Raw genomic sequence first — 72,089 nt, 5'->3', positions numbered from 1 at the left:
GGTGCCAGATATAATAACTCTCTCCTTTCTTTTCTGAGCCTACTTTTATAATTTTGCTATTTTTCAATGTCAGGCCCATCTTTTGAAGAATTTTTATTGGATTTCCTGCTAGACTTCAGTGAGGATTTTTCTTGCTTTGGCAGAAATATCAAGAAGAACAGGGGAAAAACTCAATCATAATCTTGGAATGGAAATTATTATTAGCCAGGAGTTCTTTGTCTGTTTGCACAAACACGTTAGTAAAAAACAGGCCTGTGGGTCATCAGGCCATTGGCTAATGGTGAAACAATCTTTTGGTGCATAGGTGTGTGGCTGGATGTAATTGCTATGTGACTGTAGTAGGTATGGCTGCATGATAGGTGTGCATAGCCTTATGGTACAGGGGTGGTTGGTGTGGGTGTCTCTTTGGGTATGTTTAAACTAGACAGGTGGGTTTTTTTAATCATGAGTTAATTGATTGTAAATTAACTCAAGTTAGTTAACAGGGTTAATAAAGACCTGGGGAAAAAAGAGTTTTTTTACCAGGTATTTGCTCACTTAGATTGCAAGCTCTTTAGGGCAAAGACTGTCCTTTGGCTCTGGGTTTGCGCAGTGCCTAGCACAACAGGGGCCTGGTCTGTGACTAGGGCTCCCTCCTAGGTGCTACTGCAGTACAAATATTGTTATTCACACATAGTACGATCTTCCTGTGGACAAGGCAGTTTGTATTTTGCACTTGTTAGCGGGTCGCAATAAACACGGGAGAGGAGCCGAGCGTCCACCTGCCCCTGCTAACATGTCTGAAAAGTACAACTGCCTCGCCCACCTGAGGACTTTTCCGCATATTAATTACCACGTGTGAGCTCACATGGGATGCAAAAAGAACAGGAGGACTTGTGGCACCTTAGAGACGAAAGCTCATGCTCAAATAAATGGGTTAGTCTCTAAGGTGCCACAAGTCCTCCTGTTCTTTTTGCAGATACAGACTAACACGGCTGCTACTCTGAAAGACGGGAGGCAAAACCACCTTTTTCCCTAGTGACGGCATGACCTCGGGGCTCTCCCCACCCAGCTGTGCTTTACCCCTCTGGGAGAGCACAAATGTTGGTGCTCTGGGGCAAAGGTTTGGGGAGCATCTACACTCGCCTTTAATGAGATGTTAACTAGCTCAGACAGACAAAACCTTGGAGTTGACAAGTTCGCAGCTCCATGGGTGTATTGGGGAGATGGTAATGTGTGCATATGGATGTGTGCGGGGACAAATCCAGGCAGCTGAAGAACAAGACACCAACGGCCAGATCCTCAGATAGCATAAATCAGCATCGCTCCACTGAAGTCAGTAGAGCTGCACTGATTCACACCAAGGTGCTGGTCCCACTCTAGGGCTGCCATTTTGGCTGGATGTGTTCCTGGAGGTTTCATCACATGACATAATCTTTAATTAAAGATTAATATTCAATTCTTGGAGACTCCAAGACAATCCTGGGGAGTTGGCAACCCTTGTCCCATAAGTTTACAGAGTATTCTTGTACAGGATTTTCGGTATTATCAGAGCCAACCCTAGCCCTGGTGAAAGTGCAGCTCTTATTCCACTGAAATCAATGGGCTTCCACCAGAGTTAAAACCGATAGGTACCCCGGCTGGCCGACCAGCCCTCCCATGTATCCTGCTTGTGTGTGGGGGGGGGAGTTCCTTTGTTCATTGTATAAGAACATAAAACATAGGAATGGCCCCACTGGGTCAGACCAAAGGTCCATCTAGCCCAGTGTCCTGTCTTCCGACAGTGGCCAGAGCCAGGTGCCCCAGAGGGAATGAACAGAACAGGGAATCTTCAAGTGATCCATTCCCTGTCGCCCATTCCCAGCTTCTGGCAAACAGAGGCTAGGGACACCATCCCTGCCCATCCTGGCTAATAGCCATTGATGGAACTATCCTCCATGAATTTATCTAGTTCTTTTTTGAACCCTGTTATGGTCTTGGCCTTCACAACATCCTCTGGCAAGGAGTTCCACAGGTTGACTCTGCGTTGTGTGAAGAAATACTTCCATTTGTTTGTTATAAACCTGTTGCCTATTAATTTCCTTTTGTGACCCCTGGTTCTTGTGTTATGAAAAGTAGTAAACAACACTTCCTTATCTACTGTCTCTACACCAGTCATGATTTTATAGACCTCAATCATATCTCCACTTAGCCGTCTCTTTTCCAAGCTGAAAAGTGCCAGTCTTATTAATCTCTCCTCATACGGAAGCCGTTCCATACTCCTAATCATTTTTGTTGCCCTTTTCTGAACCTTTTCCAATTCCAATATATCTTTTTTGAGATGGTGCGACCACATCTGCACCCAGTATTCAAGATGTGGGCGTGCCATGGATTTATACAGAGGCAACCTGATATTTTCTGTTCTATTATCTATTCCTTTCTTAGTGATTCCCAGCATTCTGTTTGCTTTTTTGACGGCCGCTGCACATTGAGTGGATGTTTTCGGAGAACTATCCACAATGACTCCAAGATCTCTTTCTTGAGTGGTAACTGCTCATTTAGACTCCATCATTTTATATGTATAGTTGGGATTGTGCTTTCCAATGTGCATTACTTTGCATTTGTCAACATTAAATTTCATCTGCCATTTTGTTGCCCAGTCACCCAGTTTTGAGAGATCCTTGTGTAGCTCTTCACAGTCTGCCTGGGTCTTAACTATCTTGAGTAGTTTTGTATCATCTGCAAATTTTGCCTCCTCACTGTGTGATGGGAGCCCTGTTCCCGTTTTCACTCTTTCAGCTTGTTGATGTCGGAGTTTATTGGGCCAGGCTGCCTAGGATTTTTCTTTTAATTGCTATGATTTCAGTTATATTTTCTGAGGTATCCGATGGCCCCATGGCACAGGAGACATAAAATAGTATTTATAGTCTCTCCCTGCGAGAGGTGGCAGGAGCTTGTGCCTTTCACAGGTTCTCCATTGCACTGGGGGAGCCAGTCATCGATGGCCCCATGGTTAAAGGATGGGGAGATCCCAGCGGCAACCCTTCCCTCGGTGTGCATTACACTGAAGATTGCAGTGCAATACCATGCCCAGGGGTTAAGCTCAGCCATGCACAGAAAGACTCTCAATCCAGTCCTGTCGGGGTGATTATCTAATAGAGTGTTTCTTCTCAGCAACTGGCAGCAGGAGAGAACAGTTAGGTCCCTGCCTGAGAGAAGTCACCATTGGCTCTCTATTCCTACTGCCCAGATGCACACGGGTCTTAAGCAAACCCTGTTCCCTTGTGGTGATCGGGGCTGGCACACAGACAGAGTGAATGGCTAGCCGCTCAGGACCCCAGAGACCCCTATTCAACTCAAAAGCTGGCCCATATCCTTCCCCTTTCTGGCACAGGCACAAGGTGTTTCCATTTCCTCTGGTGAACACCAGCCTCCCCTGGGGAGGGACACACAACATTTCCATCATGAGCTTCATCTCAGAGCTAAATCAAATGTATGTGGTCCACAGAGACATTTTCCCTTCTGTTCAGGGAACCCTAGCATTACAGATGGCTTTTCGGTCTATCGCTCAGTCTGTCTGTGCATTTATACCATGCCTGTGTCCCAAACCAAACACAAAGATTTGCACTCGCCCTAACTATTGGGAGCCAGAGATGTTTTGAAATCAGATCTTTATCTGAATTTGCAAAAGAACCCTGTTTTCCTAGCAGGTTAATCCCCCAAGTGCACACAGCCCGAGAACCCTGGGACATTCAAAACCCAGATCTGAATTTTGCAACCTACATGCAATAGTGACTCCCACTTCTTCTATGGAAGCCCAGAGAACACAGGATTCTGCCTTAGAAATGGAGCCTTTGCTTTGTTCACAAAGCAGGTTTTGCTGTCTCAAGGTTTTTCAGGGGCTCTCAAGACTTTCCGTTTTTCTCTTAGTGTTTGAGGTTAAGAAGTATGCTAGAATATTCAATAAATCGCTTGGCATGGTGTATGACAAAACAAGAAAATGTAATTCAGATTAAAGTCACCCTCTGGCTAAAATGATGGTTTATTAAATAAACTGCAGCACTGCCAATCAAGTCTGCTGGCAAGCAATCCTTTGACATTAATCTTTTTCGATGTGATTTAGGGTACACCTGGGCCTTTGTAGAGTATCGCCCATAATTTCTTTCCCATCTCTCTGGATCAAGCTGCTGTGCTTGGCTCCGTTGACAAATTCCCCAAGTAATCCCTCCAAAGACTGGAGAAATGCTCCAAACGCTCCATTAAATTTATTTTCCGTGCTTTAAGAGCCCCAAAACTATGTCCAATAAATAAGTGTTCACTCTGATTTATTGAAATGCTTCTCTGATTTAAAGTTATGGGGGGGGGAGAAGAATATGTTGCCCCTGGGAACTTGAAGACCAGACTTGCAAGTGAGACCAGATGTGCTATTTCTGCATCAGGAGGGGGAGACAGAAAAACTAGCCAAACTGGTAGAGCTTTCAGAGTGACAATGTCTAAACCCTAGTTCAAAACTTTAACATAAAAGGTCCCCAGTTGAGTTTTCTTTCTCACAATATTTATTGTGCTTGTAGTTATTGGGGAAACCATCAAACGAGTAATTCTGGTCCTTGTTTTTGCACAGCCCTTTTGATAAATATGATACTTAGAAATATGCCTCCCACAAGACAGAAAAGCCATAGAGTTAAAATGAAGTAATCTGTCAGTAAACTCACTGGAATCAAAGCCAGAATGAAACCTGTAAAAGTAAAGGGAAGGGGAAGAAAAACAGAGGCCTCCACTCAAAAGCATTTTAGTCAACCTGGGGAGAAGGCAGAGATTAAGGACTGTCCTTCCCACAGATATTTTTATCTGCAGAGTTAGAAGTGAAGATTTATTTTGAAAGATGGGTCTATTTCTGTTCAAATTTCTAGCAGATGGATGAGATTCCTTCCAGCCTCTCTGAAGTCTCTGTGTCGGAGCAAAAGCACTTTCCTTTTGTCTCTTACATGCTGCTTTACCTGAAACTTACCCACACCCTCACAAGCTTAAAAGCTTATGGAATAAGATAATATTGTACATCCTATTACACCTTTAAAGCACTGTTGAAATGCAGCCACCTGCAGGGTGGGAGATCACACCTAGCAGGCACAAGTGAGAGGAAAGGACAATTTGGCCAAGGACTTTGGGATAAACGACTCTTATGAAAAGACCAGTGGGAGCTTTGGGGTTTGTCTACACTGCACACCAAGTCCACACACTGACTCGGGTTTGAGACCAAGCCCTCCTTCCATTAGGGTGACCACATGTCCCAATTTTCTAGGGACAGTCCCAATATTTGGGGGTTTGTCTTTTATAGGTGCCTATTACCTAGGTCCTGATTTTTCACACTTGCTATCAGGTCACCCTACCTTCCATCCACACACAAATGAGCCTGACTCAGGTCAGCAAGCTCCCAGAACCCTGGTTCTAGGACCCTGCTACGATGGCAAGTCGGAGCCTGAGTCTTGCTGTGACTCGGGTCCGAGCCCTGTCATTTTTCAGTGTGGACACAGTTCAAGCTGCAGGTCTGAGTCAGAAGGTCTGTGCAAGGCAATATGAACACGTTAGCATGGCTGTGAGACCCAGGTCCAGCAACTGTAAGCCCAGGCTCACAATACAGTGTGGACATCCAAGTGCAGACTTAGAAGTATTGAATCCACAAGCCCCAGTCCCACAGACCTGGGTTTACCATGCAGTGTACACATACCCTTAATGTCCATGCAGAACAGGCAGGGGAAAGGTTTTTATGGTCTCACACACAATCAAAACAGCCTCATTTCTCAATATATGTATCAGGGATGCAGGTCTAAAGGCTTGATCCAGTGGGAGTCTCCATTAACTTGGATGGAGTCATCAGCGTGTCAGCATTGTTGAGAGTTGAACCTCAGACTCCAGGAAGACCTTGTGCTTCAAGCCAAAAGGCTGCAGTGAGCGAGCTCCCTGCCCCAGCAAAGGGTGCAGGTTGCAGTTAGGTTCTGCTTATGAGAAGCCCAAATGCTGCATTGCAGTGTCTGTTTTCCTAGCATTGCTACAGACAAGCTCACCAGCTCACACCAGTATCACACCCAAAGGTCTGTCACACTGCACAAGGAATGGGAAGCAACATACGAGATACAAGACCGTGAGGGGAAAAGGACTATCCCAACCGCCGCATCATGTGTTTCAGAAAAAAATCCTCTCGCCGCGCACTCTCCTGTTGAATAAAACATGCTGCAGAGCTCGGATCCTGCTGGCCCTGCTTGCATGTGCACTTTCTATCATTACCCTAAAATCCCAAGTGAGGCAGAAATCCTCTATGTCTAAATTTAAATTGACTTCAGCGGGGCCAGGATTTCACCCATTGTTTTAAGGGGCTCTCAAAGAAAGAGAAATGAAGGCCACAGGAGATGCCCAAAGCCCTCTATTTCACACACACAACCAATTTGAGGGTCCTTTGGACCTAGCGGGCAAAAACAATTTGTCAGTTCAGAGATATCCCATTGCTGAGCTTTTGCAATGTCGCCTGAGTTTGATCAGGCCCTGTGCGTATAAGGGACTAAAGCGCAATAGGGGGATGTCCCGTATGCATCTCCCCTGGGAAATACAGAGGTCACTCCGCATTAACCTCCCAGGCCCATAGGTCACTTCCTGGTGCCTCAGAACCCCAGCCAGACCCGATCCCAGCACAGGTTGACCAGAGGGCCAGCGGGTCCACACCTGAGATGGGGGCCCTGTGCAAGTGTATCTAGTGCACACTGGTTAATCCCTGCCTGATTTCGGTAGGTGCAATTGCACGTGGATCACCGCTAAAGCCGCCGCTGCAGCTGGCTGAAAAATTTCTGTGGAAATTTCCCTTTCACTGAAATCAAAGCTGTCCACAGGAACATGTTGATTTTGATTAAATTCTATTTTGAAAACATTTGAAACGAGAATTTCAGTCAAGTCACGGCATGGACTTTATCCGACTGAAACATTTCGATTTTTCATTTCAAAATGACTTTTCATATCAAAATTCATTGTATATTATATTAAAAATTATAACATTGATTTTTTTAAAAAGTCAAGATTGGAATGAAACAAATTGACCCAATTTTTTTTGAAAATTCATTTCACAGGAAATTTTGAAATTATTTGGTTTCACTCCAGTTTGGAACAAAAAGAAATCTGGAAATCTCAGAATTTTCCACAGGGCAGAATTTTCTTTTTTTGGCTGGCTCTAGGGTACTGAATACTTTTGAAAGTCTGCCCCCAAGTGAGAGCCTGCCCCTGCCCCAAAGAGCTTGTAATCGAAATATGTGCCAATCAGAACTTTGAAACAACCAAAGAAGAGATTCCCACTAGATAATCTATTCCAGGCTTTATTCTGAACCCAGTGCATTCTGGGATGGGACTTTGGAGAGTTAGTGAATTCTATGTGGATCATGTGCAGTGTTACAAAGCCTCTGGCTCTGCATCTCACTATCAAATCTCACTGCATTGCTTTAAGGAGTTCCCAGTAACCAGAGAAACAACATTGTGGCCCATGCGGATTAATGGTCATGTTCCTTTAATAGAGTAATTGAAATAAGAGGCAGTTCCCATCCTTGCTCGGAGTGCCTGCGTTCTGTATTGTCTCTGCTGGTCTGGACATAGTTAAAAAGAGATCTGTGTTGTAACACCTGTGTTTACACTGTACAATCTGCAGTTTACTGAAATAAAACCATTTAATACAGTGATAATTTTTTTGGCAAGGCGCATGCTTACAGTAAGCGGAATAGAATGAGACTGATTGACAGCAGCCTGATTAAACTGAAAAATCAAAAGCGAGTCTGCTTTTAACAGGAATCAACATGAAAATCCAGTTTAAAGCTCATGCTTCAGTGTCTGTAGTGTGGTCGCATTAGAGTCTGCTGATGGGTATGGCTCTCCTCAGAACTCCAGCCAAGCTATGCTGAGCCTACTGTCTAGAAACCAGGCTTGAAAAGCTCAAGAAAACAAGCTCTCTCTTGAAATCTCAAGTGCTAACTGGCTCTGGCCAAGTAATAAATACCGTGAGAACATCCTGAGGTGGTGCTATCTAGAGATTAGATCAAGGAAATGGGAATCAGGATTCCTGGGGGTTCTGGTCTAGACTCCACCACTAACTCTTTGTTTGACCTTGGGCAAGTCACTTCATCTCTCTCTACTGCTGATTCCCCATCTTTAAAATGAGTACAATAATGAGACTTATACTATCTCACCGGAAAGTCAGAAAGTTGAAATCTAGGCACCTTGAACCTGATTCTCATTTACGCTAACACTCCTTTATACTGCTCTGGTAATATAAAGGGGCATAAATACATTAACACCCACTTCAAGGCCCCTCTACAATGCCACAGCAGGGTGAAGGGACCTGTGTATAAATAAGAGCCAAGAATCACCTTGATATTACAGTGTTAAGAGCATTAGAAATACAGAGTGAGATTAGATAAAATGCTAATTCATCTTTGGGATCCTTTGGGATGAAAGTGCAATGATTTTTTATGCAGGAAGGGATCCTTTTGCTTGTTTTTTGTGCTTAAATACTTCAAATTTTTGTTAAATTAAAAAAAATGGGGCAATGGATGTTCCAGTGTCTCCAGAGTCAGATCTTAGGACAGGACTACACACAGACTTGCCATGAAATAACTCCATCAGTGTAAAGGCCCACCCCTTGTTATTTCTGTGCCAGTCCGTGTGTGAATGGTCTTATTTCAGAATAAAAGTGTCCTAATTTGATATTGCTTAAATTGGTGAGAACACATTGGTTCTGAAATAAATCAGTGTTGGGAAATAAAGGAAAGGCAAAGGAATTGTTATACTAGATCAGACCAGCGGTCCATCTAGCTCAGTCTCCTTCAACAGTGGCCAACACTAGTTGCTTCAGAGGAAGGTGCAAGAAATACTGCAATGCAATGATGGAATAACCTGCTCCAGGGAAGGTTTCTTCCTACCCCAAATAGTTAGTTTCATGGCTGTTGTTTTAAAGAAAATGCTAAAAAAGAAAAATTAAACCAAAAAATATTTCAACCCACCCCAGTGTGAATAAATATTCTGTGTAGTTCTCATTATCTCTGAACTGGCTGACTCGCCTTCCCTAGTATATTAGCACTTTTGTGCAGGAGCAGAGGGAAAGGGTCATGGTGAAACATAAGGAGCCCGTTGCATCCCTTTTGCACTTGCCATTCAGCCAGCATTTATGTGAAATGGGGAAATACGGTCTCCCCAAGACCTAGCATGCTGGAACTGTGCAGATGAGCAGGTATGATTTATATATCGACACCAGATATATAAGAACTAATAGTTTACATGTGGGCACCAAGGTAAATTATACAGGACCCCTGGTCTTGGCTTTGAGACCCTTCACACATGTGGGGCTGGAACTCCTGGGACAAATCCTTGATGCTAACTTTTCTTTACCCACCCCAGGCAAAAAGGGGAGAACTCATTTCACCAAAGTCAGAAGCCACTCAAAAATCAGGGGTTCCATGTTTGGAACAGAATGGAAACTTGGAGCCGGCTCTGGCAGCACGTGAGTTGTTGTTGCTGCAAGTTTCTTTTATTTTATTCTCCTCCTGGTCACAGAAGCAGAGGAAGAATCATCAGTGCTTGCTACATATAGCGGCCACAAAATAAGCCCAACTGGCAAAGCCTCACGTAAGAATGGGTACCACTGAAAGAGTAGAAGTGGTGGAAGCCTGACATGTATTTGGATTGAAGAGCAATCTGAAAATGCAGTTGATCAACTGGGTATGTAACTTGTCTACTGAAAAAGATGCAAAAAAGATATTCTTAAATAATCTGATGAGGTGTTTCACAGGCTGAGATGCATTAAGGATCCAACACACTGATCCATCAAAAATGCATGCATCCTGTAACATCTCATTAGCACTGACAGATAAAACAAAAGCTGAACTTGACCAGATAGTGAAATCTGTTAGTGAGTGAACTCACACATCAACTGACAGTCTGGTCATTCTAAAAAAAACAAACAAATGAAGGATTTGTATACCTCTAAAAGATTTCACGAACTTTTTTCTGAAAAATATTTCCCAGCCAACTCTGCAGTCACCACACGGGGTCTATTCACTTCTGGCCCGGATTCAGCAATCATGGAATGGATTGCTGACAACACTACAAGGGAAAAAATTCACAGCAAGGCTTGGGTTTTCCTAGACACTTTGATTCCTTTTTCCATCTCCTCCTGTTGAGTTAAGGGCTGTGGATTGTTGCTTCTTTTTTTCCCCAAGTTAATATGAAATATACAAGTCTAACTGAATCATGTAGCAGTTTCTTCACCTCAGAACCCAGACTGCTGCATTCTAAAGACTATAACATGCTTTCCAATTAAAATCCCAACCTGGCCTCACAGACAGAAAGCTTCTTGTATGGGGCTCTCTCTCTTTTTGGCGGCTGTTTTCCTTTTAACTGTCAACACAGTCAGTCCTATGAAGCATTGCTGATGAAGTGGATCTGTAACAATAAATTTAAAAAGCACAGCAGGGCGGGATTGGTAAAATGATAAGCAAGGCAGTATGGCAGACATCTGCAAAGCCCTGCTAGGCCATACCTGGCTGCAGAAAGCTAAAAGGAAGGCTCTCCAGGTACATTAATCTTCAGCTTTCATCAGATCCAAGAAGTTTGGCAAAGAGAAGCAGAGAAGTAAATCAGAAGGCTGGCAGACAAAGACCGCTCTTAGGAACTTGATACAAAGTGGGGCCATGGGGCTTGAAAGTATTGGCAAAAGAAAAGGAAGAAAACCAAGTCCTAGTCACTTGCAGTGCTTAGTGGTGTGAGCACAAGCCAGTCACCCACCCAAGACCAACGTTCCACTGCACTTTTTGCACCCACAAAATCATTCGTTTGCTCCTGCAATCAAGGTAACCATGGACCCATTTGCACACACAGCTTTTCCCTATCCCTGTGCTGATGTACACTTAGATGAAGAAGCTGCATGTGCATTCCCCTCACACCCTGTTTTGGGAATTTGATTCCCCCTCGGGTTTAACAAGGAAAGAAAAGATTCATTTAAAGGGAGACCAAGTAAGGGGAGCTTTCTGCTACTGACCAGGGGCTTGATTCAGCGCCCATGGAAGTCAGTGAGAGTCTTTCCCATGACTTTGGAACAGGCCTTGAGTGAGGGAGGAGGGGATGCGGGGGAGGAAAGAGCGGAATGGCAGAGGGAGAATGAGGAGAAGGAGGAGAGGAGAGGAGAGGAGAGGAGAGGAGAGGAGAGGAGAGAGAGAGAAAGGCATGTGTGTGCGACTGTTAAGAGAAACAGGATTCATGGTAATTTCCTGCCAGATGCCAGAACTTCTCCAGCATGCAGACATTTCACATGCTAAATATCAAAGGGTTCCCAATAACAAATGTACTTCCTGCAGCTTCTCAGATCTGCTTCTGTGCCAGCAAGGGAGCTCTGGAACTCAGGGGAAAGGAATGCTCATGTTTTTGCAAAGCAATGTAAAGTTTCCTTGAATTTATATCTATGCGTGTGTGTGTCTCTGTGTGATTACATTCCATTCATCAAATTAGCGTTAGCGAAAAAGAAACCACAGTGCATCTCTCTTTTCCTCTGCCAGGTAAGTGGAAGAGCATTGGCTAGTTGCACGCTCTTCGGTTTTGTTTCACCGCAATCTGTGAAACGTTAGCTTCCTTTTTTCAGAAGCAGTGCCTGGGCCTCTGTGAACACTTTTACACATATTGGTTCTGACAGCTTGAATTAATACGTCAGATTCTATGATCCATATTGGCAACAGGCCTTTTGACCCTATCAGCGCAATGCTTCCCCAACTGAAAATCCCTGGGCCTCAGATTGATTCAGAGCTTTGTAAACATCCTCACATTGGGGCTGGAGGAAGGGGGGAAAAAACCACTACCAAGGAGCTGCTCAGAAGCTCCGCCCTGTGCCAAGCAGTGTGCGGACTAGAATGGAGGCACGAAAGAGAAAGTTCCTCTTGGCTAAAGGCTGGTGAGTGAAGCCAGGTGAAGTTCAGGATTTCCTTCTCTTTGGGCCTCAGTTGCTGCTCCAGTGCCCATTAGCTGCAGAATCATGGGTCACCCCACCGGGGTTTGAATCAGACTATTTTAAAGGGCCAAGTGCCTTTCTTAAAAACTAATTTTAATCAGTGATGTGTTTATGGAATCCCTAAGAAGGGGAAACCGCAAATAGCCACGCTTAGCAGTTAAAGGAGTCAGGACTCCTTCCTTGTGTGACTCGCTTTTTCGGCCTGTTTGGCGGGGGATGGGGTCGGGGTTATCGGCTATAAAGCTGGTTGAAAGTGTCAATAAGAAAAACAAAACAAAAAATTGTAAAAAAAGGGATTGTTGTTTACCTGTTCTAAATGCCACCCTGGTTGTGCAGCTTAATTAATTAATATATGTAGCATGTTTTGAGACCTATTGGTTGCTGTTGGAGCACTCTGTGTTATCATCATGTACCACTGGCAGGTAGAACTGTGGCTCATTGCCCACCTTCTTTGCAAGGTATTTGTAACCTTGGAACAAATCTTCCTCCCCTATTTGCTTCTCCTGCCATTAACAAGTGTGTAATCCCTGCCTGCGTGAGAAAGTCATGCAAAGGACCCAAATAATCATAAATCAATATTAACTGTACATGGCTTATTATTTTCTGTTTATTATCCGTTGGCCTAAGAAGTTCATATTGACCCAGTGGGCACAAAATGTCAATAATCACAGACCTTGAAGGTCATGTAGCTTGATACTGATTGAAAATAAAGGCTGCTGTTGGATGGATTAATTGGGTACAATTTCTAGGCTAGAAGGGCGGCCTTTCCTTCCCTGGCTGTGTGAGCAACCCACAAGACTCAGCTCATTGTGTGGTTCAGAAAACAGATGGGGGGGTGGGCCTTGAAGAATTTTGGAATCAGGAAGAAGACACCACCATAACTGCCAGTTTCCAGAGTGAGCTGTGGCATGCCACAAGATGCAAGAGACCAGGTCATTGCTCACTGACAGTTCAAAGGCGCAGCCTCACAAAAGCACTGCTCCTTACCCATTTCTGATGTCTGTGGAAGGCCTCAAAAGTCCTTGAGCTGGAAAGAGGGAATGTTCTTGGGGCACCAAGCCCTGGAACTCCTGACTGGGTCTGTAAGGGGTTATGGTCTCATTGGCCTTAAGATGGACCTGCAAAGCAGCTGGCAGGTTTTCATATACTCTAGGGTGAACAAACTAATTTCTCAGCAACTCCTGGTCTTGGGTTTTGTACTGAGGCAGAAGGAACGGGACTTCAGTGTCCCTGTAGCATGCCCCTCACAGGCCTCAGACACTAAGACAAATGACTTGTTGCCAACAATGGCTGTAAGAAACAGGTCCCCTCTGGGGGCCCCTTTGACTGGTGATGAAGCTGGTTTAGATGCTAGAGTATATGGGTCAAAGCAATTTCAAAGCCACTGCAGAGAATGGAATTGGCCCGGGGCTCCACAGCAATGCAAATGATTTGGTTCCATCTACAGTAACAGAAAAAACGTTTTCAGCACCGTTGAGGGGAGGCTTTTGCTGAAAACTATTGTCAGTGACTGGCCAGTTCCCTAATGTAGATGGGGCCCTAATTTCTTCCTACATGCCTGCGAGCTAATATAAGGAACCTTCTGCCAGATAGCCAGGACTGAGCTATGTTGTCATGTGTGAAATGGGAACTAGGCTTTCCTCATGTTCAGACAGGTCTAGCCATTTCGGTTTCCACCCCTTTCCCTCTTCCCTGGATAACTTCTGAGCCCCAGAAAGGATACCCTGCATAAGCACCCAGAAAATAAAAGGCTTGTTGGGAAGCTTTTATTGACCAACACAACAGCTTGGGTATGCCAGCTTGCGTGGGCAATCCTGCCAAAGCAACCTTTCTCGTGGGAACAGGCCGTGCCACTTCCAATCCGGATAAGTGCTCAGGTACCACAGTGGTGGGTGCAATAGAAGAACCAGAACAGAACACTGTATGCAATCATCAGGCAGACAGATAGAGGGAGCGAGAGAGGCGTAAATGCAATGACAAACCGATGAAAAGGACACATCACGTTAGGGACAATTAATGGAATGTTCCCAAACTTCAGCTAGTTGAAATTCAGGATGAAAACTTTACACTGATTCTGATTCTTTTCTAAACCACTTTGGCCTGCCCCTGTTTCTAACCTGCCCCCGCCAGTGCCCCTTTTGTGTGTGTGTAAAAAACACAGCACCCGCAGCAATTATTACCCTGCCAGATTTCCGTCGGCTTTCGCAGCAACGGAATCACAACAAAGAAACACCACTTCAAAAGCATCCCAGTCTGTTTCCTATTCAGCCCTTCAAGTACAACTCAATAAGAGAAGCTGACAGGCCGCTCTGGTGAGTGATCACAGTGTTTGCCGTCGCACCCCCTTTCTTCGGCTGTCATGTGCACCGTCCTCTCCCCTTCCCCTGCCTCCTCTGCTTTCTAGACATGTGTGAAGAGCAGTGGGGAGGGGCTCCCCAACTCGCCTGCGAGTTCCTAATCACACTCTTGTCAGGAGCCCGGGAGAGAGGGGGGCGTCACTTGGAGATGTTACTTTCCTCCCTGAACCAGTTGCTTCCCTTTCTAAATACTGCTCCCCTTTGAAGGCTTTGTTGGGTGGGTTCTTTCTTCAGGAGAGTCAGGCAAGGTCACTTACGATGGGGGGAGGGGGAAGGGAAATGAATTAAAAACACCCTTAGGAAGCCTCCCTGTGACAGTTTTGGGGCACAGCTAACCAACTGATCAGCCCATACACTGAACCTTTTATGCCTTGAAAACAACTTCAGCCAGCTATTTGATTGACTGATTGATTGATTGCTGCTGTTTCTTTATTTGAATTCCCAAGGCCAAGATTTCCACAAGTGACCAGTGATTTTGGGGGCCGATTTTAGACGTTGTAGAGAGGCCTGATTCTCAGAGGGCAGGCGCTCAGCACTTCTTACAATTCCGGTCCCTTTAAGGAGTCTCAAGCTGGGGGCCAAAATCATTAGTCGCTTTGGAAAACTGTGGCCCGATTGTCTCTGAGTTTCCTGAATTTGAATTTGAACCTAAGTCCCAGATTGTGGCAAGAAAGGCAGGTGGTACTGAAAAGCACATTTGCAAGAGATCACCAGGTTGTGCTTCCAACCCAGAGAAAACTTAGATTCGTTTGGATGAGAATGTGGGTACTTTTCCAAAATGAGCCTCAACATTTTGTTGAGACTCACCCATCATTGCGTCTGCTCTTGCATGGAGTTTGTTCTGCATCTGCTTAGATTCTGAGCATTATTTATCGGAGTGCAGTTCATTTTGTAACAGGGAAAGAGTGCTTCCTGTTATTCCATAAGTGGCTCTCGTAGCTGTTTCACTACAATGGAAAGAGTTTAAAGTCAGGCCTGTAAAATTTAAATCTAATGAAAGGAAATACTTTTTTACACAACAGACCACGAGGTATCACTGCGTCCAAGAGCTCAGCAGGATTCGCCAAAGGACCAGACGTTTATCCAGGGGTATCCAGGATTTTTGGGGGCTTACTTTATTAACTCTAAATGTTTTAGAAGGGCTATAAACTCCTCCCCCTGCTGCAGGGCACACACCCACCTCTAACTAATGGGATTGAGGCAGAAATTTCCCCAAGGGGTGAGTTATCCCATGGCTGCTACTTCAGGGTTCCCTGCACCTTCCTCTGAAACAGCTGGTACTGGTCACTGATGGAGCCAGAATACTAGACAGCCTGGCAATCCCCATGTTCCTCCATTTCAAACAGAATACGTGATGGAGCCGATGACAATCTCAGAAGTCTGCACACAGGTTTGAGACCCAGGAACTCTGCTTAGGTTCTAAACCCTGCTCTGACATTGACAACATCTGTAGCACGGGGCCTTTGTTATTATTATTTGGGAAACCATGTACCTACTGTACCAGACAGGTGGGGTTGCAGGGGCTGGGAGCACTCTGAAGTTGAAAAGTGCTGTATGAGAATTAAAGGATGATTATTAATATGAACATGTGCATTCCCCTCCCTGCTGCAATGTTCACAGTAAATCACAGGAGCCAGTCCATTTCCATCAGGCAGCTGTGACTGAAACACCACCACCAACAACCCCCCTCCCTTCCCCCCCCCCACACACACACACAACCACAGTCCCCCCCAGCAGAGTTAGGTCCTTACTTCTTCAGCTCTGGGGGCCATTGGGGCCAGATCTCTTGTGGAGCTTAGCCACTGCAAACTGATGTAGCTTCATTGGATTCAAGGGAGCTGCGATGAATCCCACCAGCTGACGATCTTGCCTGTTTTGCCTGAACCTCACTCCACTAACTGGGCGTTTCCATTCTTGGCCCCCACCTCAGGATTCTTCTGATCAGTTTTCCATCAATGGCCCTGATTCTCCTCTCACTGACACCAGTGGAATTATTCCCCATATGCACCAGTGCAAAGGAGATCAGTTCAATTGGAGATATGAAATAGGTCACGTGACTGAGCTGTCCCAACAGAACCACCTGAGTTTTGTATCTCCAAGGCTTGCAACAAACCAGCTGCTAACTATGGATTTCCCTAAAAGGGCAAGTTTGGCTTTCTTACTCCTTATCCTTTCAGGGGAAAAGAAAATCTTTTTAACTAGGTAACACCCTGATTGGTTCTTCATTCTGTTAATGGACTTTTACACCACGTAACGCAGAGCCATGGAAACGGGGTTGTTAAATAGTACAGCACATGGCCGGCTGTGCTTGGGTGCAGCTAGAAGCTAGAGGATAGAACAAGCAAAATATGGTTATTCCCACAGGTTGACTCACTCTAAGCCTGTCTGCGAAGTCCATGGTAGTTGCTTCTGAACATATGAAGGGTGGTGGTTTGCATGTCTCTGCAGTTACTGCAGTACCCACGTCCATGTACTGTCAATGCCTGACACTTTACCTTTAAAACTCATCCTACAGAAGAAAGCTTTAAAAAAACAAAAACCCCACACTCCTCTGAGACTGCGGTATCCTTCTTTCAGCCCGCCCGGTCCCAGTCACATCTGCCACTTCTTATTAGACCCCATCAGCAGGGTAATGTGACTTGACTGATGTAATCAGAGGTGACATGCCAGCAAAAAGGATCTCCAGAAACTTTAAACCATGTGGTTTCCAAAACCACACTGTCTCTAGCTCTTTCCTGGAATTGGAGTTTAAAGGGAAAGTTCTGCTCTGCACATGCAAAATTGGGGTCAAGTGTTTGCATATCTAATCTTGTTTTAGAAGCTATGGAAGACTGACTTAGCCACTGCATATTTCACCACCAGCATGGGGAACTAGATTCAGGGCCCCGTCAGAATGTGCTGGTTAGAAATGCAGGATGCTAGTTGTAAATTCCCTCAGTCAAACTCTAAGGTTCTGATCCAGTCCTCAGCTCAAGCAAATTTCCCACTGACTTCAGGGGGAGCAGTGAGTGACAGGACCCCAGAATAGGGCCCAAGAGGCATTGTAATCCCCCTCTTTCTGTTTTGTACTAACCTCTGTTTCTGGTGCCTCAGGTAAATAGCAGATTCCCCTTTGAAAATACACAACTGCCCAGTGCGGGTGGGTCACACCAGATTGATGCTCACACCTGTTTTAGACTCAGTGGAGCCTGATATGCAGCTTAAACCATCTATGTCATAGCTGCTTTTGGCCCACTGTGTACCTGCCAGCCTGCCTAGAAACTAAATAGGTGGGGCCGGGCTGATCTCTGAGCAGTGCCCATGGCATATTCTGGATAGAGGGAAGACATGGACTTTTCCTGAAGAAAGTCAGCTGAGAAAGAGTTAAAAATGGGAGTGGGGAGGGAGGGGGGAGAGAGAGAGAAAGGATATTCAAGCAATGGACTAGCTTCCACACCCTAACAGTAACATTATGTCAGGCTCTGACTGACTGCAAAATAGCTGGAGTGGAAGTTTCCCAGAACAAGAAGTTAATAAGATCCTCACGAGAATGGCCACACTGGGTCAGACCAATGGTCCATCTAGCCCAGTATTCTATCATCCAACAGTAGCCAATGCCAGGTGCTTCAGAGGGAATGAACAAAACAGGTGATGGTTAAGTGATCCATCCCCTATTGTCCATGCCCAGCTTCTGGCAGTCAGAGGCTAGGGACACCCAGAGCATGGGGTTCCATCTCTGCCCATCCTGGCTAATAGCCATTGATGGACCTATCCTCCAGGAACTTACCCAGTGTTTTTTTAATTTATAATTTTGGCCTTCACAACATCCCCTGGCAACAAGTCCCCCAGATTGACTGTACGTTGCGTGAAGAAGTTTGTTTTGTTCCTTTTGTGTTTTTTAAACCTCCTGCTATTAATTTAATTGAGCGACCCCTAGTTCTTGTCTTATGTGAAGGGGTAAATAAGACTTCCTTATTCACTGTCTCCACACCAGTTACGATTTCATAGACCTCTATCATATTCCCTGTCAGTCATCTCTTTTCCAAGCTGAAAAATCCCAGTCTTTTTTATCTCTCCTCGTACGGAAGCTGGCCCACACCTCTAATCATTTTTGCTGTCCTTTCCTGTATATTTTCCAAATATATTTTTGAGATGGGGTGATCAGACCGGTTTGCAGTATTGAAAGTGTGGGCAGTGCTGCAGGATTTGGCCAGTTCTTAATACAAACGGTCCTGCTGGCTCATAAGAGACAGGCTGTGTCAAGAAAGCTCTGAGCCAGTATCCTCAGGTTCCTTGGGGCAGGTACCTCAACTTCCTCCATCTTCACACGACACCGAGCAGGGTAATGGGAGTCTGTTGAGAGCCAAGGGCTTTATCCAATGCCTACTGACGCCAGCGTGTGTCTTCCCTTGGGCTTCCCATCGGGCTCCAGTCTGAGGCTGAAAACAGTGCAAGGTGCTTAATCTCAGAGCAGCCGAGGGCATCTCTGGACTCCAACACAGTGGACCTGGGGGTGGAGGAAGGGAGAAAGGAGCCTCCTGTCGCACAGAAAATTTACCAGCTTGGGTGCATGACAAGCTCTGAGATCTCCCAGCAGCTCCATCTGCAACCAGATTTAAGCAACCACACTCACCTCCAGCCACAACAAACCCCAGCGTGTTAAATCCCAGGTAAAACATCATCTCAGTTACTCTAACAACATTCCTCCCTGGGTGGGATTGAGAGTTAAAGAATCTGTCTCACACCTCCACCCTGTCCCAGAGCGTGAGGCTTGGGGAGGCTATGGACAGATGAGACAATGCCTGCTAATCTTTCCTGTCTCAAAGCCTCATGACAAGCTAAGGCCTTTCCATACCTGGTGCCTCCCCTTGTCTGGCTAAGTGATACCCTGAGCTTTCGGTGCTCACCTTGTTCTCTGCTGCCAGAGTGGGCAGTAAGCGAACAATCAGACGGGCTGCAGAATATGCCAGGGTGCTGGAGCTAGGCTGCTGGGGGGGCAGCGCACCCCTGGGCTTGAAGTGATAATAGTAATGGAATAGCCAGCTTCCATCACATACAGGGCGTCGGCACCCCACTATAAAAACCACTCCAGTGCCCCAGTAATATGTATCAGAGGCAGCACGAAGAGGGAGAACAAGCTCCTGCTGGTCTTGGGGGGGAGGGATAGCTCAGTGGTTTGAGCATTGGCCTGTTAAACCCAGGGTTGTGAGTTCAATCCTTGAGGGGGCCATTTAGGGATCTGGGGCAAAACTTGGGGATTGGCCCTGCTTTGAGCAGGGGGTTGGACTAGATGCCCTCCTGAGGTCCCTTCCAACTCTGATATTCTATGATTCTATGGTCATTCTTAGGGCGCGTCCTCACTGCAGCTTTAACATGAGTTTTCTATGCTCCCGTCACTCCTCTCGAGTTAGCCTAGCTCGAGGGAGAGCAGGTACACAGCACCATAGCCCTAGGGCTGCCGTGTCCACACGGCCACGGCACTCACTCCTGTGTGGTGCTAAGACTTCTGGGGGTGCATCCCCTGGGTCTTAGCACAGCTGCAAGTTGAGCCCTGCTATGAATTATTTCCCAGTGAGTGGTGAGAGAACTTTTCCATCCTTTCTGGGCCCGGGGGGGAATTGTGGGAAAGCCCTGGAGGACTAGCAGCAGCACTCAGGTGGCACTTGCCAGCATGCACCCTCCAGAGTGGTGGTGTTAGCAGCTGACAAGTTGTAACCCCTGACAAACCAGCCAACGCGTGAAAAGCACCATCCCACTTGAGGCAGGCAAGGGTTTTTGCGTATGGACAGGACTCAAATTAGGGGAAACCCTCGAGCTAAAACTTGAGTTAACTTTGGAATGAAGACAAGCCAGTAAACAGGTCCCAGATTGTTTTGTACTCTGTCCTGTTACCTCCTTCTCTCCCTGGGAGCAATTCACCCCTATGCAGAAGAGCTTAGAAGAAGACCTTTGCATCGCTTACACCCACTGAAGCCCTGTGGGACTGAACTGCCACCCAGTACTGGCTATGTAGGTTGCAATTCCTGCAAGCTGTGATTACAACTCCTAACTGGGTAAACTGTACACGTCCAATTATTTTCATTACCCCATGTCTGATCTGCTTGCTCGTCTCATCCACCTGCTATGTCTTGTCTTTTAGATTGTAAGGTCCTTGGGGGAAGGGACTATTATTTAGAGTATGTTTGTACGGCACCTAGCACACTGGAGCCCATGTTGGTTGGCCTTTAGGGTCTACCACCCTATAGATATTGATAGACCTCATTCTCATTGACATGTACAATCCCATTAAGGTCCTTTTATGCTACCAGAATGGCAAACGAGACTCAAACCCCTAAATAATAATAGATGCTGCCCAGTGCTTGTGTGAACCCCTCGGCACAGGATGAACAGCTTAAGAACATAAGAACAGCACATAAGAACATAAGAACAGCCACGCCAGACCCAAGGTCCATCTAGCCCAGTGTCCTGTTATCCGACAGTGGCCAGTGCCAGGTGCCCCAGAGGGAATGAACAGAGCAGGTAACCATCAAGTGATCCATTCCTTGTCGCCCATTCCCAGTTTCTGGCAAACAGAGGCTAGGGACAACATCCCTGCCCATCCTGGCTAATAGCCATTGATGGACCTATTCTCCATGAACTTATCTAGTTGGGACTTAAGTGGTGCACCCCCTCTGGAGGTTTGGGTTTGTACAGTGCATGCCCGATAAGGCCCCAATCTCAGTCAGAGCATCTGAGTGCTATTGTAATTCAAATAAAATATATGAATATTGCAGCACCCAGAGGCAGCTAGTCATGGACTGTGGACCATCTCTAAACTTTATTCACTAATACATTATCCACTTCATATTGTCGTGTCGCTCATCACAACAGACACATGGAAATATAGCAACCTGGTCAAGAACCATGGTAATAGCTCTAACAAAGTATCTGAAATGTCTTTGCCACTAAATTCCCAATCCTTTCAGATCAGTTTATATGGTAAATTTGTTGCTTTATTTGCCACAAATGCCTTCTAACTGCCAGCATCGTATGTATCAAGTGAGCATATCCGGCACTTTGGAAAGATCAATATCTTTGCCGTTGTAAATATCTTGGAAAAATCGATGGGGGACGTAAAATGTATTTTGTCTATTTTCACTTTTAACATCTCTTTGTAATAAAAATGCTATTTTAATAAATGAAAATGGTGAGATTCATCGCTGGATTGCGCTTTTTATCACAGCTACTGGTCCCTGAGCTCCCAGAGCAAAACAATCTACCCAAGGCAGAACAGTTGCAGCCTGGGCTGGAGATTATCCGCTTCCCCTTGCTCACCTCTTGTAATAAGCCAAATGCACCCTCTACTCTTTAGACTTCTGTTTCCCCAGGCCACACTGTGGAGCCCTTACTCCTGTTGGTGAGCATTTACTCATGCAATTGCCTTCAGTGGGACGACTCATGTGAGTAAGTGCTTACCAGTGGATGGAACGCACCCAGGAAAAGGCATATGCATTGCTCGAGTGCCACTTAATCCCTCGAAACAGGCACTTAACGTGAGGCATAGACCTTGTGTTGGGCCCTGTATACTGACGCCCCTAACACCAGCGCTAAACGAATTGGGAAGTTCTCTCCATCAACAAACTGTCCAAATCTTGCCTCAACCTTGGAATGGATCAAAACCAAGACAGAGGGGAGAGGACTTATGTTTATGGGCTCATTCTATGCCAAAGTATCACTGACTCACACTTAGGTTGTTAGTGTACTTGCAAAACAACAAAACAAAGCAACTCAACTACAGTGTGTAGGCATGATATATAAATCGAATCTTTACCTCATCTGTAATTACTGTGCAGTACTGGCTCAGTAATTATTAAATAAAACCTCTTGCTGCATCTGAGATGGATTTATGGAAGAAATTCCCTTATCAACATTCACGGCAATGCCAATGAGAAATGTGTGGCACGGTGGGATTGTTATATCATTTGTTGCCGTTGTAATCGTGACTGACCTTGGAATCTGCCAGGGGGACAAGGGAGGCAGACTCAGGGTTTGGGAAACATTTGCTTTCAAGGAAGACTTCCAATATAGATATTTAGGGAGAGATTTCCAAAGGCACCTAGGTGATTGGGGGTCAACGCTGAAATTTCCAAAGCTAAAGGATTTGGATGCTTAATTCCCATTCAAAGAGGACTAGCCTGAGGGTATGTCTACACAGCGGCTGAGAGGGTGCTTCCCACCATCAGTCCACATCGACAGGCTAGCTCTGGTCCAGCTAGCACCTAACAATAGCAGTGTGGCCTTAGCAACACAGGCTGAATCTTGGGCTCACTGCCCAAATACATACCATGGAGGTCGGACAGGTTTGTACTCAGGCAAGTAGCCTGAGTTGCCACCTGGGCCACCATGGCCACAGTGCTATTTTAATTCTGTAGTCTGAGCAGATCTAGAGCATGTCTGTCCAACCGTGCTGGGAAACACCCTCCCTGCTGCTCCGCAGACAAACCCTCAGAGGCAACAGCTCCAATTATCTTTATCATTGCATGTTTGTTATAACACATGACCATCTACTTGCTGCTCCACAGTGGGCTTGGAAGGCCTGTTAATGCTATACCTACTTAGGCTCTAGCACCTGTCAGCTGAAGATCTCAAAGTGCTTTACAGGCATTACTTAGTTGAGCCTGAGATCAGGTGGGTCAGTATATTGCTATCCCTTGACTATCTGGCTAAGACTGAATGTAATATCAAGTCATTTGCTGGTGGAACTCATTGCCACAAGATATAACTGAAGCCAAGAACTTAGCAGGATTCAAAACACAACTGTAATATCTGGAGTTATAACAGTGAATATTGAAAAAATAAAACAAACAAGTGCTTTGCAAAGGCTATAAACCACCCTATTTTAGGACACCCTAGCTATTGGTGGTTAGGAAAAGCTATTCCCTGGGGACAGGTTATCCCATAGCTGCTGGCTAAAGGGCTTCCAGCACCTTCTCCTGAAGCAGCTGGTACTGACCCGAGTTGGATACAGGACACTGGAGTAGTTGGATCATTGATCTGTTCCAGTCTGGCAAATCCTATCTTCCAGTTATTGGACATCTCCTTTACTGGGGTACTAGATCCTGCCCTGGCAGGGAAATGGACACACTCAGCACATAAGACTTCCCCACCCTTGACTCCTAGAGTGCTCATTTTACCCCTAGGCTACAGACTGGGAAGTTGAGGCACAGAGGAGTGAAGTGACTTGCTCCAGCCTTCCCTGGGAGTCAGTGTCAGAACAGGGAATAGAATAAACCGGGGCCTGATTCCCAGCCCATGTTCCCCCTGGTAACCTGACCTGGTCCCAAACCGACCATACAAAGAAGAGCCAGTCAGTGAGGTTTACTTCAGACTATGTGATGCTGGGAGAAGGCTCCCATGTCACAACCCTCAGCCCAGTCTGCAAAATGCCTTTTTTTGGTGTGTCTTTTCCCTTCATCTCAACACTCCCCTCTCCTGTTACTTGTGAGCCTCCAGGCAGCTCATTCCTCCTTTTCATCTCCTGGAGAGCTTCACCCATTGTTTTAGCAGTTCAAAGGATAGCCTAGGGACTAGAGTGTTAGTCTGGAACTTGGGAGACCTGATTTCAATTCCCTTCTCTGACACAGACTCCCTGGGTGACCTTGGGCAAGTCATTTAGGCCCAGATTTTTAAAGTACTTAGGAGTGGCTAGGCTCAGCATTGCAACTCCTGATTTAGAGCTGAAATCTCATTTTCAAAGGGAATTTAGGGACTTAGAAGCCTAAATCCCACCAACTGTAAATGAGAATATAGCTCCTAAGTCCCTAAATCACTTTTGAAAAATCTGGATCTCAGTCTGTTGGTGCCTCAGTTCTGCATCTATAATAACGCCCCCCACCTCGCAGGCATGTTGTGAGAATAAGTGCATTAAAGGCTGTGAGGTTCATAGGCAGCACTAGAGAAAGGAGACTGAAGTCTTGGCCAGACTGACGAAGCAAGGTGGAGCTGCAGTGGCTGTGAATTTGGGTTTGCTCAGAGGCACATAATTCTTCTCCACTTCTCCAGCCCAGATTGCCACTGATCTCCCTGTGTAGGAGCGCTGTGGCTCAGGACCACCCAAGCTTTCCAATCCCTCAGACACAAGCGAGGAGGGAGTGGGAAAACCCATCTCCTCACCTCGCTCCTGCCTATGAAGGAAAGTCCAAGAGCCTCAAAAACCAATCTCCTGGCAGCTGCCTAACTGTGCAAGTGTTTGATTCTTCAAGACGGATCAGTCAGTGACAGCTGGCTGACATCAGCTTTCATGTCTCTCTAAGAGCATAGAGTGGAAAGGGGGCCAGGTTAGCCTGGAGATAATTACAGAGCAGAGAATGTCAGTAAGTAGAGCTAAGGTAAGAGCAAACCACCAAAGAATACATAAATAAATAAGGTGGTTTTTATAACAGGGTAATTACCCAGCTTAAATATACAATCATCTCGCATTTTGCTAAACTTTATGACACATGATGACAAGTTAATAAATGAGGTGTCTTACCAGCAGTTAAACAGCTGTTACCAGCCACCTTGTGAGGATGAGTAGCCCAGAGCAAAAAAAACACGAAGCCAAATGAAAAGAAACTGGTTATTTCTGTTTGTCGAAATAGCCCCTGTAATAAATCACCATTACTAATGCTGTCATTTATCAAAGGGAAAGCTCTTGTTGCAAAAGCCTTTGAAGTCCTGGCACCCATAATTTCCTACCTATAAAAAGATACCTTTGTGTATGTGTCATACCTTGAAGTGACAGGAGCCAGATCCAGAAGATATTGAGTTCACTGCTGAAACACGCCCCTCCTAATGAGCACGTCCAAAGCATCCCAGGAAATTGCTCGTATGCATATATAGGCAGTGAGGTGTTGGCTTATGACTGGCCAGCCAAAGGAAACTCCTTCAGAGCAGTAACTCAGCCGGAGTGCATTTCTGTTGTGGAGATGGTCCATCAGACTGTGGAAGGAGCCTCCCTAAAAGATTCTCTCTAGTTCAGCCACAAGCTACTGGGAATCTGTGGGTGAGATTGTTTGCCCTGTGTTATGCAAGTCAGCCTAGATGACTATCATAGTCCCTCCTACGCTTAAAATCTAGGAATTCAGGGAAGAGTCTCCCAAGGGAAATGGTGGATTCTCCAGTGATCAGGGCCTTTAAAATGCTGGAGAATGTACAGTAGAGAACAATCTTGGGCTGGCCAGTGAGAGACTTTTCGGATCTCCAAGCGCCAAATCCTGAGATGAGAGCTGAGCTTCTGTAACTCCCAGTAAAGTCACCAAACAACTAGCAGTAACCTCATCCCCAATAGTTTGAACCAATAGTAAACCTCGTCCAGTGTCCTGCTCCTTGTCATGCCAGAACAGTTCCAATCCAGGGTCCCTACTCCCGTACTGGAGTTAACAGAAGAACAGGGGCCTCCTTCCCATAACACACCTGACCCACCATACCACACCACAGCACATAGAGGAGGAATGACGTCATGATCTCCCCGCCCTGCCAGATAATCAGCTGATGCTGCAAAGTGAGAGGATGATGCCCACCCCTGCATCTTTTCCTTCTCAGTGTCAAGGCTGCAAATGTTATTAATACTTGTGTAATTATGAAATAGTTGCAAATATCCTTGTTTAACGCTCCACCCTGGGAAGATGTGCAGCATCCACTGCTTTGATAACACGCAGTTTTCCTTTTCATCCCAACATTGTGTTGTGTCTAAGGCTCACGTCAGTACAACAGGCACAAGCAAAGGCAGTTGTAACAAATCCTGGCCCTGTAAATACGGACAGCTTGGCTGTCAGTGGGGATTGAACCCTTCATCACCCAAAAATCTGGGGATTGGTCCTGCTTTGAGCCGGGGGTTGGACTAGATGACCTCCTGAGGTCCCTTCCCACCCTGATATTCTGTGATTCTATGAGTCTATGAAAAACACAAGCTTCCTGGCACTTGAACGAAAGAAACAACTGTTTTAGATGTGGGAAAGGAAGAGGCTGGGATAGCCGCTGGGGCCAGCCCATAACAGGAGACATGGTCCCATGCACTAAGCCAACATATTATACAATGCATGCTAGATTACACTAGAAGGAGCTGGAGTGACAGAGGAAAGGTGGCAAAGAGTCCTGTGGCACCTTATAGACGAACACAGCTACCCTTCTGGTAGAAGAAAGGTGGTCTCATGGCTAACGCTCCAGAGCAGGTCTGAGCAGATCTGATTTTACTTCCTGGCTCTGCCTAGACTGCTGATGTGACCTAGGGCAAGTCACTTTATCTCTCTGTGCTTCAGTTCCCTATCTATGAAATTAAGGTAACAATCCTTCCTTTCTCCCACCCTTCATCTGTCTGGTCAACTTAAGCTCTTTGGGTCAGGAACTGTCTGTCACTGTGCGTGTACCGCACCTGACACAATGGGGCCCTGCTCTCATTCAGGGCCTCTTGGTCCACCACAAGATACCTAGTAATACTAACGTAAGGAATATTACTTAGAGATAACACAGCGAGATAATGGAGCTGCCACATTGTTTGAGTTTGTTTTAGGGTTGGCTGGAAAACAACATTTCCATTTCATGAAAAATGTGAAAGTTCTGGCATTTGTTTTCATTCTGATGCAGAATTAAACCAAGACATTTAGAAAATCTCCATGAAAAAATGAGAGAGAGAGAGAGAGAGAGAGAGAGAGAGATTATGAATTACCAGAATAGCATATAGTCTGGGGCTAGGGCATATAGCTATGACATGGAAGATCCAGGATGAAGTCATTCTCTGTCTGATTCAGAATTTGCCTATTGAGTCAATCTCTCCTGCTGGAGCTGTTCCACTTTGGATAAATAACTAAATATTCCTGAGTCAGACAGAGAGCAACTGACTCTCCAGCCCAGAGGTTAGAGCACTCACCTGCTCTGCCTGAGAGTAGCAACTTAAAACTGAGTCTCCCAGATATTGGGCGGGTGTCCTAACTATTGACCATTCTGTCAGCTCGCTCTGGCTTGGACCAGAAATTCCACCCTGGACCTGAGAAACCTTCCCAATGAAAGTCTAGTCAAAAGTGATCATTACATTCCCAAGAGAAAATGTTTGGTCGAAAAATTCCTGACAAGCTCTAATTTGTTTTAATAAACACTCCAAAATAATCTTTCCGAGTATTTGCTTACTAACATACATCGTGGAGGCTGGACCCCCCGCTGGTGAAAACCAGCATAGATCTCGGGTCCATATTATTTAAAACAGAGAATATTCTACAGCCACCCACAAATATTACAAAGCCAGGGAACAAGTGCAGGGATCAAACTGTTGTTCCAACTGCATAACTTGAGGGCTGAGTTTTGTCCATCTGCTTTGCCCCCGACTGATGGAGAGTTTGAGAAAACTGAACAATTTAGGCAGCACCTAGCAGCCAAGGGAGTTGTCCTGGATTCTAGGGAGGGAAAGTTTTACAGCAAGCAGTAGCCCTTTGCCAGTCGGGCCACCTTGCCCCGTTTGTGCAGACTGGAACATAAGCTCTAGGTGCAGCATGACCCATTCCCATGCTTTTGAAATCTTATGGGACAGATTTCACCCTGCCTCAAGACAGTCATAAATCAGCCTCAAAGTACAATGAATGAAACATCTCCAGTGAGTCAACAAAGGTGACCTTACATCATCCCGGCCAGCTGGGAAAACAACACACCCAGTCATGGAGCAAGAGGCAGCTTATCACTGGCGTTTAATTGAAGAAAATAGATCAGCAGCATCGGAGGTTTATCCTGCATCTGGGAATGCTGGATGGGGTGGAACAGGAAGGCCCAGAAAATTAATTATTCTTACATGAGCTCCAACCTAGACAGACCCAAGGGATTGGATTAGGGCTGTGTGAATACTTGCCATGAATCCTGAAACTCAGCTGGTTTGAAGTTCTGTTACAAACTCAAAGCCCAGACCGTGACTGGGCAGAGATTTGCTCTGGAGCCCGAATCCAATTCCCAGTGATCCTGGGGTTGATTTATGGTTCTGTGAAACATGCATCATCACACAGGGTTGATGGGACACCAGGTGAAACGCATCACTTTTCAAGTGATTTTTTGCTGAGAGTTTTGGGGCACATTCAAATCTGAACCTCAGAGCTATCCTCCAAGTGGTAAAACATCTCACACAGACTGGAATCAAAGGAAACATGCATGGATCCAAAAGCTTTAGGAGAAGGATCCACACTTAGGGGCCCTTATTCAAATGGCATACTGAGCTCTGGCCTGTCTTCAGAGACCACTCAAAGAAGGGCAAAGATCGGGGCTGGGGTTTTCAAAGTAGCCTCAGGGAGTTTGGTGCCGAAATCCAATTCAGTGTGACTCCTTTAAGGCTGCTTTGGAAATCCCAGCTTGACTGCTTAATGGAGATAATAAAAGTGGAGTAGAATTGCACTGAATGAGAAAGAACCGTGTCTCACTTACACTGATATAAAACTGGACTACCTTAGTGGAGTCACCACTGGAGTAACCCAGATCAGGATCAAGCCCAGTGGGACTGAGAATTCCTTGGGGCAGTCTCTCAAGATAAGAGTTTGTTTGCAGTGTTGTAGCTGTGTTTGGTCCCAGGATAGGAGAGAGACAAGGTGGGTGAGGTAATATCTTTCTGCTGGTGAAAGAGACCCACTTCTGAAGTACACAGGGACCTGAAGATGAGCTCTGTGCACCCCAAAAGCTTGTATTTCTCACCAACAGAAGTTGGTCCAATAAAAGATATAACCTCGCCCACATTGTCTCTTTCAAGACAGGAGTTGGTCTAATAAGGGTGCCTTCTGGTGCAGGTTAAATTGTACATGTTCCCGTTTTAGCAAAGCAAACAATCATTATTGAGACTGTAAACGCTTCAGGGCAGGGACTGTCTCTAATTCTTACAAAGTACAATGAGGCCCTGTTCTTGGCTGGCCCCTACATGCTACCGTAATAAACATGTTAAATAATCAATTCTAAATGAATGCAGTTATTCCTCAGAGTATCCATCCATTTAGGAAGACTAGTCTTCTTATTCCAGAGACCCGGTATTTTTGATTTCCTCGGTTGTTGTCACTCTTCTGCTGCTGAAGAGGGTTTTCTTTCCTTCTCCTCTGAACGGCGTGCACTTCACCTGCCTCATAACCGTCTGCCACAAAAAGTCGTCACCCGTCATCTCATCCCAAGTGACTTCAGAAAAAAGGCTACGGCAGCTATAAATAATTAAGGCCCTGTCTTAGGTGGGCGCAACGACAGAGTTTTGAAACTTCCTGTACATCATTGAAACTCATTTGGTAGCCAAATGGGGATCTAACCTGGTACAGAAGGATGGTGTGAACAGAGCCATGACCATTTGCTAAGAGTAAATAAGAGTGTGAGCAAACTCTAGCCTCAATTCCTACCTAGTAATCTCTTAGCTAGGAATAACCCGCCCACAGTGGTGAGTCAAATCATGCTAGAACCCCATTTGGCCACAGCCAAGTTCAGACTGTGCTTAAGCCCGCAAGAGAAAAGCCCTAAACGGAGCAATATTTGCCCTAAGCCCAGGATTCCAGGCACATGGCATATCTGTATCCCTTCATATGTCATGGGAAATGAGGAGCTTCTTGCATTTCCACAGCCTCTCTCCATTAGCATGCATGATTTACTGATCAAATCCTCCAGTCATCTCAGAGCGTGTAAGAAGTTAACATCAAAGCCATGGAGGGGAGGGGATGGTGAGAGTTAGAGAGAGATGTCACATTAGTGTCTGGCTCACTGCGTGCTTCTGCATTTTAAACCTTGTTCGTTGAGATTTCAACTTCATCGCCGTGTTTCATAGAAAGAAAACAGGCCACACATACCTCTTAAGTCAAAACATCCCCAAAACATCCTCAACTTTTCGGAGAACTGCCTGGGTCCTGCACTCAGCATGCAGCACGCTCTGTGTTCTGCTTTGCAAAGTTTGGTGTTCTCTTCATGTCTGTTCGGCTCCCATACTGCGTGGTGTTGGAGCATCCACCGGTAGGCCAGTGAACAAAGAGATTCGCTTCTATTCTGTGGGTCTCTTTCCTTCCTTTTCTCTTCCTCCCCAAATAAGAGCCTTTGCAAATTTCACCACTTCCACCAGAGAGTGCTTGGGAAGGCAGCATGATCTAGTGAGCAAGGGACTAGATTAGAGCTCAGACCTGTGGTGTCGACTTGCCACTGTCACTGACCCATCGTGTTACCCTGGGCAAGTCACTTCCCCACTCGTAACATTGTTTCCCCTACCACTCTTTGTCTGTCCTTGTCTATTTAGAGGGTAAACTCTTCGGAGGAGGGACTATTTCTTAGTATATGTTTGTACTGAGCTTAGCACAATGAGGCCGCAACCTCAGCTGGGTTTAGGTTCCACAATGACATTAATACCCCAAACAAAATGTTAGGATGTATAAATAATGGGAGAGACAATAATATTGAGGTGGTAAGAAGGGCATTATGTAATTCAATGGTACTCCACGCCTGGAATACTGTGGTCAGTTCTGGTCCCCCTATCCTAAAAGAGAGAAGACAGAATATCCGAGGTTCAGCAATGCCTGACAAGCTAGTTAGAGTCCTTCTGTGTATAAGACAGGGTGAACAGTTGGGACTTTTAGAGAGGGGACATGACAGAGGTATAAAAATAATAAACAGGCCAGAGAAAGTAAATCTACTTACCTTTTCTTGTAAAACAAGAATAAACAGAGTAGGAATAAAAAAAACAGATTAGACATTAATCCTCAGTCCTGCTTAGTGGGGGAATGAACTAGTTGACCTCTTGAGGGCCCTTCCAGCCCTACATTTCTATGATTTTTATGGACAATGAGAACAATCCACATTTAAATGAAAGGGAATGAAAAAATGACTAAGGGATATACACCCTTCTGCTTTGGGGCATAAACAAAAGCAAGGCGTAACTGACAAGGGTTAGGTAGAAACTTTGTGTTGGAGCAATTCTGTAACTATATGCTAGGGCCCTGATCCACCAAAACATGTTTAACTCCCACTGAAGTCAAAGCACCAGTGAGGGTAATTAACCATTGGGACACCTTACCTAGGGGCATGATGGATTTAAATAAAGGCTGGATGTCTTTCAAAACACTGAGCTGTGAATCAACCAGAAGTCATTAGGCAGAGCTGGTTGAAAATTCCCTGACAGAGCAGGTTTCTGTTGGAAAATGCTAACTCAACAGAACTGAAACATTCCGTGGGAACAAACTGATTTTGTCAAAACTTTTGACGGAAGAAGGAGGGCAGGCTAGGTGGCCCTGCCTGGTTCCCTGCCAGCTTGCCCAGCTCCCAGGATCCCTGACTCCCCTACAGCCCGGCTCGTGGACTGCCTAGCTGGCAGACAGGCAGGCAGGTTGCCCAGCTCCATGCCTCCCCAGGCATCTGGCTCCCTGGCTCCGCATGGGGCTGGATGGCTGGCCCTCTAGGTGGCCCACCTCTGAGTTGGCCAGCTCCCTGGGCTACCTGCCAGGCAGGCAGCCAGTAAATTGAAAAATTCCATTTTAGTTCTCCAAATCTCTCAGAATTTCTTTCCCAAGGGAAATTTGGAATATTTGATTTTTTTGGTCCCAATTTGTGATTTTTCTTTTTCTTCAGATTTGAAAATTTTCACGTGATGGAAATTCCATTTTCGGGCTAGCTCTGTTACTGGGCTAGAGGCAGGAATCACAGTCTCTGCCCGTGTTCTGCAGGAAGTCAGACTTGATGATCACTGTGGTCCCTCCTGACCTTAACATTTATGAACCCTTGCTGATTTGGGTCACCTGTTGAATTGCAGCTCTGGAGTTCTTGCACCTTCCTCTGCAGCAGCTGGTACCAGCCAGAGACAGGAGATGAGGCTAGATCAGTCTGATCCAGGCTGGCAGTTCCTGTGTTCCTAGGCTGATAAGAGAAATCATACAGTTCTGCCCTAGAACAAATCATAAATGTTCACTTCTGTCTTATGCAAAAAAAAGTTATTTTTTTGCTGCCATGTTTCAATGATGTCTTTCGGCTTTGCGCAAACCAGAGAGAGAATTTGCAACAAACCAAGAAAATACTTCACAGGCCTTTTGCAAATCCCATGATCAGGGGCCACCTTTCAATCCCCTGGTGGTATGTGCACTTACTGAAGCCTGAGAAGAAGAATTGAGCTCTTCAACCTCATCCCGCTTCAGATCCTCCCAGGGATAAATCTTTGGCCCCAGCCCCTACCGTGTTCATCTCTCAGACACAGGCAGTAGGCTCTGGGATTTCTCCCTCCCCACCAGTTTTTACGAAGGGACACCCATTAGCGCAGAAAGCTGCTTTGGTTTGGACTCCATGTTACAGTCACGGAGAGATTTATGACCTGAGCAGCTTTGATGTGGGCCTCTGATAAGCATCAGGAATATGTTTGTTTCATGACAATGTCAGCCAGTAAACTCTGAATGAAAAGAGTTTACGGGCAGCAATGTTTCCTGGAGCTATTCAGCCGGCTGTTACATACCAAGGGAAGGCCGGCCATTAAAACAAAATCATAAAAAACCCTCCTGGTAGGCTTTGTAAATAGAGCGAGGCTTCTCCTTTAAGGGAGAGGATAGGGGAATATTTCCATTTCAGTTGGAGGGAGAAGCCCTGGAACAAGACTACAGAAAGGCCTGTGTAGAATTTGTCAGAGGATTAGCTCAGGAAAAGAGAGAGAGCAGGATTTTTCCCCTTCACACTCACTCGGCTGTTATTCCAAATTAGGCTGTTCATGTTCGGCTCGGAGGAGGGATAATGAAAACCAGAAGGACAGCAGCGGCTGGGGCTGGGTGGAAGGGAGGGGGCGGTTTAAAAGTCGAGAGCACATATGGCAATTCATGCTGGCCCAGACCATCTCCTCCTGTGATTCCTCGACAACCCGATGCAGGAGACTGTGGTGCAACCCCACACACCTGTGCAACACAAGGGGGCACCCACCGCCCTCTATGCCCAGGGTCTCCTGCCCCACTGGATTACCATAGTCAATGTTTGGGGAGCGAAGGGCCGTCAAACCAGGATGCATCTACTAGGGATGGGCGGAGATTGTTGGTGCCATTGGGATACCTTGTCTGAATGTTAGAGGATTCCCCTCCCCACTGCTAACCTCTGCTGCCCGCTCGCCCTCACGCCTTGGGAAGGCTCCTCTTTCACTTCATGCTCTCTTCCTGCCAGGGACAACAGGTTCCTAAATGGGCCACAGGTTATGGGGGAGAGAGAAATTATCTTTCCTGCCTCCCTAGTGCCCAGCCAGCTTTCTGGTGTGCATGACCACCTCGTGGGCAGCCAGGAAGTGTGCAGCTGTTATGAATGTGTTAGTGTCCTGCTCCTTTCTTGCAGCTTTCCTGGAAGGTGAGCAATCCCCAGGCCAGGCAATGATACACACAAGTGGCCATGAAGACACATGGACAGTGATTAGAAGGGTTTTTTTAGGGGCTGGGTGTTTGGTCATCAAGGGAAGCACAGGATACTCTAGCCCTGGTTCAGACAATGCAGCAAGGTTCACATGCAAGGAATCTCACAAGAAAACCCAGTGTCATTTTGCCCTCAGCAAAGCACTTGGTAACCAGACAGTAAATGACCAGCAGAACTGGAAACATTCAAGTAACTGACACTCCTGTTTCTCAGCATTGCATTTTATCCAATCAGGGAACAGAAAACAATACCATGTGACCTCAGTTCAATCCAAACCAACCAAGCAATTCAAATTTCAAAGACTCACAATGAGCAAGAATTATTTCCCCTTCTCCAAAATTAATTCAGCAAATAATGTCCATTAACAAACAAATCAGAGCACATCGTAAACTTCTCACAAACACAGGAAAAGAGTCTGAAAACACAGACTAAATTGTCCACCAAGAACCAAGAACCATCCTGGACGCTACCTTGAGCGTCGTCTCAGGATCCCCGAGAGCGAGGCAGCATATTCTAACACAACTTGGATGGCAGCTGAGGATGGGACAGGTCATTTTTATCCTAGGATCCTCGCCCTCACCTGCTGCTCTCCTTCCCTTCCTACATCCCCTGTCTCCATTTTCTAGTGTTATTTATTATAGATAGATTATTTATTATCTGTACTGCTCATAGGAGCCTCGGTCATGGACCAGGACCCCATTGTGCTAGGTACAAACAGAACAAAAAGATGGTTGCTGCCCCAAAGAGCTTTCAATCTATGTATAAGACAAGAGACACAAGATGGACACTACTGGATTTCTAGGGTCACTCCCTAGCTGAGCGAGAGCACATTTTTAAACAGAATTCTAATACAGCTGGTTCCTGTTCATACTGGGCAGCCAAACTGGGTTAGGAAGCAGTTTATCCAGAAGCAGGTTTAAACCTTGCCCTGGATCTATCCATTCCTGAGCCACGCAGGCCTGCGTGGGAGAGGAGCTGGCTTTCCTCGGCTCACGGGGGCTCAGGCCTTGTGGTACCGTCCCCAGGCTGATCCAGCCCACTGCTTTGAAAGGATAATTGCCTGGCGTTCTCCCCACACCAGGCTCTGCTCACTGTCAGCTGTTTCCATTTGATTTATTTGAGGTTTACACTCCACTCTGTAATGTGAAACCACCAAGCACATTTCTTCCTCCTTGCAATTAAGCACCCCCCCCACCCGATGCTGCAGCGCACACCTGGCATAAATAGCTGTAAAAAAATATATACCACCAGCCCAATTTAAATGCTGGCAATGCAATGTGACACCGAGGTGCACATCCAAGAGCAAGACAAAAGGGGGGCGCTGGCTCCAAAGGCTCCGCATTCACAAGGCAGAGTTTGGGAACAGCAAACAGCACTGGGGGCCTAGGCCGACTGACAGTACAGCTGTGTGACTCTCCGAGGAACCCGGCATGCTCTTGCTCTTTTGCACTGCCAGGGATGCAGAGGCTTCGAACAGCCACCACTGCCCATCACTTTCTCCGGTTCTACTGCTCCGGCACCCTGTTTGCAGCAATAAAAAGGTGGCTCCCCTTTCTTTTCGGTCTTTCTTTCTTCACCAGGGAAAGCACAGAGGCTTTCAAAAGGGAGCTAGATACTTGGCTGTATCCTCAGAGTTAGCATCACAGCTTGAACCCAGCATTATGACAATTCCCTTTTCAGTCCGCACTCCTCCCCAAAAGGTACAAATACAGCCCTTCCTCTTCAAACTGAGATTAAAACATGGGAGCCACATCTAAAATGAGCTCATTAAAATGCCCTGGGCAGCAGACTAGTGTCCAATCCATCATGCTGTATCCCCCGCTGCTGCTGCTGAGACTAAGAGCTGGAGGTGCAAGGGAGCTACAGAGCATCTGTAGGATAACTCGGATTATGTCAGCCAGTGCCTTCGTAGGCTCCCATACTAAAGTTAACTCACTTCCTCCGTAATGGAACCGGACGATGAGAGAGAGAGAGAGCTTCCACTCTAACAGCCATGGGAGGAGAGTTACTAAAGTTGAGCAAATTTACCCTGCCTTCGGCTCTCGCGGTACTTGGCTTGCGCCTGGCTCCGATGTTCCCATCCCCAGCTGAATATCAGGCAGCGGCTGAGCCCACCAGAATGTTGGCACAATGCAGTTTTTAGGAAGCAAACATAGCAAGGAAGCTTCCCTCTGGTGCTCGGGGTTCCAGGCCCACGTGATTGTCATCACATCTGTGTGAACCATGGGCCTGAGTCTCCATAGCATTAGCCCAGTGTTCCGCCAGCACAGAACTGGAGGAACTTAGCGGTGAATCAGGCCTCTGACCTCCAAAAGGTGCCATTACAAATTCTCCACGTCATGTCAGTTTTCAGCAGAAATGCAGCATCCCACCTTTCCCCTTCCTGCCCCAACACTCGGCACTCACCGCTCAAGCAGACTATGCCAGTTGGAAGTCAGAAGTATCAGGCTTGTTAGAAACTTGATAGGTATTACATTAGGGGAGGGTTTTTTTTATGGGGACTGAATGTTCTTCCTGCCTCAATGGGAGCACCATGTATCCACGACCAAGCTCCAGGCTTTAAAGTAAACTGATTAATGCTGGATGGGTTTGAACTTCCCAATGGTAAAGAGATCGACAACAATGGTCTTCCTGAACTTAACTACCATGAGATGAAGCCGGCATGAATTCTAAAGCATGCTGTCTGCAGGAGGCTAAGTCCACTTGTCAGGGTGCAGTGGAATGAAAGAATCGCCTTACAATTTGGAGGAGGAGACAGAAGTAGAGATGCCTCACCAAACCTCTGTGGTCTAGAAATCAGATTGGAACTGAAACCCATAAGAGCCAGGAAACCCATGCCTACAAATCAAGCAGGTAGGGCCAACATTTTCCAAGCAGGGTCCTTAAATTTTGGCTCCTAAATCCACACCTGACCATCTAAATAGAAAGTGGCCTTATCTTTTTCCCCAAAGGTGCTGAACAATATGCAGCCCCCCCGTGACTTTCCTGTTTGTGCCTGTGAGTCTACTGTGGATGCAAAATTGCACCAGCAAAAATGGAAGCCAAGTAGAGGCCCCTGTAGAAATCAGGAGCACAAAAAAGCAGACTGCAAGTGCTGGAAAATGAAATAATGGAACAAAACACCACACACCTCCCCTCTTCCCAAACCTCCCCCCACGTGTGCCATGATCAGATTGCTTAATACCAGCAAGTCCCTTCAGCCCCGTCATTTCCCAGATTAGTGTTGGTGAAGCAGGCTATATTAAACAGATTCTGAGGAAGAAGAGGGGCCCTTTGCACATGTTTGTTCCCCTTGTTAAAGCTGGACAAAGGGACTGCCACTCTGCCAGTGGCTTCCTGACAACGATGCACAACCCCCAGCATTTGGGCTGCCACTCACCGCACCCAAACCAAACAGAGGCCAAGCTGCACAGAAGTTTAAATCCTAGGTTTGCAGAATGGGGCACATGGGTGGCTGGGCTTGCTGTTAGTTCTCCCCTTAGTCACAGTTAATAAACCCTTGATGGATTAGAGTTGGGGCATCTTGTTGTTTTTATGTATAATACAGTAATGCTTAGGGGCTTCATCTGAGATCAGGGCTAAGCGCTGTATAAACACATAGTAAGAGACTGTCCCAGCCCCAAAGAATTTACAGTCTAAGGAAGCACAACCAAAGTCTTTGCTGTTCTAGTATCAGAGGGCCCTGTTGCAGTCAGGTGAGCCACATGGTCCATTCCTTCAAATGCGGGTGTCCTGGAAATCTGCTGCCCTAATGCCTGGAGAACAGGGCTTTTCATAGCAACAGGAATCCCCAAACTCCAGTCAAAACTGATTAAATGGCCGCATTTCAGCCTGTTTTCAACATGGAACCATAAAGCAGGCACACTTTTATTCACAATGTGGCCCAGCATGGTCATGGATCCCAGCAAAGAGCCTGCACCAAGTTTCAGGCTTGTAATGAAATGCAGTGAGGGGAGTTTTGCACCTTTGGCGGGGAGGGGGTGTCTCACTGATATCACTTCAGCAGCAAGAAGAAATGGGCATAAGCCACAGAATTCAACTCTGTGCTTCAAGCACCCCAAAAAGCTGGGTGTTTGCACCAGGGGATTTCATTCAGATCCATCCCTTGTAGTGCTCTCTGAATAATATATTGTTCAGATGACTGGCAGTTCTGAAAAATAGAAAAAAATCATTGTGGTCAACCCCAAAACTGCTGGGGGGTTTTCAGAATTTTCGGTGAATTGAAAAGTTAAAAAAAAATCCATTTCATGTTGAATGAAACTTTTGTTTCTATTTCAGGCATTTTTAAACTTTTTAAAGTTCAAACAGTAGGGGAAATGTCTACAGGAAATAGCACTGTTACCCAAAAAATCAAACCATTTTGTTTCAAAAATATCAAAACAACACATATTTACTTTTTCAGATTTTTTTCTTTTAGTTTTTTTCCCACAAAAACAATTAGCTGAAATTGACATGAAATCACCAAAAGTTTCACCCAAAAAATACCACTCCGCTCTAATGACTGGCAGCCATGGAACATGGGCAGTTGCATTTCTAAAGCGCCTCAGATTGTTCCATTGCGGCCAAGTTTGCAAAGCCAGGCCAGACATCTGGCAAGAGCAGATTTTCTCATGAGATTTCGGACAGCTTGAATTGCTCTGGTCCAGAAATAAATCCAGTCTGGAAGCACCTTTAGAGCAAGCTCTCTCACTGCATTTTTGGCAAATTTCAGTCCTTTGCTGGAAGCTCACAGTGGGGAATAACGTTGTCACTGAACACCTCCAAACCATTAAGAAATGCTTGGCTTGAGTCTGGTTCTCAAATAACGGACAAAGACTTGGAGGGAGGAGATGTCCCCCTTTTGCCCTTCACAGGAAACAATCAAACACAAAATAGGAGGCTTCTGAGATGCACCTAATCATTTTGGGTAACCTCACTTGAAACAACCTCAAAGCTCCAGCCATGGGGCTAAATCCTGAGAGGTGCTAAGCAGTGCAACTCCATCTGACTTCAGACCTGGAAATCTGTGGACTTCAAGGAGATTTCTGATGTGGATCCAGGTCAGCATGCTGTGACACAGACATGCCCACGCATACCCAGGCAAAAATGTTGAATTGAGACTTGTCAGCTGAGGCAAGGCAGGTCTCAGGGTTAACTCAATCAATATTAAGAACAGTGTACGTTCATGGAGACAGCATTTTGTTTATTGTCTGGACCAGGTGGAGACTGGAGCATTTACAAAGACAAATGAACCCCAGGAAAGTTCTCTGAAGATGGGGCCCCCTGGGCTAAGAGCCAATAGCCTGTAACGGTATAAGAGCAGAAGAAATAGCACAAGTGGAGAGAATCGGTTAGTGGGGGTGTCTCATGAGAGGTGAATCCCAGCTCTCAGGATGGGACAAGCATTGCAAGGACTGACCACTGGGTGAGAAATACCTTGTTAGACAGGAAAGTCACCTGTTAATAAGTACAGGCTACAGAATGCATTTTATGGTGTTCTTTTGACTTTTACCTGAAACCTTTTGTTCCCAAATCCCTACACTTGCTTTTATTTGAAAGTTTAACTCAAGGTTTGTTAAATAAACTTCAGTTTGGTTTTATTAATGGTTAAGTGCCTTGTGCTAAGGAGAATGTAGAACTGAGGTGAAACCAGTAACTCGAGGGCCCTGCTTCCATGAAGATCAGTGTCCATTGGGCTGTCCAGAAGGCCGAGGACTGGGCACTCGGGGGTAACAAAGTGGGGTATGTAAATTGCAAGCCTGCAGGAGAAAAGAGTGTGGCTCACAGAGCCCAGGGCACAGCACCTGTGTTACCAGCAGCTGATGGCTGGGGAGAGTTTTCACTGGTGGGCACAAACAGGGCTCCCTCCTCCTGTGAGTGGCTGGTAGTGATTCACACTGGACACCTGGGGTAACCATGAAAAGTGTTACACACACCAAGGGACTCTTAGGCCCAACTCCTGTCTCACTGAAGTCAATGGTGGCTTTGCCATTCACTACACTGGGAGCAGAATTCGCCGCTGGTGCATCTTTCTCTGGGACATAGTCTCTCTTTACACTGGCCTGAGAGCCATGCAGGCAAAGGGAAGGGTGGGCTGCAAGAGGAGCAAGCCCCACGGGGATCTGTTCACCAGGCAGGAGAATGAAGGCGACCTCCAGCCAACTGCGTGGCTGGGTTTTGTGTCTGGGGAAGCGAGAGAGTCCCGCCATGTGCAAAAGGAAATCTAAATGCTAATACAGGCCGAAAGCAAACAGCCAGGGCTTGGTTGGGTTTGCAGAGGTAGCGAGAGCAGGCGCCTGCTCTGTGTAGCATTGCAATTTACCCTAGACAGGCGAGATGTCTGAAATTCCACCACTCAACATAAGGAAATGAAACTTTTTAATTGGACTCCGCTTAGCAATCACGCTGGAGGGGTGTATTATATGTACTGCATATATAACAAAAAAAAATTTACAGCATATGTTGGCCATAGCAGACACATCTGGGCTGCCAGCCTGTTATAACCCGAGGGTTTGCAGTGCACGCGAGAGGGGGGGAGAGAGGGAGTGTCTGTACGTGTATGTGTATGCATGGAATTGGAGTGAGGGAGAATATAGTGCAAACACAAATGCAGAGATTATTCCAAATCCTACCCAGCGAGTCTGTGGTTTCACAGAAGTTTGCTGAGGGAACGGGAGTCTTTTCAAAAGGAAGTGTACTACTGAGGTATTGGCGAGTCCCATGGCCTAGGCCCGGTTCCTGTAAACATTCTGCCACGTGCATTCAGGACCCATCCATGACAGGCCAACAGTTTCATTGCTCCAGTCGAATGTCGTTGTCATAACAGGTCACAGCAATGGCAGGAGAGGCAATCTGGCAGGGAGGCTTTTGACTATCAGGACAGAGGCACTTCGCTGGCCAATGTACTCAGTGGAGAACCAATGCAGAGAAGAGATGATGCGGCTGCATTTTGTGCAAAGGAGTGCAGCTCCATTCCTCCACACAATGAGTTGCAGAAACCATGCTTGAAGGTCACAAATGCATCCATCATCAATGGTGGGTTCTGTGCCTGATAGGATGGTGGGTGGAGGACAAGAAGCTAAGAGGCCCACCTCTAACCACTCTCATGCCTGTTGGTAATGGTGAGAAGAAAGCTCTTCTGCGTATTCCTTAACCAGTATTTATTGTGACCAATACAAAAAGTCTGCTCTTACCGTATAAATAGGACACAAAACCTGAATTTGCTTTGAAGAACTCACCCAGCTGAAAAATGGAAGCATCTAATTAAGACTAAATGCTATTTTAAAAAACACACACACACACACACACACATTATTTTTAGAGACTTCTTTCTGACTGTCAAGGCCTTCTGCATAAATTAAAGTGAAAGGAAACAGAAGGCATGAGGGCATGGAGACTTGTCCCTTTTAAGTGCATCTTAGCCCCGCCCCCGTTGACTTCTTCCTGTGTCTTTCAGTTCCCTCCACTTCGTAAACATGCCCAGCTGTCCATCAAACTCATTTATATTATTTGGGCCTAATGCATTTACCTGGCAGCTGATTCCATACGATTCCTAGGAACTGAGGGAGTTCTTCCTGGGCAGCACTTATGCCAGCCAGCCCTGCTCAGCATTAAGATCATCAGCAAGCGCAGATTATTCCCCCCCCCACCACCCCCATTATTCAGGGAACAAAACACACAGAAGCGCCAGCCCCGTGGGTAATCAAATATGGTTTCTGTTCAGAGTCTAACAAATAAACATTTAATCAAAACCTGCTCAAGCACTTTGCACAATTAACCTTTTATAGCCCTCAGGGCTGCCATCAGGCAAACCGAACTGGGAGCAAAGGAAGGGATACAACACAAGCCAGCTGAGGACAACCCAGGCCCACGCAACCACTCCTCCACCAGGAGACTCCTCCTCCCACTAGCATCTGCCTGGTGTGCATGGGAAGGAAATCACAAGGCCAGGGCACGGAATCCCTGGAACAAAAGGGAACATGCCTTCCCCAGGTCAACCCTGCAGGGTTCTAGGTAACCGGTTATTACTGGGAATCAGACACATGTGTGGGACTGTAAATTCACATTGTGCTTCATGGCCAGGCCCCATGTGCGATGGCATGTCTGAGAAATGAGTACTATTGGGGCACGCCCTGAATACAGACATACCCTGGTGGTGGTGTGAAACAGGGCCTGCGCTCAAGGAGTCTTACACCAGGAACCAGCCAGAGCAAGCTACGCGCAGGTGCAAATCTCCCTAAGGTAGGCATGCCCGTAGTCAGGCCAGGCCCAGCACAATTCAGCCGAGGGAGGGTATGAGGAGGAGACGGTGGGAGGAGGGATTGCCCAAGGAGGTGAGCTTTACGAAGAGATTCTGCAGTGGATACAGAGGCACTCAGCAGGTGGGGCCAGGGAAATGGCATGGTCCTGCTGTGACAGTGGAAGCCAAGAACAGGAGTAAGGCAAGAGGACTGGGAGGAGCAGTGATAGATGGATGGGGTACAGAAAGAAGGAGCGTAACGATGGATTTTATCATCTTGCAGGTAAGGCAGTGGACTGGGGCTCAAAAAATATGGATCAGTTCCTGCATCTGACAGACTCCTTGTGGAGCTTGGGAAGGGGCCCCAGGGGGTTGAAACTGCAGGGAGAGCAGTATGGGATGCTGCTAATCCAGAACAGAAAGGGAGCGCACCGCTGCTTTAGTGGGGAATGCAGGTTTCCCAGGCTAGGCGTTCCATCCTGAGGAGCTCTGCTGTCCCTACCTGCACCGGACTTTAACCCCAGACCCTGGGCAAACGGCTTGTGGCCAGATTTCCCAGGGCTCAGCACCTACATGGGGGGCCAGGATTCCAGCAGAGCTCTGCACCCGGTGTGCTGCAGTCGGTTAAAAACCTAACCATGAATTTTGGTGGCTAAGTGGTGTTAGGTTCCAGGCATACACACACAGAAAGAGGTTAGCTAAAAACACAGCTCCTCTTGCTGGAAGGTTGCAACGCCACTCAACTTTATTTCTTTGCCTTCAGAATGATAACACACAAGAACCCAAAACCTGAGCGAGAGAAAGCAGGCAGCTCCCTAGCGCAGCAAGGCCCAGCTCACCTCACTTCGCTTGAGGCTGGCTTTTTCCAGACTGACTCTAAATGCATGCTTTACTACACGGTCCCCTAGCCTGCGAGAGGACCAGGAACCTCTCCCTCCCTACCACGGGTAAAGTGACAGCGTGCAATTCCTCAGTGAGAGCTGAGCTTTACTGAAAAATCTGGCCTTATCTTCTACGCACCTCCGTTTCTTCCTCTCTAAAACAGGAATAATGACACATCTTCCCTTCACAGTGTAGCTGTGGGGGCAGATCCAGCGATGCTATTGTTTATGCGTGTCTCAAACACTTCAGTGAAGTGGGTTGGATAAGTACCTAGGAAGAAGTAGGTGAGGATGAGGTTATGTGATGCTTTGTAGGCTCTAAAACCTGGTGGCTTAGATGTATTAGTTAATCAACAGCACACCTTGAGCTGATGAATTCCAGCCTCAGAGCTGAGCAAATCGAGCCCACTTCTTCTGTAACCCCAAGTATCAAATATAAATCTTCCTTTCTTATAAATCAGTTTGATCTCTCTATTGACAAAGGAACACAACCTGGCAACCCCCGCACAACAAATATACAGTAGGAGTTCTGGAGCACAGATCGGTCATTTAGATAAAAGACATGCCAAAAAAAAATTTTTAAATCTTTTTTTGCATTGTGTTACCCGTGAACAATCATTCCCTTCATAATAATACCTTGCAATTATATACAGTGCTATTCAGTTCAAAATGAACAGCATTTAATATTATTTCACATCAAAGAGAAAGGTGGGGGAATACTATGTAAAATAGCATTTATTTCTCTTCTATGAAGGACATAAAGTCAGAGGCACACAAGATAACAGAGCTCAGCTCTGTTGTATTCACCTAGGGACTTCTATAGCCCTCATCACCCTAGTATCTGAGTGTCTCGTAGTTATTAATAGAATTTTATCCTCCCAGCAGTCCTATGAGGTAGGCAAGTGCTATTATCCCCATTTCACAGGGAAATAGAGGCATAGGGCAGATTCAGTAACTTGGCCAAAGAATTGAACCCAGCTTTCCTGCATCCCAGACCAGGGAGCCATCCTCTAGAGCAGCATCTTTCACTGGGGATGCGTGGGAATACATGAGATTTTTCTAAACTATCCTGTGGCTGCCTATGCCCTTCAGATAACATCTTTCCTGCCTTAGACTCTGGAGAAGCAGACCACAAACTTTCATGACCCTTCTTCCGCTTTTGGTGTGATTTCACTTCAAAGGGGCATGGGATTCTGACTCTAACTACAGTATGCACAGGTGGTTGACGACATTATATCAGTTGACAATAATAGTGAGAGATGTAGAAGACCTATGAGCCCTTCCAGTCCATCTCTCCATTAGATAGATGAGCAAGGGCAGAGCAGAGGCTGTTCCCCTTGCTTGAGATGATGCATTTTATCTTGATACTACCCTTGATCTAAGCCCAAGGTCTAAGGTGTTATTCATTAGTCAGTGAAGGACCTATTGACTGAGATGTAAGACCAAGGTACTGGCCACTGGACCACTGAGATCTTCACGTCCATTCCCCTTCCAAGGCAGGGTAAAGTCCATTCCCAACTATATGATGTGCTAGGGGTTCTACTGACTCCACATATGATCTTAGCCAAAGGGCTCAGATTTCACCAGTTGCTTATTGAAGGCTAAGGAAGAGGATATCGTAGCAGCATCTTCAGAGGATATGTAAAACTGAGGTCCTGACTTCTTGGTAGAACCTGGCCACCCTCAAGCTACAGGACAACCTCTCATTATTTGGGGTTAGGAGGAAATGTCCCCTGGGCAGGTTATTCCATAACCACCTACTGCAGGGTTTATTGCACCTTCCTTTGAGGCAGCCGGCACTGGCCAATGTTGGAGCCAGGATACTGGACAAGATGGACCATATCCTACATGGCAGTTCCCAAATCCCTTTGTGTATATGAGGGAGCACAGGTATGCAGAGGGAATGCATTTGGGAGATGTACTGGAGAATTAAACGGGGGAGGTGTATACGCAAGGGTGAGGGGCCTGGGGATCTATGTACACACAGGGCTATGCTCCCCTGTGAGTAGCTGGTGTGAATAAGGGGAGCAGACTGGTTTCCTCATGCTTTGATCATAGGAAATTTCCTGGCCTCCCCACACAAGCAGGACGGCGGGTTCAACAGGCTTGGCAGGCGGCACAGAGTCACAGGAAGCATTTAATGTCTGAACAAACATTTTCTTTTCTATTCTCGGCCGACGATAACAATCAAATCCCCACCTGCGGGGGATGGAGAGAGCTGAGAACAACAGGATCTCTTCCCCTGACTGCCACATGGGGGAGGATCCAGCCAGTCCATAGCAAGCCACGTCCTCTCCCATTTCCCAGAGGGAGTGACACCCCAAGTCAGACGCCAGGAGCAAATGCACCCAAACCTCTTGCATCATAATCTACTCCCCACATGCCTGGCCTCTCAGTAAAGGTTTGTGATTTTGTTTTAACTAGGCATGGACCCCACATGTAAAATGTGAACGCACCATTTGAAGCTGTCCTGCCAGCTTCAGTTCCGACGTGTTTGCACCCAGCTTTTGGCACAGGCCCATCTCTAGCTATTTCAGGTGTCGCTTCCTCACCAGCCATCTCCCCCTCTTTGCTTGTCCTCAGCAGTATGCCCTCCCCGTTGCACAAGCTCCAGGAAAGTAGTGGGGAGGGATAAGATGCTGTGTGCACCTCAAGCTAATCTGGTGCAGATGCTCACTTTTAGCATCCCGCTGAGCTAACCCACTTTCTACACCTTGATGTGCCTTTCGCTCAGCAGAGCCAAATGCGTGATTATGTCATAGCTTGGCTGCCGCGAAAAGAGCCGCAAACATGGCTCATCCAGAAAAAAATCAACACTCCCAGGATCTTTACAGCTTGCCTCCAATCTGTACCTACCTCCCTCGAAATTATCAGAGGGGGCTTCAGGGGACTTTGCCCTGAAACTGTTAACGTATGTGACTTTTTACCCAGCACTGAGCAGGAACAAATCAGCAAGCGGTGTGGCAGTTTGCCAGCAACAAAATGCCTCTTTCAAGGGGGAAAATGGACACACCGAGATATCAGGCCTCTTCTAGTGCAGCAGAAAACACCTGTTAAGGGCTTAAGTATTAATGACAGGCCTGAGTGAGTGGCATGAAGGGTAACACCTGCAGTAGTGTCTGCCCCCCTTTGAAGGTCAATGGTGCCAATTTAAATCGCACTAGTGAGAAAAACTTCAATCAAGAGCTGCCGACTCCATTACTTATGTTCAAACTTTCCCCAGTCATCCATGTAATTGACATAACGGTGGGGATTTTCTCCTAGCCAGCGCCTGGGAAGGGTTGTTTGAGACCTTGTTTATAGGATCTCATAAATGCACCGGGTTGTTTTGTTTTGCGTTGTTTTATGTCAGTGTAAGGTTTAACTTTGGAGGCTTTTTCCCTTTGGCACAGATGGTAAGAGCTGCAGAGCAAGGAGCCTTCCTGCAGGAGGCGCTGTGGGGACCTATCCTCCCCAGTGCCACCTGCTAGGGGACAGTTTATAATGAGAAAAGTTTGTACAACACCTGCAGTCAGAGATTCCTCAATACAGGGAAGGATTGTCTTGTGGTCAAGGCACCAGACTGGGACACCTCAAGAGAACTGGGTTCTATTCTTGCCCTAGACTCCCTGTGTGACCTTGAGCAAGTCATTTCCTCTCTCTCTCTCTGGCCTCATGCATTCCCCCGCTGCTGGAGAGGGAGTCTCCTGTATGCCTTGCCATGAGTATCGCAAGTAGCAAGGTTTCTGGGCCGTGATGTAGCTGGCGGAGACTGATCCCATCAGCCTGTGATCCTGCTAGTAGAAGATAATCTCCCAGGAGCAGAGCACCACAATCTATGTCAACCTGAACGTCCTGTGGTACCTAAGAAAGGAAAGATGCAGAGGCAGGAAGCTGATCTGACGATGGTGTAAATCAAGAGTAATTCCACTGAAGTCCACGTAACCTGGTGGGAGAGGAGTTTCTAGCCAATGGCATTCTGAACGCTCAAGACACAGGAGGATATGTCAGGCCGCATCCCCATCCAGCAGAACCTGTGGCTACCATGAGGCTTCTCCTGTGGGACTGTGTTGCAATGAAATTCCTGGACCAGGTAAGCATGGAGGAGAGTTGTGCTGTCCGGCAGGTACCCGTTATCCATATTTCACACGGGAGGAGATAACAATTGGGCATGTCACTCCTGAAAACCAGGAACTCAAAGCAATTTTAGGTGAACTTTCAAAATGATGAACAAATAGCCCTGTCCACATTATACAGCAAATAAATCACACCAAAATGAAAGTTGTAATTCCCAAAAGAACACAGAGGATTGATTTTTGCTATGACACTCATCGTGATAAACTGGCACAGCAGCACACAGGCACATCTTAAGTTGCAGCGGGTTAACCCCGTCCATTTATCTCCCAGCCCATCTGCACCATCCGTATTTACAGTGCCATTATCACGACTGTTAGCAATAATCCTGGAAGCCACTCCAACTCGTCCTGACACAGCAACCCAGCCCCGCTGCTTCTCCTTATCCCACAACAACAAGAGCCAGGCCGGAGCTGCACTTGAGAAACTGACCACACCACATAGAACCATTTTAACCTCCTAGCACATTTATAAGGCTAGGGGGTCATATTCTCAGCTGGTGTAAATTGTCATGTCAATAGGGTATGTTTACACTGCAGCTGGGAGTACCCTTCCCAGTGCAGGTAGAAAGACACATGCTAGCTCTGCTCCACCTGCTAACAAATAGCTGAGTGGCCAGGGGTAGCAAGTGCCACCTGAGTACAAACCCATAGAAGTGCCTCAAATGCTTCAGAAGTGTGCTACAAACAGGGCTGGGCAGATTTTAGACCTGTCTACACTGAGGAACATTCAACCAAAAGGATTTTAAACCTGATTTGAGCAGTAGTGATCTTGAGACCAGTGATCTTGAGATCAGACTACCATAAACCACCTATAATCAGGTCTATGCTATAGGATCTAACCAGTTTTAAAAGCAGTTTAGCTAAATTGGTTTTAAAACCTGTTAGAAAATGTCTGTAGTGTAAACAGGTCCTCTCCAGGGCTAAATACTAGTTTAGTCTGAACTGATTTAGTGGACACAGACAAGCTGAAATGGTTCAACCAGTCCTCCTGCTACTGTCCCATGGTGCACTAATGGCTTAGTGAAATCTCCCAGAGTGCACTGCTTCTGGGAGCTACACTAGGAATTGAGGGATAGGTCCCAAGAGGCCACTTCAACTGCAAAGGTGTAGGACAGCTCTAGTGTGGACAAGGAGAAACCTGCAATGGATCCTAAACAGATTCAACCTGGCTAGCGTGGAAACAACTCCATGCTTGTGCTTAAACAGGTTCTATACAACCAGACTAGTTCTCTAGGGTAGAGAAGTCCCTGATGACTCATTCTGCCATTCTGATCTCCTTGTTTGCTGGAGCCTTTGCTTTCATTGGGACAATCACCCCCATTCCTGTTACTCTGTTCATCAGGTGAAAGAAGCAGTTGGCAACTTGGGATCCAGTAGGTTATCCCAAACAAAGGACAAGGAGCCCCCCTTAAGCAGTATGTCTGTGTTCCCTGGCAATGCCCAGTGACTTTCATGTTCCCAGGCTGGCCTCAGAGCAGAGAGGCAGAAGATGTAACCCAAGTTCCAAAAGAGAATCAAAGGGAGGTCTAAAATTTTCAACAGGAAACTCAGTCCCTCCCCGAAGCACTCAGTTGTTCTCCCAGAAAGAAAGCAGCAGCCGTGACTGTGCGATGAAACCAGCTACATGAGGATAACATTGTTTTCAATTTGCAATCACATTTAAAAAACTACACCCCTTTGTCGGAGCCTCACCAGGCCCTCCCTCCTCTCCTTTATTTGTCTTACTGCTGTTGCAGTGAAAATGTATTGGCTTTTCGGTTAGTGATTACATATCATCACCTACCCAATTTACAACACCATACCCCAAAGAACAGATGTAATAAAGCCAGGCCAGGAAACAGCAATGTTATAAAACAGAGCAGTCAACTCAAAGGTCCTTGCACGTGTGCAGGAAAGAAAGCATTACACAGAGGGGTTCAGCAGGGTCTCACTTTGTGCTCAGAATGTCAGTATAGGATGTGTGCGCGCGTTGGGTTATCTAATCCAAGAGTTCCTGGCCTGGGGGCTGTAAACAGGTATCAAGGGGTCACAGCCACCTGGCCCTTCTTGTATTGCTAGTTGGGGGGAGGTCCAGGGTGACCCCCAGAATGGAAATGGGGGGCACGAGGTGAGAACCTCTGATCTAGTCCATCTCCTTGACAATGTAGGATTATGAATGTGGAACCAACACACACAAACAGCAGGAGTCTTTTGTTATCTCCTAATTCTTGGTTTATGTCTCCCTCCCCACACATACCCCACCACAACTCCGACATCCTCTATACTCCCCAAACATCCCTACAGAACAGCAAATCACCAGAGAGCAAGCAATATTCTATGCCCTGGCCAGGAGGACAGCTGAGAGTGCTTTCTTCCATGGCACTGTCAAACCACAATTGTCCAGTAGGAAGCACTCTTATAAGGGTCTGGCCAACACCCTTTGCTGGGAAGCAAGCTTTTCAGCTGAGGGAACAATCAAATCTGCCTGGTTTGGACTTGGCTCATATAAATCCAGAAGATAGGGCTGGGGGGAACAAAGCTGGATCATATATATCTGGAGCTAAATATGGTCTGTACAATTCCTAGTAGGATACAAGTTTTAATACCTGCTGACTGAACACCCACTGTTATGAAGACACCACACTGGAGTTAAGCCCACGCTGCGCATTAGCTAGGACACTTCTTCCTAGGCCCAATCTGGCCTTTACTCTCTTTCAGCTGCTTACTCAGCTCTGATCTGGTAGTGCTATTGAGCATTTACATCACGCTTCCGATCTTCAAAGCTCTTTGTAATGCGCTCACTAATCCGCACACCACCTTTGCATGTTACTGAGCAGTATCTTCCCCATATAACAGGGAAACTGAGGCAAAGAGATTAAGTGATTTTGCTCCTGGCCATATAAGGAGTGTGTTTTAAAGCCAGGATTAGACTCACTCCCAGCCCTGTGTTCAGGTCACCTCTCTGTCTCTTAGGTGGCATGGGATGAGGGGAACTGTTACTGAAATAAAATTAAAATGCAATGGTTCTCCCCCTTCCAAAGCCCTGAACCAAAGAGCTGTTGAATCATGAGAGCCATCTTCCAAGAGGACCTACCCAAAGCAACAATTTATCTTCTATTATTCCTCTTCCACAGAGACATGAAATCTACCAGCATGACTGACTAATAATAACCAGAGATGGACATAAAATCCCTGGCTCTGATAACCTGTGCAGAGGCAAAAGGGGTTAGAACAACGTAGCATCTGTGCCTTGATAAAGCCAGCTTAGAAAAAAGCAGGTCTCCATTACGGTGATTCTAAGCTTAAGAATAAATGGGAAGACCCTAACATTTTGTTATCTATAACTGTTCGTTTAATCATCCCGGGTAATAAAATACACCTCTCGAGGGCTTTGCACAGGTAAAGGAATGCAAATCAGTGATAAAAGGAGAGTGAATTTGTGTGGGGGGGTGGAGGGTGAGAAAACCTGGATTTGTGCTGGAAATGGCCCACCTGCTGATCACTTTAGATAAGCTATTACCAGCAGGACAGTGGGGTGGGAGGAGGTATTGTTTCATATTCTCTGTGTGTATATAAAGTCTGCTGCAGTTTCCACGGTACACATCTGATGAAGTGAGCTGTGGCTCACGAAAGCTCATGCTCAAATAAATTGGTTAGTCTCTAAGGTGCCACAAGTACTCCTTTTCTTTCTACCACAAAGAGTTTCTATTGTTTCTATTGTTCTCCTTTGGATCATCGAGGGGGTTACAACAATTTCCAGCTCCTCCTTTAGCGTCCTGGGGTCAGGCTTGCATTAAGAGGGTTTTTGCTAAAATCCAGGGGCCAGCCTGAGTGACCTGCAGAGGAGAGCGAGGCGACCTTTTTTGACAAACAGTTTATTGGAAGAAAAATGCAGCGTCAGTCGACCCAAAACTACTCACAGATTTGACACAAATTGTTTTGACCGTTCGCAAACCTGCTGGAGGGAGAGGTGCTGGTGCAGTCACTGCTCCCCCCAGAAGCTTCGGTTCCGGCACTCACCGGGCCTGGGGGAGACCTAGATTCAAATGCCCCTCTGGAACAGCCCTGAAATGGACTTTTTCAATTCACTAAAAAGTCTGATCATTGTCAGATTCGGAACGCCCACTGACCCAAACATTCAGTTACTCACCCAGCTGTGCTGAATCAACGGGCTCCTCGTCGCTAGAAAATTAGGTCATGTTTAGAGGACGACCCGGAGGAGTCATGTTAACCAGCACAACCTTGCAGCCAGTGTAGGCAAGGCCAGGTCATGCTAGACGTTATGTTAGCTCTACTCCTCAAGGTCGTATTAACGTGACAATAATTTTCTAGTGAAGGGAAGCCCAATGCGAGCAGCCGTCTGCCACCAGTGTGTCTGTGATAGACGTTCTCGTCTAAAATGTCCTCCTGTTGCCACCACCCGTTCGGCTCCACTAGCAGGGAACTCCACTGTAGACAGGGGTCCGGGCAGCCACTGGCATCTGCACCTCCCAGGGTGGGATTTTCAAAAGCATGTAGGTGATTTAGAAGCACCGGTCCCAGGGACTTCCCTTGAGATATAGCATTATATAGTCCCACCGACATTCCATGGGGCTTGTGCTCCTAAATCTCTTAAACTCCTTTGAAAAATTTCACCCCACGTCATCTAATCCTGCTCATATCAGGTCTCCACAACATGGTGCTTAAAACCCCTCACCTGCAATAGGGAACCCAGTCTTGCTATCCGAGTATAAACAAGGGCACTGGGTGTGCTTCCAGGACAAGCTTGGGCCACACTGGCAGGAGAAGTTGTGGGGGTGTGCACGCACATGTGTTGGTGGCATCTTTTTGTGTTGCTGTCCATGCTACCCCTGTCCTGGCAGCAGACGACAAAAGTCTCCAGGGATGTCAATCCAGCACCTTTCGCCAGCATGAATCCACATGAAAAAGTAAACAAAGTAAATCACATAGGAAGGGCCAAAGTCCCTTAAGCTGAAACCAAATCTGTCCGGGATGGTGACTTAGGGCGAGGAATGATCTATGGATGATGAAGTTATGTGTTATGACACACACATGCCCACATCTGATATAGGCTCTGGGAAAATAGTCATATTAAACAGCAAAAAAGTTTGAATACATCTTGCGTTCGGGGTCTGATGCATTCATTGACCTAAGCCCTTGCAAATGTTTGGCAAACATGCACTAAGGAGGTTGTAAATACAATGTAAAATACAACCCTGTATGCCTGTACACTCAGAGGGTCTAATCATGGTTCTGTTGACTTCAAGGGAGCCAGGATATCCTCCATAAGGTTTATGTAGGACTTAAGTGGTACATTAGCCTTCTGTACAGGGATGACGTTCCCCCAGTGACGAAACCAGCAACAGCCATTCCCTCCCCCCAGCAAGCCCAACCACAGATGCTACCAGGAGGGCCAATCCTGGGGATTGTGTGGGTGACAGGAAGGATGCTCTGTGAGGCAGACATAGGGAGGGATAGGCTGTGGAGGTTCAAGCTCACGAGATTTGGACTGCGAAATGAACCAGAAGAGGATGCTTTGATTTGATTCCAAGCTGTGCAGGGCTCCACTCCCCGACACCTGTATGAACCACATCTTACAGGGTTGGCACAGGGTACTGGTCATTGTCCATCTAAAGGAGAAGAGCAGGAAATGCAGGTAGATATATATATATATATGGAGCTATTGGCTGATATTTCATTCTGCCCATCACTGTCATGGGCACCATTCAAAGCTAAAACCACTTCATCCTTCTGCCCTGGATATACAAGTCACGTTCGCAGGAACATCTCATCACGGCAGACTACATCGAGCCAGCTTTTCAGGAAGATTGCGGATAGGGGTGACATGCCTGCTGTTACTGCTTTGGCAGCAGGAAACAGGGCCACTAGTTACTGCCATTCTCTTATTTTAGAGGAATCAATGCTGGGTCATTTGAAATCAAAGCTAAAAGCATAAGAAATTTAAAGTCGCTGAAACGGAAAAGAAGCAAAACTAAGCATTGAAAAATTCACTGCTAACGAGACCATGATGGGACAGAGTTAAAGCCAAAATTAAATGGGGTTATAATGTCCCAAGCAAAGCCTATACAAGAGAATGTAAATTATCTAGAAAAAATATCTAATCCATGTGCAGAAATATATACACCCTTACTAGACTGGCCTGTGTTAGCTACCCTAGTCCACGTTTTCAAACCTGGCTGCCTACGCCTGCACCCATCTTTGAAAACAGTGGGCAAGGATTTTCAAAATTAAGGACCTAAAGTTGGCCTCCATGGAAGCTTCTGGGTGCGGAGTGTTTTTGAACCTACAGCCAGTAGGACCAGATATTCAAGGGCTCAGTATAGCAGTTAGTGCAAACAGCAGCTGCATGCTGGATGCTAAACTCTTTTGAAAATCTGGCCCCAATTTCCAGTGCTGAACATTTGAAAATCTGGTCCTGAGCAATTTGGAAAGTCCCCAACACTGCAAACACTGACATCCATGGTTCACTTTGCACACAAGGAGTCCCAGTGACTGTAATGGGACTGTGTGGTTGCACAAAATTTTGCACGCAGGTATCTGCAGGATCAGGGCGTAGATTAGGTACCTAAATATGGATCTGAGGCCCTGACTGTAGGCTTCTGTTCTTTCAAACCTCAGCCTTGGCTGGTGTATATAGTTTAGAAACGGACATTATGCAAATTAGTTTGCTTAAAAAGCTAATCACTTTGAAAGGTCAAAACTCTCATTCATAATCGGACTAAACAAAAAGCTAATTAGAGGCCTTTTGTGTGTGTAAATGAGGAAGGAGAATTCTGTGTACTCTCAGGAGCTTTGATGTTCAGGAGGGCTCTTGGCAGGATTAATTCCATCCTGAGGTATTTACTAGTAAAACACGCTTGCAAAGTGAGTGGAAATAATGACACAGAAATGGCAAGAGTTTTAAATGTGTATTACTGTAGCCATTATGGATTGAAGGATGAATTAGAGAGAGGCCAGAGCCAAAGCTGGACCTTTGGCTGGAAGTATTGAGTATAGAGCATGGGAGTCACCATTATTGATGTTAGAGATAGTTAGACACCTTGCCCATCCTCTCTGGCCCGCACCAGACCGGTCCCGACACTGTACTCTATCTGGCCCCCCATTACCATAGCATCTGAGTACTTTGCAGCCTTTATTGTATTTAAAGACTCTGAGCACTGACTTGTCATCCCCATTGTACAGGCAGGGAACTGAGGCCCAAAGAGACTAAGTGACGTGCCCAAGGTCACCCAGGAAGTCTGTGGCAGAGCAGGGAATTGAACGTGAGTCTCCTAGGCTAATGCCCTAAGCACTGGACCATCCTTCCTTCCCGTTCCCCAGTACTTTGACCAGTCCATTTTAAAATGAATCTAGCCATGGGGCTTTTACCACTTCCCTTCTGAGATTATTCCAGACCTTGCCCTTAGGAAAATATTCAGCACATGATTCTCAGAAATGCCCATTCACTGTGGATCTGGCCTTTTAGAGGAGCTTTAGAGGAGCTGTGCTGATAGCGGAAACAGGAAATCCATTCAGTGAAAATATCGTGTGCACACAAAGGCAATGTGCGCAAAATAGCCACGTGGGAGCTCCTCGTCTGTCCAGCCTTCTCATTAGCAGTCCCTGATTTGGGGTGTGTCTTCATTCCTGGCTGACCCAGTGCACCCCCTTGCAGGTGGGCGTGGTATTGTGGGTGAGCCCTTCCTCGATTTTTCCCTCTCCCAGGGTATTAACTGGTCCTGACAGATGCTAAAGAGCACCTCCACCGGCTTTTGGAGGCCCTTATTTATTAACAGAAAAGCTGCCGCAGGACACAAACAAAGCTTTCACCCCAACATTTCAGCTGGTGACCAGGTCATTCTTAATCCATCTGTCCCCCACCTGCGTCCAGTTCTTGCCTCCAGCCAGGCTCTTCTCCGGGGGATCTCTCAGTTCCAGTCTCTGCCCCTGGTGTTAGGCTTCCTGTCTCTGGAGTCAGGAGTCCAGGGAGGTCTGTCCACTGCCGCTCTTCTCCATGGATAGTGGCTGATCCTTGCCAGGTTGGGCTTCCAGATGGCGTCAAGGGCATCCATGGCTGAGACCAGGCCCTCCTGGATGCCCACTGACTGCAGTCCTGCATCTAGGAAGTTCGCCCTTTCCGCAGCAGCAGTCTGTGGGGTCCCCAGATAATTCTCACTCTAGGCTCTTCATCAGCAACTTCTCCTGGGAGCTGCTCTGAACAGGAGCGTCATGTCTCCCTTGGGGGCTCCCCTCTAACTGAGCTTGGGGAACCTTTATTAAGTCCAGGTGCTCGATTACTAACCAGACACCTGGGGCAGTCAATTACCCCTAGGTGGGGCCTTCATAAGGCAGTCAGGGGCAGACTGGGCACTAACTCCCCATAAAGGGCAGCTGGTCTGTAACTGGATGCCTCAAGTTTGGGTGGCTGAGGAGAGTCAGTGGAAGTCTCTACTGGTTACATCTATGCTGCAGCTGGGAGTGGGCTTCCCAGTGCGGGTAGACAGAAACGGGCTAGCTCTGCTTGAGCTACTGTGCTAAAAATAGCCGGGGAGGTGGGGTAGCACAGGCCAGGGCTCGGACTAGCCATGCAAGTGGAAACACCCAGCACCCTGGGTTCGTATTCAGGAAGATAGGCCAAGCCGCCACCATGCTGGTATTTTTAGCTCACACAGACCTAGCACGTCTGTCTAAGTGGGCTGGGAAGCGCACCTCCAGGTGCAGGATAGACATTGCCCTCAATGCGGTCCCTCACTTTAGGTAACGAAAATCAGTGGTGTGTTGGAAAATGTAGCTGTTCGATCCCAAACCTGTCGAAAGTGACTTCACTTCTGTCTCAGGGTGCTGGGCCCCAGCTTGCAGGATTGGGACCTAGTCAGGCTGTATTTGCATGAAGGCCGAGTCAGACGCGCCCATGGGTTTGGGATAAGGCGAGTCTCAGCCGTCAGAGGAAAGGCTTTTGAAAAGAAAAAGATTAAAAAACATGGGGTCAGGCAGAAGATAAACAGTGCTGCTGTCACTCTCCGAACAGTCCAGCTCACAGCACACAGACTGCTGGGGACAGTACAGGCTGGGACGTAGACCGTTGATCCCCTTGAAATGGGTTTTCACACTGGTGTAGCACCAGCCTTCCAGCTCTCCCCAGCTGTCATGCTGCACTGTCACTCCAGCTGTTACACAGCAATGGATTCCTGTTGCCAAGCTATGGATTTGGTTTTAATAACAGTTAGTGCAAACATTGTAAATTTACTGCTGTTAGAGAGAGTTTTTGAAAACGTCCAACTCTGGCTATAATTTTTCAACCGCACCAGCTGTTTGCGTTCTGTTCATACCTGACACGGTGCTTTGAAATAGCAATCACTGTATTTATAAGAAGGGAAGGACTCATAAATATGTCAGGAGTGGAATATACAACGCCATATTTCACCATTTTCTATTTTAAAATTGTGAGTTATGGCTACAGAAATGTGGACCCATTAAAGGTGATATGATGTATTTTGTGTCTTGTTCAGGAGCCCATCCATCATTGAGACAATAAAGAAAACCGCACTTACTTTTTTCTCCTGTCGTCTGTAATTTATGATGCCCAAAAAGCTGTAACCTTTTGGCAGGCTTTGCAGAAACTGCTGCTCTGTTAGCAACTAAATAACCTTTTATAAGGTTTTAAATGTGTTGCTGCAGTCTCAATGCACTTGCCATATCGATCCAGAATATCCTGCAAAAAAAAAAAACGGGGGGGGGGGGAAGAAACATGATCTATAACAGGATCGATAACGGTATATAGATTGTTGAAAGATGCTGTAATGATTTTTGCCAGCCATCATCTCTGTGTGTTGCTCCCCGCCTTTTAGGCTTCAGCCTTTGCTCAAATTAATTAACCTTGCTGAGGCTCTCTGTGCTCCAGAATTAGTACAGCAGAGACAGGGCGCGCTGCAATGGCTCATTTGCAGGCTGGAAATGAACCCCAATAAATAAATAAATAAATAAATAATGAAAGGCAGCAAATAGGGCACTAGTCAGGAGACCTGGGTTCTATGCCAGCTTTGCCACCCACCTGCTGTTTGACCTTGGGCAAGTCACTTCCCCTCTCTGGGCCTCAGTTTCCCCTCTCACACCTTTGTTCGTGTCCTCTATTTAGACTGATGGTTTTCGGGGGGACGGGACTATCTCTTGCTGTGTGTCTGTACAGCACCCAGCATGGTGGAGATCAAACCTCATCTGGGATCTCTAGGCCAGTGGTTCTCAACCCAGGGTACATGTACCCCTGGGGTACTCTGAGGTCTTCCAGGGGGTACATCAGCTCATCTAGTTATTTGTCTATTTTACAACAGGCAACATAAAAAGCACTAGTGAAGTCAGTGCAAACTAAAATTTCACAGACAATGACTGGTTTACACTGCTCTGTACACTATACACTGAAATATGAGTACAATATTTATAGTCCAATTGATTTATTTTATAATGATATGGTAAAAATGAGAAAGTCAGCGATTTTTTAGTAATAGCGTGATGGGACACTGTTGTATTTTTATGTCTGATTTTGTAAGTTTTTAAGTGAGGTGAAATCATAGAATCATAGAATATCAGGGTTGGAAGGGACCTCAGGAGGTCATCTAGTCCAACCCCCTGCTCAAAGCAGGACCAATCCCTAATTAAATCATCCCAGCCAGGGCTTTGTCAAGCCTGAACTTAAAAACTTCTAAGGAAGGAGATTCCACCACCTCCCTAGGTAACGCATTCCAGTGTTTCACCACCCTCCTAGTGAAAAAGTTTTTCCTAACATCCAACCTAAACCTCCCCCACTGCAACTTGAGATCATTACTCCTTGTCCTGTCCTCTTCTACCACTGAGAATAGTCTAGAATCATCCTCTCTGGAACCACCTCTCAGGTAGTTGAAAGCAGCTATCAAATCCCCCCTCATTCTTCTCTTCTGCAGACTAAACAATCCCAGCTCCCTCAGCCTCTCCTCATAAGTCATGTGTTCCAGACCCCTAATCATTTTTGTTGCCCTTCGCTGGACACTCTCCAATTTATCCACATCCTTCTTGTAGTGTGGGGCCCAAAACTGGACACAGTACTCCAGATGAGGCCTCACCAATGTCGAATTGAGGGGGACGATCACGTCCCTCGATCTGCTCGCTATGCCCCTACTTATACATCCCAAAATGCCATTGGCCTTCTTGGCAACAAGGGCACACTGTTGACTCATATCCAGCTTCTCGTCCACTGTCACCCCTAGGTCCTTTTCTGCAGAACTGCTGCCTAGCCATTCGGTCCCTAGTCTGTAGCTGTGCATTGGGTTCTTCCGTCCTAAGTGCAGGACCCTGCACTTATCCTTATTGAACCTCATCAGATTTCTTTTGGCCCAATCCTCCAATTTGTCTAGGTCCCTCTGTATCCTATCCCTGCCCTCCAGCGTATCTACCACTCCTCCCAGTTTAGTATCATCCGCAAATTTGCTGAGAGTGCAATCCACACCATCCTCCAGATCATTTATGAAGATATTGAACAAAACTGGCCCCAGGACCGACCCCTGGGGCACTCCACTTGACACCGGCTGCCAACTAGACATGGAGCCCTTGATCACTATGCATTGAGCCCGACAATCTAGCCAACTTTCTACCCACCTTATAGTGCATTCATCTAGCCCATATTTCTTTATCTTGCTGACAAGAATACTGACAAGAAATTTGGGGGTACACAAGACAAATCAGATTCTTGAAAGGGGTACAGTAGCCTGGAAAGATTGAGAGCCACTGCTCTAGGCATTACCATAATACTACTAATAATTTTACACCTAGGGAACAACAGTTTTATATCCCCAAGAAGTTTGCCCAAGATAGTGACTTAGGACCAGTTCAGCCGTGGTACTCAGAGGTGCCACTTCCATTTGCACCATCTCTCTTATGGCCCGAGTCCTGCCTCCACTGAAGTCTATCTAGGTACTTGTATGGCCCCTATCATCACAACCTCTCCCAAATATGTAAAAATTGACCACCCAGATCCTCAGCTGCGGCCTAGGAGCATCCGGTGGTTCTAAGTTACCTTTGCACTCCACTAATCCTGGGTCACTTGTGAATCAGGCTGGGTCTCTAATGTGAGTTACAGCAGTGGCCGTTCTAACTTGCAATGGCATTGCAAGGTGCAAAGGAGCCCTGAGCATCCCCTCTTTTCCCCAGCCATGCCTCTACTCTGGCAGGAAAGGTGGGTGGGTGCAATAGATGCTGCTGGTCAGGGATGATTCCCCACCCCACCCCAGGGCCTGCCCTGCCAGCTTTAGAGAGGTTTTGCATTGGCAGTGGGCTGCAAAGCAGAATCCAGCCCAGAAAGTCAAGGGTGAAACTCCCGTTGAATTTAACAGGGCAGGATTAGTCCCTTTGATTGCAGAAGCCCAACTCCTTGACAAAAAGGGAGGGCTTGTGAATAAGGCATTGCCATAGAACTTCGGAGACCTAGGTTCAGTTCTTGACTCTGGCACAGACTGGCTGGGTGACCTTGAGCATATCACTTCATCTCCTCTGCAACAGCTTCCTATGTGTAGAATGGGGATAATAATACTCCCCATGGCTACGTAAACGGTCAGCTCTCTGGGGCAGGGTCTGTCTCCTACTGTTTCTTTGTACAGCACCTAGTACAATGGGCCTGATCTCAGTTGAGGCCTTTAGGTGCTACTAATACACAAATAATACATAACAATGGGCATGGGACAAAATCAAGCAGCACAAAATGAACACCTGGCAGAAATCGCTTAGAGTGAAGTGGGATCAATTATGTTAAGCTACAGCATATTTTTCCAGACTCTGATTTCTCTAGAAGAAAGTGCTGAGCACCCACACTTTGAAAATCAGGCTATTTAAGGTGTCTCATGTTGGGCACCCAAAATCACAAGCCTCTTTTGAAAATCTTGGCCTGGTGGAATTCTGCTGCTAAGCTAGGTCCACTCACAGACCCACTAGTTTGTAGACATAACAGATCCACTTTCCCGGGTTTAATTATTAACACTAGACACTTACAGGTTTTCAAAGTGCTTAGTGGAAAGCAATTATAAGGCAGAAGTCTCCTGGTTCACAGAGCTAGTCAATCAAATATAAAAGAGAATACAAAATGAACTGAGGAAGCATGTAGCCATGTATTGACAGTAGACTGCTCCCATAAAGCATAACTCCGGTTACTGTCCCTTTGTGAATTGGTCTCTTTGTCATTTATGTTCTCCCCCCGCAGCAGCCACCAAATCATTATTAACATTATAAATAAAATGAGAGGGCAAGTTATTAAATCTAAAATATGTGGAGTTCTCCTAGAACTCACTGAGTAGTTCATAAATATGATGGCTTAATTTCATCTGTAATCCAAATGGCTGATGAAGCATTACACAGCTCTCTGTTAATTGAAGTTGTTAACAAAGCTGAAGAGAGAGATTATTATGTATAGACTTATCCTTCAGGGGTATCATCATAACAGATCATAAATGGAAATGAATTCATTGCCTTCACGTGCCACTGCAGGATCCCTGAACACAGTTTTATCTCAGATGGATGGACACAGACACCCAGCAAGTTTGGGGGATATTGCGCTGCTGGAAACGTCGTCTTTTGGATGGAATATAAAACAAAGGATTTGGACACTTGTGGTCGTTAAAGTTTGTAAAGAACAAGGTTGCCAGCCCCATGTCCTGACCAACTTCCATTCTCCCTGCTAATCTTAGGCCAGAAGTTTCAGCTGAATAAGGTATTCTCCTTCATTGACTATCCTAAACCCCTGTGAGCCATCAAACAGCTGCCTCATTCCACCCCACACAAAGCTGCATTGCAGGGTGATCCTGTGTAGAGTTGGTCTATCAGACTGTGATGTTTGAAAAGCTCTTTGAGACCCTTCAGGATGAAAGACTCTATAGAAATGCAAGATCATTGTCATTATAAGGAGTGTACAATTCAGGAGTAAAGATGGAAAAGCCATTCCAACAGCCCATATACCCTGACAGAACTGACCAAATGCAATAGACTCCTCTGAGTTCAAACTGGTTAATCTACTCCAGAGCATCAGCCAAGTTTCTTTGCTCGTTACATACAAACAAAAAACTAGCACATTTTTCTGATTCATAGACAAATGGTCATTATTATCCCCATCTTAAGTGTCTATATTTTCAGCATGTTGCTTACAGTAATAATTGTTTCACTTCTGCAATAAGTGCTTGTTAGTGATGGGCTATTTGTTTTACAGAGAAGAGGCTGCATGCTGTAACTGAGGATTAGAAGTTTATTGATACAACTGTACCTCTTCCAAAAGCTTTTGAATCTTTGTTTCTTAAACTCGGATTCCTTTGGGCACCAGGAGATATTCCAGACACCGAGTGCATGCACATGCCATCAGAAAGTAAACTAGCTAATCTAATTACGCCCATCTCCATAGGATCTATAGCGTCTGTTTCTATAGACATACATGTTCTAACCACCTAATGGAATATTTTAAGCCTTATTTGATGTGTTGCATTTATATAGCTATCATGGATTCATATAGCTATATTTGTGTAACAGAGAAAGGATGGTCTTATAGTTAAAGGACTGGATTGAGAATCAGAAAATCTGCATTTCCGTTCCTGGCTCTGCCACCGATTTCCTGTATGACCTTTGGACAGTTAATTATTCTGTGCCTCAGTTCCTCATCTGCATAATAATTAATAATGTCTCAGAGCAGGAACTGCCCCTTGCTCCGTGTACATACAACACATAGAACAATGAGGCCCCAACTGGGTTGATTGCCCACCCTCCTCCACCCCACATATACAACCTGCAAAACACCGCACTGTCCTGTCACAGGATCTCTAGAAGGTCCTGTCAGGGTGATACTAATAAAGAAATAATATTGCATCGCAGCCAAATGTGGGGTGCAAAATCATGTATAGATCCAGCCCATCAAATTTGCTCACTGATCAGAGGATCCGCGCCGCCCCTTCCCTCTCCAGCAAATGTGCAGGACTGGCCCTTGTCCCCATTAGTACTGCCTCAACCCTAAGGTTTCCTACGGAGCGCAGCAGCCTCTCTGTTATTACTGCTGCTACTGGTCTGCCGTTGTATTTGCAGCCCTGCAGTATGTATTTCTAAGCTGTGCCTATTCCAGGTGGCGTTATGAAAACACACAATGCTGTTTCCTTCTCCTGGATCCCATCGGGTTTTTCCATCCAGCACGTTATCCAAGAAATTCTCCTCTATACCTCTGAGGACTTACCACGCTTATCTGGAATGTGTTACTTGCACACAGCAAATGCAAATTAACATTGTCTTCACATTTCACTGGGGCAGTAAAGGGGAATGTTGACATCAGCCTGAAAGTAGAATTAGCTTTTGCATTATGTGGCGCGAGACAGAGGTGTTGAAACCTGCATGTGAGACTTTCCAAGTTCAGTAAAGAACTGTTCTGGCAGCACTGCAAAAACATTGTACGGCTTCCAACAGCCAGAGGTAAGCTGAGCGCTCTCTCTGTTAGAGGCTGTATTATTGCTTTTGCTGGCCTTTCAAAACCCTGCCATTTTGTCTAGTTACTTCTAATGTGCTGCTTGGTTTATTGCAAGCTCATCTCATTAAGAAGAAGAGAGTTGCAATGCTATCAGGCTCTGCTACTCTCTGATAAAGAGCTGCTTTAGTTCCTAGCCACATTAGACCCCAATTACAATCTCTCTCTAACCACATTACTTTTATAACATCCATAGGGACACTTTGAACTAGACTAGACGTGGACTGTAGGGACTACTCTGTAATGCCTGGGAGTCAGGCGGGTTGCAGGGCCGTCGTACCCAGTGGTCAGAGTTCATGCAAGGGGTCTGATCGCCAGAAGATCCAATCCAAGGGGAAGGTGCAGCTGGCAGGGTCAGGGGGTCCACGCAGCAACTAGTAGGCAATGGCTTGTTGCTCAGACAAGGGCAGAAGATAAGCAGGAAGTTTTATGTAGAGTCACCAGCCAATCAAGGCCAAGACCATGTGGCCAATCAGGAAGCGGGTCACGGAACCCCGGAACCTGGACCACCCTCGTCTGTGAATTCCCTGGTAAGCTAATGTGTTGATTTGGCACGGTGGCTAAGCCTGCTTTCTGAAAGTGCAGCAGGCCTGGATTTGAGACCAGGGTCCTGACGCAATCCTGCACTGGCGGAAGTGGGACGTACTCGATCTCTCCCAGCTATAACTTCTGTGAGTCTGTGTTAACACCTGGCACACAAAGGTGATGTTTAAGCTACTGGCATCTACTTACATTGGGGCACAAAGACTCCATAGTCAGATACAAGGCTATGAGCTTTTCCCATGGGCATTCATGCACCAGCATCTAACCTCCAAGATACTGTGCCCAGCCCTGGCAGGGATGGTCTCTTTGGCTGTTCCACAGTCCTGCAGGAGATGTCCTTGGGACCCCACCGTGATGTAAAGATGCTGGAATGCTCACTCCATCTCACTGAGGGTATTTTCTTATCCCCGGGAGATCAACACTAGCATTTGTGTAACAAAGTGTCTGGTGATTTGGGGCACCCAAAATGAAGCAACTTAAAGGGGACTGATTTGCAGACAGTGCTGAGCACTGACCCTCTGAAAAGCAAGCTTCTTTAAGGTGTCCCAGATTGGGAACCCAAAAATTCAAATCACTATAGAAAATTTTGGGTGGGTAGAAGTCAAATATTTCATGCTTTGTCAAGAGCAGCTGTTGCAATGAATGCTAGGCTCTGGCCCTACCTTTTCGATGTACCGAGAACTTTCATAGTGATGGTGGAATGGACATGTATCTGAAGCCATAGTAGGTCAGGGTTTGACCCCGAGCTTGTGAACGGTGTTGGGCAGCACTGTCACTGGGCTATTTTCCCACAAAAGTAGGTCAGTTTCAGTTTTCTATCTGCTGTTTCGGAGCCGCCAGATGTGTTGCGGGTTTGACGTTTGGCTTTTTCACTAATTACATTGAGAACCACTTTACCAGACACGCTGAGAAGGCAGGGAGCTGCTAAAGGGAGCAGAGCTGAAACCACGAGGGGAAGGCAAGAGCAAGACCCTTACAGGGGACAGGCATGTAAGGTTAAGTAGCTTTCCTTGCCTGGCAATTATATTCCGTCCTTCTCTTGAGGCAGAGTTTTGAGAAGAAGGGTAAATTAGGCTGCGTAATTCGAATTAACCCTTCATCTGCCTTTGCCTCACAGATAGCCTTCAGCACCTGCAAGACGAGAGGCTGTTTGGGGATCCCACGTAATCCAATCCTTACCTCTAGGGAGGCTTCCCACTGTCTGGTTCCACCTTGCCCAGAAGCAGGCAGCAACTTATCACTCAGTCCTCCTACACAGGGTCCTGATCTTTCCTATAAGTCTACGGCCATACCTCCTACTTCATGGGGGGACCTGACAAGGAACAGGGCAAAAGCTGATGGAAGAGGAGCAGCAGTCAGGGATGCAAAGAATAGAAAAAAATTGGGGTATGTGCCCAGTGGGGGCAAAATCCTCACTTAACTCCTTGCTTGTCAGAAATTATGCTTGCTGCAGTATTGTTATGGTAGGAGTCACCAGATGGCACTGTTACACATAGTCTTACAAGTTCTTCTTAGCATGCAAGCACTGTCCAGTCTTTGAAGAAAGGCTGTATTGTTATTAGTTTTGTTTTTACAGCATCAATTGGAAGGTGCCGTTGCAAACAGCAGGAGAGTTTGCTCTCTGCCTTAGTTCTCCAACTGTTCAGTTCGTGGGGCAGAGTTGCTTCCTGGGTGCCAGGCATTGGTGTTTTGCCTGAAATTCCTAAGAGAGGGGATTGCCTGGGTGTCATTTGTGACCACATCTGTTCCAGGACTGGTGTATATAGTGTAAATAAACAAGTTACACTAAGAAAGAACAGAATTATCAGACACACAGATAAACATGATAAGTTGGGGAAGAGTCAACACGGCTTTTGTAAGATGGAAATCATGCCTCACCAATCTACTTGAATTCTGTGAGGATGTCAACAAGCAAGTGGACAATGGTGATCCAGTGGATATACTGTTCTTGGGTTTTCAGAAAGCCTTTGACAATGTCCCCCACCAAACACTCTTGAGCAAAGTAGGCAGTCATGGGATAAGAGGAAAACCCTCTCATGGATGAAGACAAGGTTAAAAGATAGGAAATAAAGGATAGGAATAAATTATCAGTTTTCACGATGGAGAGAAGTAAATAGTGGGGTCCCCCAAAGATCTGTCCTGGCATCTGTGCTGTTCAACATATTCCTATATGATCTGGAAAAGGGGGTGAACAGTGAAAAATGTTCAGACAATACAAAACCACTCAAAGTATTTAAGTCCAAAGCTGACTGCAAAGAGTTACAAAGGGATCTCACAAAACTGGATAACTGGACAACAACATGGCAGATGAAATTCAATGTTGATAAGTAATGCACACTGGAAAACAATCTCAACTGTACAAACGAAGTGATGGGGTCTAAATTAGCGGTTGCCACTCAAGAAAGAGACCTTGGAGTCATTGTGGAGAGTTCTCTGAAAACATCCACTCCATGTGCAGCGGCCGTCAAAAAAGCAAACAGAATGTTAGGAATCTTTAAGAAAGGGATAGCAAAACAGGAAATATCATAATGTCACTATATAAATCCATGGTATGCCCACACCTTGAATACTGCACGCAGTGCTGGTCATCCCATCTCAAAAAAGATATATTAGAATTGGAAAAAGTACAGAGAAGGGCAACAAAAATACAGGGGATGGAACAGCTTCCATAAGAGGAGACACTAAAAAGACCGGGACTGTTCAGCTCAGAATAGGGATGGCGAAGGGGGATATGATAGAGGTTGATAACATCACGAATGGTGCAGGAGAATGCGAGTAGGGAAGTGTTATTTACCCCTTCCCATAACATAAGAACTAGGGGGTCAACCGACTAAATTAATAGGCAGCAGGTTTAAAACAGCCCACAGTCAACCTATGGCACTCCTAGCCAGGGGATCTTGTGAAGGCCAAAAGTATAAGTTGGTTCAAAAAAAAATTAGATAAATTCATGGAGGATAGGTCCATCAATGGCTTTTAGCCAAAATGGTCAGGGATGCAACCCCATGCTCTGGGTGTCCCTAAATCTCCAACTGCCAGATGCTGGGAGTGGATGGATCACTCAATAATTGCCCTGTGCTATTTATTTCCTCTGAAGCATCTGGCCACTGTCAGGATACTGGGCTAATGGATCCTTGGTCAGAGCCAGTATGGCCATTTTTATGTTCTTACGGAAATTCCCAGATTCCGTATCACTGATTTCTCCTCCACCAGAAAACCAAACTGTAAGGCCACCCCAACATCTGCTACTGACCAGCTCAGGGGTGAGATTATTAGTGTAAAGGAGAAAGCCTCCTGGTGTGGCCTGGTGATTCATGTTCCAATCCGCCAGGAAGCCATGTTGTTGAATGTTTCGAGCTGGGGAAGCAGGATTCCTGGGTTCTATTCCCAGATCTGGTACTGACTCACTGTGTCACTTTGGGCAAAGCACTTGCCCTCCTTGTGCCTCAGTCTCCCCTTTAGTAAAATGGGGAAAATACAGTCACACAACTCTGCCTCACAGCTGGGTTCATTTGGCTTCCCAGGTCGCAGGAGAGGGATGATGCTGCTGCAGATGTAGGTGCATACCCAGAGCATTCATCCAGGATGAATTGGGAGCAGTCTTCACACTTTCTGAAGGGAGGCCACATCCAATCTGCTCTAGCCAGAAAGCAGGCATCCATCGTAACAACTGGGGCTGAGAGGTTTATAAATGGGGAAGGAGGGAAACCCGGTGATGCCAGAAGCAGGTGAACGAAATGAAGGAGCATTATGTATAATATTAAATGTAATGCTATTCCATTTTCCATCTCAGTTATTGTATTAACTGAGAACTTACGCTTGCACTTAGAAGATTCTGTCACATTTTATGAATGCGATGATCTCAAAGTAATTGGTGCTAGAAATATGTCATATTAAATTACAGATACCAATAAACCTTATTGAAACTCATACATGGTAGATAAAGGATATGGGCCAGATTCTCCATTGCCCCACTCCCTACGGAGGTATTTCCATCTGTGCAGAATGGGCATCAAATCAGAGGTAGCATTTCAAAATCTCTGAGCACCGGGGTAAATATTCACACAACTGGTTGTCAGGGTTTAAGGTTCCTTTGCTTTGGTACTTGCTTCTTACCTTGAGCCACCAGAATGTGTGCGTGGTGACCTTCAGGGCCCCATGTGGACCCATACCACTTTTGCTTTGCACCTTGAATCATCATTTACACAGTAGAAATTGGGTGTAAAATGCTGTACCGTTCAGATTTGGTAGGTCTTTGCATTCCTTTGCACGACAACCCAAGGTGCAGGTCAGTGGTGATTTGGACCATTTGGCCAACATTTTCACAAGTGCTCAGCAACCCACACGTGGGGCCAGATTTCAGAAGAGCTCAGTTCCCATTTAGGCACTTAAATAAGTGGCCCGTTTTCCAGAGATGCTCAGCACTTCTGGTGTGTGTTGCATGACAGTCCGGCCCTACAAATCCAGTCCTTTCTCCCAGGCTTTTCCTGGTTGGGTGGGGCTGAGTAGGATTACTGGGGTTCTGGGGCGGAGATTTTGGAAGGAATTTGTGCTATGGAGACTTGCCCTGGGACTGATTTCAATTATACCCTTGGTGTTTATTGAAGGCATTAGTTAATTATTCTCTCACTATTTCCTTGTGCTCCCTCATCTAGCTCCATCTGTCTCTTGATTGTAATCTCTTTGGGGTAGGGACTGTCTTTTTGTTCTGTGTTTGTACACCTAGCACAATGGGATGCTGGTTAATAACTGGGGCTGCTGGATGCGACCACAATATCTATAATAAATAGTAATAATTAATAATAACTCCCTTGTGCTCAGAGAGCTGGGGGTGTCAGATGGCTGTGGGAGTGGCCAGTCTCCTGACTCAGAAGGCTTTTCACAGGAATCCCTTTGCAAACGTTCCTGTTGCTCTGTGGATTAGGTTTTTAAAACTTTTGTAAGTGCTGGAAGAACTTGAGAGGGGCAGTAATAAACCAGAGTAAATAACAGATAGCTGTAAATACCCACACACCTGAACAGGACTGAACACTCTGCTACAGGAAAGTATAAATCAATTCATTTGATAATCTCCACCCCCAAAGCAAACAGAGACATCTCCCAGGTGCTTTGGTTATCCCTTGGCTGGAATGTCGGTCACCTGCCAAACAAGCTTTTGCTCACAGACTGCACCTTTCCTCTGCTGGGAAGTTTATATAGGTTCTAATCAACATGAAAAGACATCCTTGCAACTTTAAATGCTCTTATCGCTTGCCATACTTTACCCAGTGGCTGGTATCATGATTTGAGACCAAGAGTAGGAGGACTTGTGGTACCTTAGAGACTAACCAATTTATTTGAGCATAAGCTTTCGTGCATCCGATGAAGTGAGCTGTAGCTCATGAAAACTTATGCTCAGATAAATTGGTTAGTCTCTAAGGTGCCACAAGTCCTCCTTTTCTTTTTGCGAATACAGACTAACACGGCTGTTACTCTGAAACCTGTCATTCTAGAGTAGGTTGTTTTATCGACTTCGCCAAACAACACAGAACAAAGTTTGGAGTGTATCACAACGCATACACTCTGTCCTGTCTGGAGCGGGACATAGACACAGTGTTACTCATTCCCATAATCCAGACAGAGCCCGCAGAGGCCTTTGCAGAGGGCTGGCAGCTTATCCGCTCGGAGAGTGTTGCTTGATGGTGTGGCAGAGCGGAGTGGTAGCCTCCAGGAAAGTGACAGGCATGGCTGAAGTGGGACAGGTGTTCTGAAGGGGAATGCTGGCGGCAGGGGAGATATTTTTTATCAGCATCAAGATTTCATTTCTCCATATCAAAAGTGGAATGATGCGGGTCTGGGCCATATTCTGTGTCACTTCCACCAGCGTGAATCCAAAAGACCTGCTGTACCATGCACGCTCATTTGCGCCAGTGCAAAGGGGGTGTTAAACACCAACATTCTGATCTGGTAGCATTTCACACCCATTTGCCCTGGCATCATGGATTCGGCCTCCGTTGAGCTCAGTGGGCTTACTCTGCATTTGTGCCAGCGGAAGACAGAGCTGAGTTTGGGCAGCTGCTGTTTCCTGAGGAATGCCGGAATCCTTTTCTTTATTCCATTCCTGAGTCACATACCGAGGTCTTGTCTAGATTACAAGTTACACCAGTTTCACTAATGGAATGTTTTGTTATTGATTTTAGGTAAATCTGTATGTACACTTAAATCAGTTTAAATCTGGTGTATTTTAGGTTTAAACTAATCTCATCAGGGCCCACACAGACAGCTTCACCAGTTTAACCAAGGGCTTCTCTACACATGGAATTATTCCATAATAGTTATGTGAAAATGGATTAAACTAAACCAGATCAAAGCACTTTTAATCCAGAATGAGAGATTCCACACACAGTTATTCTGGAATAGCTATTGCACCTTAAATTCACACCCCACCTTAATCTGAATTAGCTTTCTAGTGTAGACAAGCACATAATCAATAAAAAGCCACCATTAGTGAAAACAGTGCAATTTATAACCTAGACAGAGCCCTATTCTCTCATCTCCTCTCCCTGTCACTCATCAGACAAGACAAAGCTCACGCTGCCCTCTGCACTGCAGAGTTCTTGATACCATTCGCTTTGGGTTGCTTTAGGGCAAATGTTACATTGTCCTTGTTAAGAAAGTCAATTCTTATTAAATAGGACATCTTATCAATTTTAAGCTGCCGGCTCCTGATCACTGCATGACTCTCACGGTCTTCTTAGCATTGTTCCTGGGATGAAGGTGAGCAGGATTGGGCCCTGTGTTAATAATAATAGTCAGCACTTTATCATGCTTTAAAACATTCAGAACTCTCTGCAAGCATTATATCATTAATCCTCCAAGCAGCCCTGCGGGGTCAGTAAGAAATAATTATTATCACCATTTTACAAATGGGGAAATCAAGGCAAAGAGGTTAGCATGTGTCTAGCTAAAGGGGACACAGCATGTCAGGGCAACACTGGGCGTAGACCTGAGGAATTCCTGGCTCATTGTGGAAGGCTGCGTTGCTGGTTGGGAAATGGGTGGAAGGGAAGAGGGAAATTACAAAAATGTTCTCCTCAAAAAAAAAAAAAAATCTGCAAAAATGTTGACAAAATTCCATTGCCATTTTTCATTGAAATGTAAGTTTCTAAACCTCCCTCTGCTCACATTAAGTTGTGCTGAATATAAACAGTGAGGCTCGATCCTCAGCTGGCATAGCTCCATTGACGGCGCCAGAGCTAGGCCGATTTCCACGGGCTCAGCACCTATCCAGTGAGTCACGGACCCGGTCCTGCATGGCTAACACTCCCACCAAGGGACCAGCCTGGCATGAAAAAGAAACACCTCGAATAGTGTGTGACTCTTGGGCATTGATTATAAAGACCTTTCAAAGAGTGGCTCTGCTTGCTATGCTCTCTCCTCCGCCACTCCCACCTCGGTGTTTTGCCTGCTCTCCCAGCTGCCTGGCAATGCAGCACGCCCTGCTCCCTGCGCCCTGGCGGCGAGGGGGAATAATTGGGCGCAGCAGCACATGTCGTATGGCTGCTTTAATCCTGATCCAGGTGGCTGCAATCCAGTGCATGATTTACATTGCCCTGACCCTGAGCTGTCAAGAAGGAACAGCCAGATTAATGGGGTGGGCGGGTGAGTGTAATAATCGTTTGTTTGATGTGACAAGCCTGATAGGCGTTGATTTACTTACAGACTGATAGGCTTTTAATTGAGCACCTCCATCCCAGTCACATCAAAGGCAGAGAAGTTGACAAGAGGCCCCCTTTTACGGAAAGCTCTCAATGACTGACAGATCCTGTATGCTAATTATTCGGGGGTTCTCAGGATTGGCCAAGCCATATTCAGAAAAAGCCCCTTTTCTTGCAGAGGGTGTGTCCCTCCCCCACATTATCCAGTGCCCTCTAGCAAAGTAACACATTCTCTCTGTAACTCAGCAATAGCCTTTTGTCAGCTTTCCAAGAGGCCTTTTTAAAGCCCCAGTGTCTCTTTCCTGCTGCTAGGAGAGCAAGAGGGATGTGTGGACAGGGAGTGGCATGAGATGATCAGAGGCCATGCTATGCTGTAAACCCATGGGTGGTGAGTTTATTTTGACACAAGCGGGAGTGGCAGCTGCCACTTGTTTGCAACTAAAATAATACCCACAAGAGTTCTGATGGCGGACAAGAGGCCAGTCGGAAGTTTTACCCATGAGCTATGTATAAGCTCTGAGTATTGACTGTCACTTTGGGTTTAAAAGTAAAGGGCCGAAGCACCCGCCACTTCCACTAGAGACCAGGGAACTCTCACCACCAACAGTCAGGTCCTTGTGTCTTGGCATTTGCTGTCTCCAACAGCTCTTTGATTTTGTTTTTAAAAGAGGATTCAATTTTGTACTATTTGGTGGTCACTTAATTCTTCATTTCATACGATGGGGCAATGTTTTCTTTCGGTACAGGTAGGCCTTATCTGCACTGGAAAGGGTTTGCTAGTCTAGCTATGCCAGCAAACCCCCCTGGTGGAGATGCATCTTAAAGAACTTGTTTCCCAGTATAGTTTATACCAGTTCCCCAAATAGAGTTAGTTATACCAACAAATGGATTTGTGCGTATGTCGTCGTTGAGCCTACACTAGGGCTTTTAAGGGCAGAGCTGTCGGTCGGGGTGGGAACAAATCACACCTCTGACTGACAGCGATGGTGCTTTGCCTGGGTTGGGATTGCCGGTTTGGGTTTATTATGAGCCCTGTTTTGCTATCCTTATGCAGCCAGAGTAGTCCCATTGAAGACTCTTCTCAAGCTCAGTACGAGTTGCACAGAATGTAAATATGTGTTTTCCTTATGCCCGTCAGACAATTTCACTGTAGCTCTGGAGATATTTAATCCAAGATCACACCAGAGCCCTGCAGCCAAATCAGAGGCCTAGGTCTGTTCTGAGAGAAGTTTGTATCCTTTAGCATGAGGGGTCATCTTTGTGTTTAGAACCAGAGTTCATGCAGTAGGACACAGTAGGTACCTGAAGAGTGTATACTAGCCAGTATTGCCAATCCCAAACATTCAAAAATCGTGAGATTGGCTTAAAAAACTCATGAGAGTGTACTTTTTATTTGCCTTCCTGTCTTTGAGCCTTTAGGGGGGTCACATTTTCAAGCTTTTCTTCAGAACCATGAAGGCTAGATTCTTTCTC

At 46.2% G+C, this 72,089-nt stretch overlaps 1 long non-coding RNA gene across 1 annotated transcript; it reads right to left on the bottom strand.

The window, feature by feature from the left end:
* Positions 1 to 53,783: 53,783 nt before the first annotated feature.
* LOC125626449 (uncharacterized) lies at positions 53,784 to 56,582 on the bottom strand. Its single transcript, XR_007353778.2, has 2 exons — positions 56,423 to 56,582; positions 53,784 to 55,824 (listed from the first exon to the last, which is right to left on the bottom strand). It is a non-coding gene; the product is annotated as an uncharacterized LOC125626449 (long non-coding RNA).
* Between the last annotated feature and the right edge of the window lie 15,507 nt (positions 56,583 to 72,089).

The sequence above is a fragment of the Caretta caretta genome, chromosome 26 (assembly GCF_965140235.1).
Source record: "Caretta caretta isolate rCarCar2 chromosome 26, rCarCar1.hap1, whole genome shotgun sequence".
NCBI classification, from domain to species: Eukaryota; Metazoa; Chordata; order Testudines; family Cheloniidae; genus Caretta; species Caretta caretta.
This window is presented reverse-complemented; position numbering and strand designations above follow the sequence as displayed.